The sequence below is a fragment of the Protomyctophum bolini genome (genome assembly GCF_963924005.1).
Source record: "Protomyctophum bolini genome assembly, chromosome: 7".
Classification (NCBI taxonomy): Eukaryota; Metazoa; Chordata; class Actinopteri; order Myctophiformes; family Myctophidae; genus Protomyctophum; species Protomyctophum bolini.
Window position 1 is genome coordinate 26,173,092 of NC_137868.1, and position 72,089 is coordinate 26,245,180.

A 72,089-nucleotide genomic window follows, 5' to 3' on the forward strand; every position below is an offset into this window, starting at 1 on the left:
GCCTGCCTGCCTTGTCTGTCTGTCTGTCTGTCTGCCTGCGAGTGCATCCACAACTGCTGCACATATTTAGTGAGCGCTGACGGATGTCCCATCCCTCCTTATCTGCACAGTAAACATCTCACCAACACAATGGAACTGTTCATCCTTCAGTAAACATGAGGACCCCAGCACACACAGCACAGTACACAACCAACGTTGTATGCCAAGCTTCAAAGACAGTCTGTCACTGTTTGAAAACGCATGACTATGAGGAAAAATTACCCTGTGACTTTAAGTACATATCTGCACAGGTGTGTGTGTGTGTGTGTGTGTGTGTGTGTGTGTGTGTGTGTGTGTGTGTGTGTGTGTGTGTGTGTGTGTGTGTGTGTGTGTGTGTGTGTGTGTGTGTGTGTGTGTGTGTGTGTGTATTGTGCCATTAATGTTTATACTCTTCTCTGTGAGTACAGGGATTTCTGATAGTTGCTCAATGAAGTCTCATGCAGTGTGAGGAGTGCTGTACCCTACGTATGTGTGTGGCGGTAAGAGGCAGAGGTAATAGCTTTGTGTTATGAGTGGGCTCCAGTCGATAAGTGATCTAGCCACTCTCCGACACAGAATGAGTTGAGGATTAGCCAATAGAGTTGAGATGCCTGAAACCAAACACAGCTTCACTCTCAGTAGCCCGCAAACAGAGCCTGTTCACACTGGCAGAGAAACCTCCACCCCTCCACTCAACACATTCCCGGTGAAGATAAGGGGACGGTAATAAGGGACAAGCAAACAAACAAACAAGGAGAGATGACACAGACATGGAGAGGCACTGGCAGAACGTTTAAGCCATTTAAACCTTGTCATGCGACAGTGTCGATAATAACTGATTGTGCTGTAGTACGATGAATACTCTGTGTGTTCACTAGGCCAGTCTCCACTCTACTCTCATGGGAGCATTATTGACTGACAGCTCTGACTAGCCGTCTACATCGCTGCTGATCCCTCGTAACACCCTGACTTACTGCGTGTGTGTGTGTGTGTGTGTGTGTGTGGGGGGGGGGGGGGATCCAGGTGAACGTGAGCATTGGGCACACATTTGGTAATTGCATGTTCATGTCAAATGTGCATGGGTGCGTGCGTGTGCCATGCATGTGTTTTCATTATGTATGTGTGTCTGCGCTCTTATAGTAATTATGCCATTACAGGTTTTGGCAGATGATGGCTATCATCTGTAGCTCGATCGCATGTATCGGTCTAGCTCTGTAGCATGGCCGTTTGTGAATGGATCCGGAGGCCGTTGTTCTGCTGTCACTCACTTGTCTCAGAGACCCAGGAGACACAGCGCTGACATTTAGCTCACTCTCCTCCTCCCCCTGCCCCTCCTCCCTCTCTCTCATTCTCCCTCTCCGCCATTCTATCAGTCTGGCATGATGTGTATTGGAGCTGCCTGGTGTGTCTGTGTATATGAGGAACAGAACGAGGGAGAGGAGCAGAGCTTGTGTTAATGAGCGGCCCTTTAATGTTATTTAGATAAGGTAGGTATGGCCAGAGTCCCTCATTACCCAGCATGCACTGCCTCCCGCACTGAATGGTAATTGGGGGGGTGGAGAGAGAGAGAGAGAGAGAGAGAGAGAGAGAGGGTGGGTGGGTGGGTGGATGGGGGGGGGGGGTTCAGAGGGGGAGCTGTGACAGAGGTGGGAATGATAGGAGGATAAACGGGGGATAATTGGGCAGATCGGGAACGAGGGGAACAATTGATCAGGATGATTTGTGTCTGCAGAGAGAGACAGGCTGAGGAGGGGAGGGTCAAAGGTCAAGATCCTACAGCCAGAGGAAATCGCATGTGCACGCACACACACACACACACACACACACACACACACACACACACACACACACACACACACACACACACACACACACACACACACACACACACACACACACACACACACACACACAGGGGAAGGTGTGTAAACTAAAAAACAAAGCAGATCAATGTTTATACTTTTTTATACTTTTTTTTCTCATTGCTCCTAATAGGATTTTTATTTTATTTTATTATTTTATCTTCTTTGCAGTGATTTACATTTTTAGACTGTTTAGGCTACCCAGTATGAATATAAGTCAATGTCAAACTGTTGTCTGACACAGCTATGCCCTGTCTGTCTGTCTGTCTGTCTGCCTGCTTTTATTGCCTTTCTCTGTGTTACTCCAGCATCACCTACTGGTTACACACATTCATAGCACAGTCCTCGCTAGTCGCTACATACAGGCTACACGGTTAAGACTTAAGAAGAGTCAATTATGGTGACAATGAGCAATATGCTATTTAAAAAAACAAATATAACAAATAGAAAAAGATTCCCCTAAAACAAAATTATATGTTATTGTATTCATTATCAATGGGGCTTTCAAAGAAAGAAATGTAGTAGAAGAGACTCTTCAACCAACCCATGAAGAATTTAGAACAGTGGGGTTATACTGACATCTAGTGGTACATCTGTGTATAACACCAAGATGAAGTTTTTTGTGATTTACAAGAATATAAGGCACTTTATTAGTAATTCTATTCAAGACAAACATTTCTATGATTTGAATGTATAATGTATGTATGTGATATTAAAGGTTTCCATTTGTGTAATCATAACTGCTATTGGGTAATCAATATAATCTAATACTTATCTTCACACCCGTGTGAAGTGAGGGGCTTTCTTTTATTTTTTAAAGAAAATGTAATTTTGAATAACACTGAGGAAGCATCAGAATGTTTTTATGTTTTTTTTAATCCCTATTCGGCTATAGGGCAGGCACATTTAAATTCCAGACAATGCTCTCTTTCCCCAATTCCTATACTCCATGTCCTTCCTACATTTTTACTTTTCTCTCAATCACTTTACACAATTTGGTGGATTTACAAGTGTTGCCTTTACTGGCCAGACCAATCAAACATGATAAACATACATGGAATCAGTTCATTGTAGGCTACCGGCGATGCCTGCTGTACTGAATTTCACCGCGCTAAATAGATTTGATTATTTTTCTAGTGAAAATGTCGGGACCCGGAGGGAAAAAACCCAATTGATCGATCGCATTAACAATACGTAGTCTTTCCCTATTGGACGCTACAGTGACTGACTGAGGGGGGGATGAGACCGTTCATTCAGGACGAAACCATTAATTCTGGATGCAATTCGTATCCTCAGATTAGTAGGGATCTAGCCCACGAGGATTATGTTTTGCCAAAGTAAATGTAAGATTATAGGTAGATCTGGCTAATTGAGTTTTGGATCCATCTAATCATCGTGGACGTGGTCATATTATGGTCAACAAACGCTGCATTCGCCGGAAAAAACAGCAAAAGCAATAACGATGCGAAGATGATTCGACGGTGCGATGGATGTCTATGAAGACACCAACACTGACACGCAGTCTATGAGGATGTTGTCGGATTTATCGTTATTTTAGGCATTTTAGTTGTATTATTGGGCCATGAATTCCTTAAAGCTTGTCCATCTATCGGCACTGAGTACCATCTGGTGGTGGGGGGTCGTGCCAAGCCCTACCGATGAGGGTGCTCTCCGGCACGGAGGCCACGGCGAACCTGGACACAAGGAACCGCATAAGGATTCATACAGCACATTCGCCTCCGAGTTCCTTGAATCTAGATATCTGTCAGATGATGGTAAGAATCGTATTCAATGAAGTGTCTAGTTGTAACAGTAGGCCTATATATGTGACGATTTGAGCGTTGTCAAGAAGTAGGCTATTCTCATTAAGATTTAATTTCAAGATGCAGTAGCCGATATGTTATTGCAAGATCTGTGCTGATGCTGAACTGCAGTATAAAATATACCGATCTATGTTGTATTTACTGATGTATTTGTTATATTCTGCACATTCATCATAACCAAAAACACCAACCCCAAGGTTTCAGCACCCAGGCCAGCTCCCTGCTAGCAGATGACGAATGACCTCCCCCACTTTTGTTTATCGGCTTTCGCTCATTCACACGCACGCGCACACGCGCGCGCGCACACACACACACACACACACACACACACACACACACACACACACACACACACACACTGTCTGAGCAAACTGTTGTTGATTGCCTCAATACATTCAAGTGTGTTTGTATGCAATCTACTAGACTCCCGTTTCTACCTTTTGCAGGCTATCCCTTCCCTACAGCCCCACCGGTGGATCCCTTTGCCAAGATCAAAGTCGTCGACTGTGGAGTAACTAAGGGCTGCATCAGGTTAGCAAAATATGCCCTCTGTCTCTCATTCTCTTATAACCTGCTCCCCTCTGCTTCCTAAGTAAGACAGGGCTCTTGTCCAGCTGGAGAGAGAGAGAGAGAGAGAGAGAGAGAGAGAGAGAGAGAGAGAGAGAGCGCTCCAGCAGAATACAGGCTCATTCGAGTATCTACTCTGGGCAGTTAAAGGCATCATGCTGTGGAATCCTATTCATTTAAATAAGCTTGGTAACAGGAAGAGTAGGAATCAAAACATTCTTGGTACTAGGGAAATGCGGGCACCAAAACAGAGTGGGCACCAGACCTCAAAAGAGTGGGCACAAGGAGAAATCTGGGCACCAAAATGGGTCTTTGCGTTCATATAACGCATTTTGCACCTGTCTGGCATGCGTATTGCTGGAATGCAACTACATTTATATGATTTCTTTCCCCCACCCAAAATATGTTTAGTCAAATTTTATATTAGTTTGAGGTTAAGTTTAGCAATAGTTCTGGGAGGTTAAGGTTAGGTTTAGGCGGTCTAGTGGAAGACTATAGGCACCTCTAGTGCCACTGCCCACTTTTCTCATCCAAAGTGCCAACTCTTAATTCCTGGTGCCCACTCTTCTCTAGTGCCCAGTCTTCCCCAAAAATGGTGCCCACACTTCCTGTTATATTGGTTTGACATTGCAGTTATAGGTGGTCAACCTTTGTGGGTATAATACGTTTTATAAGTGCTCATGTTGTGTATTATGTCCAGGTACGGGAAGCCAGGATGTGATGCTGAGTCATGTGACTACTTTCTGAGTTACCGTCGCATTGGGACAGATGTGGAGTACGAGCTGAGTGCAGACACAGATGGATGGGTGGCTGTAGGGTTCTCCTCTGACAAGAAGATGGTGAGCATCTATTCTACATCATGAGACTTACCACACAATTAAATCGTCATTGTTTATTTATCTTTGACAGCATACAAATGTTGCACACTTATCCACATGAACCCTAACATCCCTATTCTGGGAATGTGATAATTGGAACATTCATAGAAAACACATTGTAATCTTGTATAGATCTGCTTTTTCAACAAAGAGATTTGGTGTAGATGGGAAAAGGGAGGAGGAGGGTCCAAGTACAGAGTACAGACCCCTGGGGGACTCCGGGCAACCAAGTATAGGTTTAAGTGGTTAAAATATGTTTCTATATAGCATGTGAAAAAAGAAAGAGAGGTCGCACAGCTCATACTCACGATGCAACAAACCTTTATTAAACCAACGTTTCGGCACCGAAATACCTTCTTCAGGGATGATATATATTATAAATATATATATATATATATATATATATATAGCATAATTATATAGCATCTATATAGCATGTGCCTATTTTGTCATGGAAAACATTAATATAGTGAATACTATTAATTTATCAACACATTTGACATAATATATGTTGAAAATGATGACAGATATAAATGCTGTCCCAAATTATACATACTCAAATGTGTAAGATAACAAACAGCTTTCAAATACAAAACAAAATAAAGTAAAACTCGCATGGTATAAAGCCACTGAAGATAATGCTAACTTTCAGCAATATTGTGCTTTTCCTTCTTGATGGACTAAAGAGAACAAATATAAACTTGACCATCTCATTTGGTATTTTTGGATATAGCCTATTTATATATTACTTTACCTTCCATCTGAATGTTTTTAACCTTTTTTAATTCTTGTCAATTTGTATGCATTGTCTACTGTACTTTGCCAACAAAGTAATTCTGAATCGGATCCTGATGTCTTAAATGTGATGTATTTTTCTCATTAAAATATGTTTACATTTTTATTTTTTATCACGTGAATGTAATTCCACTCTCTTCCTCAGGGAGGTGATGATGTCATGGGCTGTGTACATGATGATAATGGCCGTGTGAGGATCCATCACTTCTACAATGTGGGCCAGTGGGCCAAAGAGATAAAGAGGAACCCAGCCCGGGACGAGGAGGGCGTTTTTGAGAATAACCGGGTGACCTGCCGCTTCAAACGACCATTATATGTCCCTAGAGAGGAGACACTTGTGGACTTGCACCTATCATGGTACTACCTGTTTGCCTGGGGACCTGCTATACAAGGTGTGTTTCCTCCACACAGCAAAATCTCCAGTAGAGAATTTAGCTTGGTGTAAAAATGGACCCAAAATGCTGTTCACTTTATATAAATGTACGCTATTTATTTTCATTTTTGCTCTCATCTTACAGTATGTCATCTTACCTTTGCCAACAGGTTCCATCACAAGGCATGACATTGACGCTCCCCCTGTCAGTGACCACATGATCAGTATTTATAAGTACGAGGACATCTTCATGCCCTCCACAGCCTACCAGACCTTCAACTCTCCATTCTGCCTGCTCCTCATTGTAGCGCTCACCTTCTACCTGCTGATGGGAACACCCTAACCCATCACAGGAGGATAAAGAGAAGAGAAAAAAGGAGAAGAGAAAAGATGAGAGGAGAGAAATCAGAGAGAAACCAGCAATAAGAGTATTTTCCATGTATAACTAATCACACAGCCTCCATCGAGTATACAATTTGCACAGGAGACTAGACGACATAAACAAAACAATAAATATATGGATTATATTAATATATAATATTTAATATATATATTAAAGATGGAGTGCCAATGTATTTTTCAAGTTTGTCATGTGTTTATGAGGTGACAGTACTTCATTAGACCCCTTGGTGTGGTTGTTATGTGCAATGATGTCTTCCATTTGAATTTAGGGTTTCTTCCTGGAGGCTGATGAAACCTTGACAGTCAAACGTGCCAATGAAAAAAACTGTGATATAGTGACATCAGAATTTCATCCCCTCCCCTAACCCCTCCCCCTTTATCATGCGACAACAGCTGTGGGTGTAGCTTCAGTTCAGGTGGATCACCACCCACCAGGCAAACCAGGCATACTTAATGGTCTGGTGGGCATGTCCACATAAAAAACATAATTTTAACAAATACTGTACACTTTTTCTTCCTCCTTATATTATATAATAATAATACCTGATGATCATGTTTTAGCCGGGTGGGAAAAAAGCATGGTACTCCATCTTTAAGGTTTGGTATAGATCTGCAGTGCATTCACATACACGGTACAATAAGATAGTGGCATTATGTTTTAGGTAAAGATTATTTACATTTACATGCTATACTCTGGAACCTGCGCGTGCACTACATGAGTCAATGATTAACTCATAAGAATCATCATGGGACAGAGCGGGAATTGACTAATAGATAACAAAGGACATTTCATCATCATGGCAACAGATAAGGGGAGTTAAGTAAAAGCTCTGTCCTGGCCTGGCAAACCATAAAGTATAGTCCAGAGGACATGCTCGAAAAGAGAAAGGTATTTACTGTAATAGAGTATTTAAGCCTTTAACACACCTTCACCTTTTCTGTATGTTTGACACCTATAGCATAGGGGATGTTAGTTAATTATAGTTTATCATTACTCTCTCTCTCTCTGTGTGTGTGTGTGTGTGTGTGTGTGCGTGCGCGCGCGCGTGCGTGCGTGCGTGCGTGCGTGTGTGTGTGTGTTTGTGTGTGTGTGTGTGTGTGTTTGAGATAGAGAGAGATGAGGGGGGAGAGAGAGCTAGAACAATAGCTGTGAAGTGTTTGGTGAGTCTTACTGAAGCAATAACACTCTGAACTCTCGGATTGTGTGGATGACATATTTCCATATTGATAAAGTTCTTCCCATGGGTTTAATGTTGTAGCCTATCAATTTAGTAGGCTAAGCATCCTTATTTAAAGTTTCTAAATGTACTATAGGCTACTGTTCCATATTGCAATGCTTCCCAATTAAAGAAGTGTTATACCATATGACTGTGTTTGTAATCAATACACATGTTATCAATACATTTTGTTTCCAGTAAACTGTGGCTTCAGCCACAGATGCTTAGGTAGTTACCAAATACAATTAGATGAAAACGGCCACAAGACAATGTGAATTATGAGCTTTATTAACTCAATTAATTACTACATTATGTAATATGTAGGCTAAGAGAGTAAAACGAATTAGACTACGTTACCCAGCCTTCCCCGCACCAGAACTACGTCATTTGTTTTGCTGTTTTGCTGCCTCGTGTGGTAGGAATTGGGAAAGGAGGAGGGCGGAACGACTCCGACTTGGATGAAGATGGCAGACGAGGAGGACTCGGGGCCAGAGACAGCACCTGTCTCCCCCCCGGAGAGCCCTCTAACTGCCCGGGCGCACTTCGTCTCCTTCTCCGAGAGCGTCCAACCGGCCGTAGACATGGTGAACCAACTATTCACCCAGCCGTCGTCCCTCAAATTCGACAAAAACATCAAGCAGGCCTTCTACAACACGGGGGCTATGATCTTCGTGGCTATCTGTTGCGGAGCCACAGTACTAGTTTACTTCATCCTGGAGGCCTTCCTCCGGCCGCTGCTCTGGGCGGTGTTGTGCGGTACTTTCCTCCATCCGTTCAAGTACTCCCTGGCCCGACTCGGTCGCTCGTGGCTCAGTGGCCTGCAGGACACCGGGACGCCGATCGTCGTGGGGACGCTGCTGATCCCCGTGTGGTGTGTGAACCATGTGATGGAGGCGTTGGGGAAGCTGGTGTTGGAGAGGCTCACGGTGTTGCTGGTGATCGGGGCGGGAGCCCCAATAATCTACTTTCTCTACCTGTTCTGGAGCGTCATTGGCATGCAGGTGGTCCTGGAGTACATCTGCATGGTCATCGGAACCGCCCTGGACTGCTTTCATTCCGTGTGGGTGAGTGGAAGGCAAGCACACACTGTCAATGTTCACAACTCTGAGTCTGGAGAGTTATGAACATTGAGTTCTCGGAATTACGGACATACACATACCCTACTTTTCCGTGTCAGCAGTATCAATCATTAACTGAGGGGACCCCCTGGGTGGGTGAGTGAAGTAGACCTAGTACACAAATCCTCATGTTCATGTAACTTTTTAGGATTGTGAAGTGTACATTTGGTTCCATTCTGTACACTCAGGGACCAGGTCAATTAAAGGTAGAGGGGTAAAATTAAAGCAAAATATATGACTAATTTTATAACATTGGAAAATTGGCTGCGGAGTCAAATATCAGAATGCATTATGTTTTGTCATGTGCCATGGGGAGTAGCTTACATGTGTTACATAATTACATGCCAATTCTACAGGACTGCAATGGAAATAATAACTTTATATCAATATCCTAGCTGATATTAGGTAGGCTACTATATGCAAATATGTTGTTGTGTATTGTATTTTAAATACATTAAGTCAGCCAGGGAACATTGTAATAAACATTGTTGTAACAACAAAGTTGTGTCACTCTGTGTCTGTACCCTGTCCTGGGGTCAGCCTACACATTGGGTTGAAATCATCAAGCAGTATTAAAACTCATAGTAGACTTCCAAATTTATTTAACATTGACTACCAATGTAACTCTTGAGAGTGCCCAAATATAAAAGTCCATTTTATAGACTAAAGTTAAATTAACATGCCGAATTCTGCTGTGCACAGTGTGCAGTGAGCCACATGTACAAACCCTGTGGAACAAGATATCTTTTGATTGATTTAGTTGACCTCATTTCAGATAGACTTGTGGTAAACGACACTTATCCTGTTACCTTTACCTCATCCATCAGTTGATCTTATTTCCAGCAATTTAGTTATCAATAGCATGTTATGCTGAAATGTACCAGGGTTCTCTTTGTGTCTGAGACACAGATATTAAATCTATCTACTGGTCTATCCACTGGCCACATAATCTCTATAAATAGCTTAGTTGAAGCATTATTATTATTATTATTACTAGAGCGCGCAAGTAATAATTTCGCTTGGTCTCTTCAAAGTGACAGCCAGTTTTTTTTCAACCATTTTTATGTGTATGCTAATCTGTGCCTGTTTTGCTGGGACCAGATACCACATTACGTCATCACTGAGAGCTAGTCATACATATACACACCATGTACTCTGGTCCCAGCTCTTAAGGTATCTGGTCCCAGCAAACCAGGCACAGATTTGCATACACATGAAAACGGTTGAAAAAACGGCTGTCACTTTTTGGAACCAAGTAACCACAGTATACTGCTAATCAAATTACAACTACATACTCTATATATAGTATAATGTATATGTATATGTATACGTATGTCTAGTCATTAGTCATTGCTGGGACGGTGCATACGCATCGGAAAGGCTGGGACGGTGCATAGGGCGCAAAGTAACCACAGTATACCGCTAATCAACTTACAAATGACATATACATAGAGGCAGAAACTGAGATTTGACAGTTTGCAGCGGTTTGTAGCGGTCGAAAGTACTTGTGCGCTCTGCTTGCGCACTAGTAGGCAATTTATGGCCTACTAGTGTGCAACAAGCAAGTATGCACTCGGCAGAGTGCAGTTCTAGTTATTATTATTTATGTTTCTTTCTTTCTTTTTTATTTTTTTGCAATATGTATTGCAATAATAGAATAGAACTTACGTAATTTCACCAGATACATTTACACTTCAATAGCTCTAAATTATTCCACTCTTGCAATAATTAGGGTGATTTTAGATGCAGAAATAAAGCAGTTGCTCTGGTTGACTCAACAACCAAGAACTGATTAAATCAGACCAGTTAGCAGAGTAAATTATGTTATCTACCACTATCATATGGTCTATGCTGTTTTTCTTCCACAGTAGTCATAACAAATGCCAACCTGGAGACACACTGGCTCAATAATTTGTCAGCCACATTGCATCCTTTGCATGTTACTATTGCACAACATGCATACACCGAGATGTTGTTGATGCTGAAATGATATATTGTGCAGCCCTAATGGAAAGTTCTTTGTGTGAAGCAGAGCCAGCTCATGGTGGTGAATTGATAGCTGACAGGGGCATCACATTACATGGCTTCCATACCAAATTGTTTCAATGAAGCTATTGTGCTTAATATGTGATAGACAGCGGGTACGCCGGGTAGTAAATATTCATTAGGCTTTGAATGATAGAGCGCTGAGCAGACGTTTTATCAGCCGCTCTAGCAATATCCTATCTCCCATTTTATCCATTTATCACTCTCATCTCCACCATGCTTCTTTCTCTTTCCCTCTCTCCAGGTGTGTACTGTGGTAATGGGCTACGTGTTGGCAGTAGCCTTTAAGTGGGGCCCCAGTACAGAGCGCTACCTGAGGGCCGTGTCGGTTCCTGTCTGGGGTATCTTGCTGTTCTTCCTGGGTGAGGAGGAGGACAAGAAGGAGACGAGGCTTAGGAAGCCTGTTGAGACAGGCTAGTAGGACAGAGTCAAGGAATTCATCTTTAATGCAGTTTTAACTTTGGGAGAGTCTTGACAAACTTGTCTCTGCAAGCTTACATTGTGAATGAAGCCAGCCAAATGTAATGCAAGTTGGAAAGTTATGGTATATCAAACCCCAAACAAACTATACTTATGATAAAGCACACTGTCCAAAGGACCAGAAGTCCACTGAGCTGGGTGCACGCATGCACACACACACACACACACACACACACACACACACACACACACACACACACACACACACACACACACACACACACACACACACACACACACACACACACACACACACACACACATTCTATTTCTGAATTCTAGCGCCAGATGAGCTGGTCAGTATTTTTAGGTGCATGTGATGCACTGAGTAGTGCCAACCTTTTAACCTTAAAGCCTGAAATGTGAAATGTGTTTGAGACCTCACTGGAATTTAGATGGGACTGGTTTGGCTCTGCTGTGTATGACAAATCACAGGAGAAGTAAAAACTGAGAAGAAAAAAATAAAAGGTGCTTGAACTGACACATGTACTCACTGTGTTTAGTGTCCCTCACTGGCTCGTGGAGAGTGCCGATATTTGTGGTTGTGGTCGCGCTCCTCATTGTGGGCTACCAAGAGAAACCGCCTGTTCCTGGGAAAGGTGAGATTGTGACACAGAGGCATACTTACAACACACGTGCTTCTGTGCACATGTGCATGCTGCTATATCCATATAGGCACATATGAACTCTATACTCTCCATCTGTACAGCAACATGAAGAGGAAGATCCCAAAATAATAAGGATCACTTTATTCATGACAGCTTGGGTTGGTCTGCCATTCAAGCCCCTATATATCTGAACTGGGTCCAGGAGGAAGACTTGTAGAATTATACATTGTTATTTGTTCAATGACAAATGGGCAATGACATGCCCAAAATAATGCTAGTTTGAAAGTGTTTAACGCAGTAGTACAAAAACGATGAAGGCCTACCCATGGTGATTCTACACACAGTCATACCGTGGTTCGTAACACCATCACCAACACGAACTGCCATTGATGCCTGGAGCTCTGTATATCCACTACTTTGTTTAATCCTTCCTCTCCTCACGCTCTTTCTCTCTAGGAGAGTTGTCAGGACAGGTATTGTCATTTGCTGCCAGCACCATCTACATGGCGATCTCCTGCAGCAAAATGCGCCTGAAATCAGAAGCCTCGCCTAAATGTGAGACGATACATTTACCCTCCTGTCTTAATTTTTTAGCAAACATTAGTAAAACTAGAACTGCATTCTGTCGAGTGCATACTTGCTTGTTGCACACTAGTAGGCCATGAATGGCCAACTAGTGCGCAAGTACTTTCGACCGCTATAAGCTGTCAAATCTCAGTATCTCTGTGAAGGAACGTTTGAAATTTATAATTATTAGGTGTAAAAAACATATTGTCATTACGTCACCATCGAAAACCAATTACACTCTGGCATTGGGTCCTTTAATCCACATATTTCTTATGTCATCATTGAGAGCTAGTTATACATATACTATGTATGTTTATGTAATTTGTAAGTTGATTAGCGGTATACTGTGGTTACTTTGCACCTACGCACCGTCCCAGCCAACCCGCCACTTTTGATGCGTATGCACCGTCCCAGCAAATTGTGCCTGATACGGCAGAGGTGCCAGATTACATGCATGTATACACAGGAGCATTACCTTTAATCCTCCCAACACTAAAACATATCGTCATTACGTCACCATCGAAAACCAATTACACTCTGGCATTGGGTCCTTTAATCCACATATTTCTTACGTCATCATTGAGAGCTAGTTATACATATACACACCATGTAATCTGGTCCCAGCAAATCAGGCACAATTTGCTGGGATGGTGCATACGCATCAAAAGTGGCGGGTTGGCTGGGACGGTGCATACGAGTCCCGGGCGAAACTATTACTTGCGCGCTCTGCTTGCGCAAGTAATAAATTACTGACATTCTTTCCAGGCAAAGAGCCTGTGGACACCGTGGGCCCTGGTTCGTTCCCCACCGCCCCAGGCTTCCGCAGGGGCTCCCGACCAACGCTGGGCGGCCTCTTCCAAAAGGAGAAGAGCCCTAGCAAGGCCAGTGACATCTATTTCGTCCTGCTGGTCTGGGCCATTGTACTAGTTCAGGTCTGGCTTAACCTGTGGATCCTACAGCTACTGCCTATCCCTGTGGCTGGTAACACACACACACACACACACACACACACACACACACACACACACACACAGCAAATATGTACTGTATGTCCACATAAACAGAAGTACAAGAACACATTGAAGGACATAAACACTGCCAGTGCAGTCATACAATAAGTAAACGTTCAGTTACAAACTGCCTAGATGCCAGAACAATGTTACATAATATAGTTAACATACTTGTCAGACACAGCAGACATCAATCATGGATAAGGGAAACCACGTGTCCTCCAATTTGTAGTACAAAAATCAGTACCTTTTTGAGACCCCGGCCATTTGAATGCCCCTCCTTGTACCCCACGCTGCCAAATATAAAAGTTTACATCTGTAGCCTAGCTGCGAGATGGTTGATCACACTAAAGAGTAATGTACGTAGCATTAATTGACTGTCTAATGTGTCTTAGTGTGGATGATAAAGAAGCTGGTGGTCCACTTTGGTCTGAAGAGCTTTGCTGAGCGGACACTTCACTCGTGGTGGGCTGGTCTGGAGGAGTTTGGACGTGAGCGACAGGAAGCGCTTATGCCCGGACCAATCAAAGGCCTTGCTCTGTTTATGCTCCGAATTGATACCAAGGTAACGCCTCTGGCTTCCTCTTCCTGGTTTGAAACTTCCTCATCAACACACATAATACACACTCTGTCTCCTCCATTGACACATACAGAACATGCATCATAAACAACGTCCTTCACTGTCCCTGATGACCGTCAAAGCCTGTCTGCTCTACAGCGAACACTGCCGGTGAGATCCCAGTTAGGGGTGTATCGAAGAGAGAATATATTACGCACTTAATTGCACATAAATCACACTGCATCACAGGTCATTTAGCTGAAGAAGTTCCTTATGGGTTAATACTTTAGAAGTTTAACCCATTAAAACCGAGAAAGCATCTGTGTCATTTTATAATTTTGCGTCGGCTATTCAAAAACAGCTTGTACATCGGCTATTTTTGAACATTTTTTGAAAGATCTTGAAAGTGTGAGAATTACTGATTTAGAGTCACCCTCCGGTCTTAATGGGTTAAATTATTTTGTATTTGTTGTCTTCTTGGTGTGACCTGCCCTAGTCACCTCTTCTGAACTGTTATCACAACACACAGTTATTACAACTGTATATCGGATCCATACTCCCATTCCCCATTCTAGAAACAGCCACTGCCCTTCCCACCTCCTCCTGATTCCCTTATTGCCTGCACTGTACCCAAGCATCGGCCATGTTCTTGTAGTTGCTCGGGTACATGTGGTGATTGTTGCACAGAATCTTTCCAATAACAATGCCCAATGTCTCTTTGTCTCCTTCCCCCAAGCTCTGGCATTGGCTTAACAAGCAGGTAATGATCTGGGGTGGAATGGGTTGCTGAGAGAGACCTACGTGTGAGTGAAAGAATAAGAAGAAAGCAACGCGTGCAGAAGTTAGAGCCAGACCGATATTGGTCTGGCCGATACAGTATATCGACCATTATTTGGCTTTTTAGATAACATCGGTATCGGCAATTATGCATCCGATGAGTCCTGATTTTTAACAACTTTCAACCTAGCATCCGTATTTTGGGCATAATAGGTGAAAATGTTCAAATGTTATTTTAAAGATATCTTTCAAAACATTGGTATTCGGTGGGCTAGGGCTCTCTGAAATCGGCATTGGACCAAGAAATCTGGCATCGGTCGGGCTCTAGTGGAAGTGCATAAGAGCGTGTATGAGAGAAAAAAATAGCTGTGTGTGTCTGTGTATGTGTACAGTAACTGGGAGCACTTTTAGTAACTTGGACTGATGCTCGTCCATCCACTGTCATCATCCATCCATCCTGACTCAGTGTTCATCTTTTAAACATCCAGTCTGTCTCTCTGCGTTAATCCCTTCACTGATTCCACTGCTGCCCTGCTTCCCTGCTTTCTGCTGCTCTTGATCTGAAGCTACGGCAGGGGGAGCTCATTGGCTCCTGAACCCCTTCCATATCTTCACTGCTGTGATCCTAATGGCGAGCTGGCTTTAGAGTGTGTTTGATTTGCATGTGGAGATGTGTATCTGGGGGTAATGGAGTGGGCAAGAGAGAAAGAGGGGGGGGGCGCTCAGTCAGTGTTTCCCCTGACTAACGGACTAACTCAGAGGTATTGATTGGAAGAGAAGAGTTTTGAGAGCACAGTTCAATCGATAATTGAATGGTTCAGCTTTGTCTGTTCTCTTGATATGTGCAAAGTAACTAAAAGCTCTCTTTCTGGCTACATAGCCTGATGAGGTTGATTTAGGCAGATGTACTGTACTGCTTTAGGCAGATGTACTGTACTGCAAGGGGAAACACTGTCTTGGTCTGATGCTAGAAGACTTCCTAGGATCTAAAGCATTGATGTGAGTGTTGAGACTGGTGATAATTAATCTAATGATCTATACTTATGACTGTGACCTTGTCAAAATCAACTCCTTTTGTTGGCAGGTAAGTATTATTATTCATGTCGTAGGTTCAAGAATCCCATTTGGAAGTGTTTTCAAAGATACTCGGCTAACACAGGCAGCTATAGAATATATTTTGGAGTTATGTAAATACTGCAGTAGGGGTGCAACAGTTAATCGAATGAATCAGTCTAGTTGATTTATAAAAATTATGTAACAGTATAAAATAGGGTTTAAGTGGTTAATAAGACGATTTAGTCAAAGTAAAAACATCAGTATAAAAAATGTGTTGATATACACTGTATACATTCTTTTAAATGATTATGCAAATGTATTACTACTTCAATTTATCAAAGTTAAATAATCACCAAAAAGACAATCTTAGTTGCAGCCCTACTCTGTATTAAATTAATGAGATAATCTTGTTTTTAGACGTTAAGTGTGTATACAGTAACTTTCTTACTGACTGTCATGTAAAATCAGCCTTGTGTAAAACCAATAGCATACAGACTTCTACCCAAGAAGTATCTACTAACAAGTAATTGACCTCATTAACTAATAACTGGATTTAACACACACACACACACACACACACACACACACACACACACACACACACTGTACAGTGTACATATAAACATACATACCGTACATAAACAGTTTAGACTAAGGGCATGTTCATACTGTCTACCTTAAAAAAATAAAAAAGGGAGAGAAGGCTTTCCATAACTATTAGAATTACCAAAAGGAGACCACATAGCACAAAATGCCTTTAAAAGGTGCTGATCAGTTGACTTTTTGAGAAATGCACATACTGTATGTATGATATGGGCTGATTTTTAATCAGGTGGCCAACCACGACAAAGTGTTGTCTTGAGACTGCTGGCTCAACCCTCTGCAACAAGTCTTCACATTCAGACACATGGTTGTGATATGTATGCCCGTACTGCCGTCAGCTGTGGTACCGCCACCACCCTCCTCTGCTTGAACTAAAAGCCAAAACTAGTACCCATGAATGCAGAGCCGCTAGTCCAAGCTGATGGCTTCTAAATTATGTGAGCTATGTTATGGGAACAAAATGTCCCCACCCTTCCTTTTTTATTTTAATCAATTTTCAGCTAAAGGTGGCAGTGTGTTTTTTTTTTCATAACAGTGTGAACACACCCTAATCAGTGAATATGTTAAGAGTCAGCTGCTGGCTTGCAGGCTTGTGGCATTGAGAAACCTGTACTGTGTAATCGCAGCATGTTGCGGTGGGACAAATTGGCACACCTGAGTGTGGAAAGGTGACAGGCAAGGGGACATAACTGCTATAACACTATTCTGTGTGTGTGTGTGTGTGTGTGTGTGTGTGTGTGTGTGTGTGTGTGTGTGTGTGTGTGTGTGTGTGTGTGTGTGTGTGACTATTATGGCTTTCGGTCCATTGAATAGTCTACTTTTATTGTCCTCAACGTGGCAGTTGTAGGCTGCAGTTTAGATCCAAAATGGAGACGGCCCCCTCAGAATGGAAGGATATAGGTTTCTCCATGACTGCGTCCAGCCAATGTATACCCAAACCTATTTTGAATGATGCTGACTTTCTGTGTCTTCCATTTTCCTTTTCTCCACCTCTCTTTCTCCCTATCTTTGTTTTCTCTGTCTGTCTGAACAGATGATTGTGTGGTTGGAGCGATCCCTGGACAAACTCATCAGCATCTTCATCATCTTCCTCCTGGTCACAGGGACACTGCTCATGGCTCTGCTGCTCACTGCTATGGTGAAGATTGTCCCTTTAAAGTTGCCATATTTAATGTCTCTGACACACTGTGGTTCAGCACTAACTTCCTCTGTCCAACAGAGTGACTTTAGGTCACTGTCTTTGACTCCCAGGTTCACCATGAAAGTAACTTTAGGTATCTGTCTTTGACTCCCAGGTTCACCATGAAAGTAACTTTAGGTCTCTGTCTTTGACTCCCAGGTTCACCATGAAAGTAACTTTAGGTCACTGTCTTTGACTCCCAGGTTCACCATGAAAGTAACTTTAGGTCTCTGTCTTTGACTCCCAGGTTCACCATGAAAGTAACTTTAGGTCACTGTCTTTGACTCCCAGGTTCACCATGAAAGTAACTTTAGGTCTCTCTCTTTGACTCCCAGGTTCACCATGAAAGTAACTTTAGGTCTCTGTCTTTGACTCCCAGGTTCACCATGAAAGTAACTTTAGGTCACTGTCTTTGACTCCCAGGTTCACCATGAAAGTAACTTTAGGTCTCTGTCTTTGACTCCCAGGTTCACCATGAAAGTAACTTTAGGTCACTGTCTTTGACTCCCAGGTTCACCATGAAAGTAACTTTAGGTCTCTGTCTTTGACTCCCAGGTTCACCATGAAAGTAACTTTAGGTCTCTGTCTTTGACTCCCAGGTTCACCATGAAAGTAACTTTAGGTCTCTGTCTTTGACTCCCAGGTTCACCATGAAAGTAACTTTAGGTCACTGTCTTTGACTCCCAGGTTCACCATGAAAGTAACTTTAGGTCACTGTCTTTGACTCCCAGGTTCACCATGAAAGTAACTTTAGGTCTCTGTCTTTGACTCCCAGGTTCACCATGAAAGCGTTCATATGATCGAAGTCACCAGTAACCTCATCAATGAGACCGTGTCCAACCATCCTGAGTGGGCCAAGTATGACACTCTGACTGGAAGATACGTTTTCAGAGATCACACAGCATGATTTCTTAATCGTTGGCTCGGACTAGTTTGGAATTGCAAATCGATCTCATCCAAGTTTATTTTTACCCATCCACCCCATATCTCCCCCCCCATGTCTGCTCCTCGCTCCAGTTGGCTCCCAGAGGCACGTGTGGTCCAGAAGGCTTTGAACTCGGCTGCTACTAACGTCTATCAACATGGCAGAGAATGGATAACGTTCAAGGTGAGTGCTGAGCATCGCGCCTACTCTGATAATTGTCTCTTGTCTCTCTGTCATGGAACGTTGGGAGTTAATCGATCTTAATGGATTGGATATATTCATTCTATTTCTTTGTGCGTGCAGTTACATAAGATGCTAGGAGACAAGGCGAACCACACTGCAGTTATCGAGAAGCAGGTTCTCGATCTTTGGGACAGATTGTACCATTCCTGGTTTGTCAAGGTAACATACTGTAAGGGGCTTCCCTTCACCTAAGGGACTGGGTTGCAAATTAGTCCCTGCTAAAATAAAATAAAAACCCCCAAAACATCATCACTCATAATTATGCATAATCTCTCTGTGTGATGTGCATATTACAGAATGTGACTAATTCTGGGCGCCACCGAGGTCAGAAGTTGTCACTCAACAGACAGAACAGCTGGCTTGGTGACATCCTGGACTGGCAGGACATCGCCTCCTTTGCGCAGGAAAACATTGAGACCCTGCTTTCTGTAAGTGACTGTGTGTTTAAAAACATGTACCGTTTGATGCATGCTGCTGGGTTTTTTGTGTATGCCATCTGTGCGTTCTTTTGCTTAATAGATCCTGGAGTCTCTGTGGGTATTAATGAGTCGGAACGTTGGCCTGCTCATCACTACGACGACCACGCTTCTTACCATCCTGTTCCACAGCGGCACAGCCCTGCTCAACTTTGTCCTGAGTGTGGTAAAGAACATCCTCATAACATTATAGTGGTTGTTTCATTGAGGACATGATGTGTTTAAACTTAAAGGACTTTAAGTATCACATTTTGGTTCCTTCAATGTCATCTCCAAAACATGGTAGATAAGAAAACACAGAAACGATACATTATTTGAATGCCTAAGTAGACATATACTGACATAATTATGCTGTCAGACCAGGTAACGTTATGTGGCTATCATACATGGTTTGTATGTTTTTATGACACCAAGTTTTAATGGTGATGGATCACGTGGCGACACCAAACATGAAACGACTCCATCAGCGTCCTTTAAACACTTGAACCCGGGTGTCCCTATTTTTGGCATGGCATTATAGGCAAAAAGATAACTACAATATTATTATAATTTTTTGTCATTAAGAGTGACATTGGTGTGGGCTAGACAGAGAGTATCAGCGTTGATCCCAGATGTCTGTCCAGCTGTCTTTGACACTGAAGACAGAACTGTTACAAAGCAGCCTCTTGATCAACAGATTGGCCATCTGAATGCATAAAAGAGGACAAATGTTAATGTGGAATCATGTGCCAAACCTGCTCTGGATTGAATGTACAATGCATGGATACAAGTGATACATCTTTGATGGGTATAACAATTGTATTGGCTTACTTACAGTTACAGTGGAGTTTATGTTTGACATATATGCATGTATGTATGTATGTACTTTATGCATGTATGTATTTAGGTTATCTTCCTGACCACATTGTTCTATCTGCTGAGCTCCAGCGGGGACTACTACAAACCTGTCAACTGGGTGATAAGCCTGACACCCCTGTCTCAGCCTGGACCCTCCTCCACTATCATAGGCATGTCTGTAGAGGAGGCCATCCGGTATGCGCACACACACACACACACACACACACACACACACACACACACACACACACACACACACAAAATGTTGTACATTAAAGTCCCTAAAGATATAAGTTTTAGATTGTAATTTTTGATATTTTGTGTTTGTGTTGTATCTCAAGAGGGGTGTTTGACGCCTCTCTGAAAATGGCTTGCTTTTATGGACTCTACACGTGGCTGACACACACCATCTTTGGCATCAACATTGTCTTCATCCCATCTGGTGAGTGTGTAATGCTTAATTGAACTACGTCGTATGACGTAGTTCAAGTATACATCAGGCTTCGCTTAGATGATGCCGTTTTTGGCGAGATCCAGCAGCGACATTTCTAACAGTCTCGTTGTGTCTCTGTAGCGTTGGCTGCCATCCTGGGTGCCGTCCCGTTCCTAGGGACGTACTGGGCAGCGGTGCCTGCCATGTGTGATCTGTGGTTGGCTCAGGGACAGGGGGTCAAGGCTCTGCTGCTGCTTGTCTGCCATCTTCTGCCAACCTATTTTGTAGACACAGCCATCTACTCGGACATCTCCGGGTATGTGTGGGTGTGCGTGCACAACAATGACATGTCAGAGGTGTGTGGTATCCACCATGGGTGGGTATTGGGAAATAAATCGGTGCTGCAGCCTTGTGCAGAAGCAGTTTAACAATTTATTCATTTGAATGTTTGTAACCGTAATTGTTTATAGACAGTTCAAATGACCTGTGCGCAAACCCTTATAACCCTTCAGTGGCTGCTTATAAACTATGAATATGTTAAACATGGACAGCTGTAGACCTTACAACGGTCTACAGTAAGCTTACTGTAGACCTTACAACGGTCTACAGCAGGCATGCTGTAGATCTACTAACTGTTCTACTGTGTAAGCAGAGTCCCCAGGACTCTATAGTAGCCCCCCCTCCTTCTGTACACTAAATGTTTGGCGAAAATAGCAGATTTACAAGCTCACGTGTTGTGTTACAACATATTGTGAGTTCTTTATCTGCCATGTGGTTAATTTACACTCACTGAAAATAGCAGATCTACAAGCTCACAATGCATCACAATTTGTTGTGAACTTGGAGCTCGGATGCTATATTCATTGCGAACGAAGTGAGCACTAACTATAGAAGATGGCCAAAACGGTCTGTGTGTGTGTGTAACACCTCCCGCCAGCCACCAGAGGGCAAAAGATTGGGAGCAAACTAATACTGAAATTGGAACATGTGTCAGACTACCACAAAAGTGAACATGTATATTTTGTGCCTGCTTTTAAGTTTTATAAGTTTAAGTTTGTTTCCCTCACTCAGGGGTGGCCACCCCTACCTGACAGGCCTGGCAGTGGCAGGTGGAGCCTACTATCTGGGTCTGGAGGGAGCCATCATAGGCCCCATCCTCCTCTGCATCCTGGTGGTAGCGGCCAACATCTACAGCGCCATGCTGATGAGCCCCAACTCTGCCGTGGCCACTCCTGTACAGACCTCCTGGCCTCACCACCCCGTCAGGTAAATACTAAATTGCATGTATGCTCAACACATTAGCCAGATCCCAATGATTTTATGCCTCCTCGCCTCCCTCCGCCCTATGTCTTCCAGCGTGGCTGTGTTAAGGTGAAATTGGTGACCTGCTTTGGACTAAACAAACATCAGTGATTTATGTTCAAACATTGACGTTATGTGAAGTCCACAAAATGGTCGCATATTTCGGCAGGTCACCAATCCCACCGTAACACTGTCATGCTAGAGGACAAAGGAGTAGTAGTAGTTGAAGTATACAGTAAATAAATATGGCTTCACATATTAAGGAAATATTGAAATAATCATCTCACCCTGACCTTAATGTTATCTTGTTTGTCACTTTCAGGTCCTTTGTAGACACTCCTACTACGTTAAAGCACGATAGAGAATGAGAGGGTGTGCATCTCATCTCTATGGAACATCCCCAAGCTTTCTATTGGCTGATTACACTGACCTTCCCCATGCCGCCCCGCTCTACAGGGTTGGCACAGTGTAATGTATGCTAACTGCATCATTTCTCAGTCTCAGCATCTCTGTTGGTGTTCTAAATCAACACAACTAAATTAAAAATGACAACATTTTATCATCGCCCATCATACGGTGGTATGTGGTAACCCAAATGATTTTATTAAAATCTCTAAAATCCCTATTATTTCAGAAGTGCACTGCATGGCTATGCACTGTCTGTACGCCCTACCTCCCTCCTGTTGGAGGCTCTAGTTGACATTGTAGTGCAGGTTGCCATGTAGAAAGATGAAAAGAATGTTTTTGTGTGCGAGTACGTTTTATGAAGCGTGTTTTGAACATAATGCTTGATTTCTCATGAATCTTAAAGGTGATATTTAGTGATTTTTGTTAAGTGTTCAATAGCTCTATATTCCCAGGTGAATCGCAGCCATAGAGTATTTTGTTCAGTAACAGCCGTCTCCAACTCTTTACTAAACAGAAAATACGTTTTCTGATTGGAATACCAATTTAATCTGAGAGAGAGAAAAAAAATGAAATTAGAAGTGAAAATAATTGAACAATATAATATTGAAGACCCCTGTTACGGAACTAACACTATAGATTAGAATGATTACAGGATCAGATTATAGAGCTTTTTTATATAGGGATGTTTTAACCCATTAAGACCTGAGGGCGATTCTACAAATGCCTTCTAAATCAGTAGCTCTCACACTTTAAAGATTTTTGAAAAATGTTCAAAAATAGCAGATGTACAAGCTCTATTTTGGAATAGCCAACGCAAAAATCTAAAATGACACATACTTTTGCGGTTTTAATGGGTTAACAGAATACTTTTTGTTTTAAACAAAAGATATCACATTTTAATGTGTTGATGTCTTTGAACTTGCTGTGTAAGTTCATGGCTCGTACAGCATGTACTGTAACACTCAGCCTCCCAGTCCTCACTACTGTTGTTTCTCTTTTCATATCGGTACTGTTAAATTATGACTATTGTTTAGTTTCACTAATGAGTACATGATTTTTTTACTTAATAGCACAGTCATTGTTTAGGTGCTGTGAGTACTTTGTCAAAAGACCTACTCAAAACACGTGTGTGGTTAGAGAGGCCAACCTGCTTCCATTTCACTTCTGTTACCCAGTGTTCTGTAGGTATGTTGAGAAATTAATTTAAGTATCTATTTATTTGTTTCCAACGTGCTGCCTGCACACATTTCTTAATTACATGAGTAAAACAGATACACACTTTACTTGGTTTAAAAATAGGAAAAAAAAGAAGGGCTGCAGGGATCAGTCAGTGGCTCTTATAGATGGGTGCTCTTCGGTGATACAGGTGAGATTATGCACAATTTTTTTTTTTTTTTTTTTTTTTTTTTTAACTTGGTGTCATAAAATAAACTACAATTTGTGTTTTCTACTCACCTGAGACAAACAGAGCCCACTAAAGTACAGTAGAAGCACTTTTTCCACAAGGAGAGAATATAAAGTAGCTTACATAATTCAAAGCTTTAATAGTCAACCCTTACAGATGAGTCATCTGTGTAATGCACATCATTTATATCATACATGGCTACTGCGTTAGCCGCCTGAAGGTGGGAGGACCGTAATATGTTCTGGGTTGAATTGGACTAAACCTGTGGTTTAGCAACTGTTACCAGTAATGTAATCTTTGTGACGTACCATTGCTGTTTGTTTTTTACTGAAAGTGCACTAATGAATAAGCATCATTTGAATTACAGTTGAGTTGTAAGGTGTCTTCATTGCTGTGTACTTAATTGTCTCCACCAGGCTGAAGGATGTAGCCAGAGACTATTGTTACCTTAAATTTAGTTATCTTAAACTAAATCTCTGCAGATTTATCAACCATTCTAACATCCAAAACGGTTCTTACCCAGGTGTTCTGATTCAGCACACTTATATGGTGTTCCAAGTGTGATTTATCATTCAGCACTGCTGAATGATACAATCACACTTGGAACACATAAGGGCAGTTTTTGAAGATCTGGATCTTTGGATCCAGTTCTGCCGAAGTTTAAATCAGGCTTAAGTGAATTGAACATGGTAATACTATCGACATACGTTATTTGAGACTTTTGGGTCCTAATGTATAATATACAGTAATGATTTTAATGAACATAATTCAGATTGCTGACATTTTATGTGATTCTTCTTAAAGCAAATTATATTTGTGATGTAAATAATGCTAATAATGGAACATTTCTGGTATTTATGACTGCTAAAACTCACTGTAACCAGGTTCACGGCAGAATGCTACATCTTGGAATGAATGGAAGTTTTTCGCAAGTTTTTCGCAAGTTTTTCGCAAGTTATTCGCAAGTTTTTCTTGCAAGTTTTTCTTGCAAGTTTTTCTTGCAAGTTTTTCGCAAGTTTTTCGCAAGTTTTTCTTGCAAGTTTTTCTTGCAAGTTTTTCTTGCAAGTTTTTCTTGCAAGTTTTTCTTGTGCAAGTTTTTCTTGCAAGTTTTTCTTGCGCAAGTACGGCATACTATAGCACGCCGTTTTTCATCATTTTTGAGGATTTGAAAAAAATGACGAAATGACAAAAACGATGGGTTATAGCCCATGTTTTTTGAAATTTTGAAAAAAAAAGTTAGCCTCGTTTCTCATCATTTTGGACCATGGGCTATAGCCCATATCGTACGGCATACTATAGCGCGCCATTTTTCATCATTTTTGAGGATTTGAAAAAAATGACGAAATGACAAAAACGATGGGTTATAGCCCATGTTTTTTGAAATTTTGGAAAAAAAAAGTTAGCCTCGTTTCTCATCATTTTGGACCATGGGCTATAGCCCATATCGTACGGCATACTATAGCGCGCCGTTTTTCATCATTTTTGAGGATTTAAAAAAAATGACGAAATGACAAAAACGATGGGTTATAGCCCATGTTTTTTGAAATTTTGAAAAAAAAAGTTAGCCTCATTTCTCATCATTTTGGACCATGGGCTATAGCCCATCTCGTACGGCATACTATAGCGCGCCGTTTTTCATCATTTTTGAGGATTTGAAAAAAATGACAAAATGACAAAAACGATGGGTTATAGCCCATGTTTTTGAAATTTTGAAAAAAAAAGTTAGCTTCGTTTCTCATCATTTTGGACCATGGGCTATAGCCCATATCGTACGGCATACTATAGCGCGCCATTTTTCATCATTTTTGAGGATTTGAAAAAAATGACAAAATGACAAAAACGATGGGTTATAGCCCATGTTTTTTGAAATTTTGAAAAAAAAAAGTTAGCCTCGTTTCTCATCATTTTGGACCGTGGGCTATAGCCCATATCGTACGGCATACTATAGCGCGCCGTTTTTCATCATTTTTGAGGATTTAAAAAAAATGACGAAATGACAAAAACGATGGGTTATAGCCCATGTTTTTTGAAATTTTGAAAAAAAAAGTTAGCCTCATTTCTCATCATTTTGGACCATGGGCTATAGCCCATCTCGTACGGCATACTATAGCGCGCCGTTTTTCATCATTTTTGAGGATTTGAAAAAAATGACGAAATGAAAAAAACGATGGGTTATAGCCCATGTTTTTGAAATTTTGAAAAAAAAAGTTAGCCTCGTTTCTCATCATTTTGGACCATGGGCTATAGCCCATATCGTACGGCATACTATAGCGCGCCGTTTTTCATCATTTTTGAGGATTTGAAAAAAATGACGAAATGACAAAAACGATGGGTTATAGCCCATGTTTTTTGAAATTTTGAAAAAAAAAGTTAGCCTCGTTTCTCATCATTTTGGACCATGGGCTATAGCCCATATCGTACGGCATACTATAGCGCGCCGTTTTTCAACATTTTTGAGGATTTTAAAAAAATGACAAAATGACAAAAACGATGGGTTATAGCCCATGTTTTTTGAAATGTTGAAAAAAAAAGTTAGCCTCGTTTCTCATCATTTTGGACCATGGGCTATAGCCCATATCGTACGGCATACTATAGCGCGCCGTTTTAGATCATTTTTGAGGATTTGAAAAAAATGACGAAATGACAAAAACGATGGGTTATAGCCCATGTTTTTTGAAATTTTGGAAAAAAAAGTTAGCCTCGTTTCTCATCATTTTGGACCATGGGCTATAGCCCATATCGTACGGCATACTATAGCGCGCCGTTTTTCATCATTTTTGAGGATTTAAAAAAAATGAGAAAATGACAAAAACGATGGGTTATAGCCCATGTTTTTTGAAATGTTGAAAAAAAAAGTTAGCCTCGTTTCTCATCATTTTGGACCATGGGCTATAGCCCATATCGTACGGCATACTATAGCGCGCCGTTTTAGATCATTTTTGAGGATTTGAAAAAAATGACGAAATGACAAAAACGATGGGTTATAGCCCATGTTTTTTGAAATTTTGAAAAAAAAAGTTAGCCTCGTTTCTCATCATTTTGGACCATGGGCTATAGCCCATATCGTACGGCATACTATAGCGCGCCATTTTTCATCATTTTTGAGGATTTGAAAAAAATTACGAAATGACAAAAACGATGGGTTATAGCCCATGTTTTTTGAAATTTTGGAAAAAAAAGTTAGCCTCGTTTCTCATCATTTTGGACCATGGGCTATAGCCCATATCGTACGGCATACTATAGCGCGCCGTTTTAGATCATTTTTGAGGATTTGAAAAAAATGACGAAATGACAAAAACGATGGGTTATAGCCCATGTTTTTTGAAATTTTGGAAAAAAAAGTTAGCCTCGTTTCTCATCATTTTGGACCATGGGCTATAGCCCATATCGTACGGCATACTATAGCGCGCCGTTTTTCATCATTTTTGAGGATTTAAAAAAATGACAAAATGACAAAAACGATGGGTTATAGCCCATGTTTTTTTAAATGTTGAAAAAAAAAGTTAGCCTCGTTTCTCATCATTTTGGACCATGGGCTATAGCCCATATCGTACGGCATACTATAGCGCGCCGTTTTTCATCATTTTTGAGGATTTAAAAAAAATGAGAAAATGACAAAAACAAAATGACAAAAACAATAGCCCATGTTTTTGAAATTTTGAAAAAAAAAGTTAGCTTCGTTTCTCATCATTTTGGACCATGGGCTATAGCCCATATCGTACGGCATACTATAGCGCGCCGTTTTAGATCATTTTTGAGGATTTGAAAAAAATGACGAAATGACAAAAACGATGGGTTATAGCCCATGTTTTTTGAAATTTTGAAAAAAAAAGTTAGCCTCGTTTCTCATCATTTTGGACCATGGGCTATAGCCCATATCGTACGGCATACTATAGCGCGCCATTTTTCATCATTTTTGAGGATTTGAAAAAAATGACGAAATGACAAAAACGATGGGTTATAGCCCATGTTTTTTGAAATTTTGGAAAAAAAAGTTAGCCTCGTTTCTCATCATTTTGGACCATGGGCTATAGCCCATATCGTACGGCATACTATAGCGCGCCGTTTTTCATCATTTTTGAGGATTTGAAAAAAATGACAAAATGACAAAAACGATGGGTTATAGCCCATGTTTTTGAAATTTTGAAAAAAAAAGTTAGCTTCGTTTCTCATCATTTTGGACCATGGGCTATAGCTCATATCGTACGGCATACTATAGCGCGCCGTTTTTCATCATTTTTGAGGATTTGAAAAAAATGACGAAATGACAAAAACGATGGGTTATAGCCCATGTTTTTGAAATTTTGAAAAAAAAAGTTAGCCTCGTTTCTCATCATTTTGGACCATGGGCTATAGCCCATATCGTACGGCATACTATAGCGCGCCGTTTTTCATCATTTTTGAGGATTTGAAAAAAATGACGAAATGACAAAAACGATGGGTTATAGCCCATGTTTTTGAAATTTTGAAAAAAAAAAGTTAGCCTCGTTTCTCATCATTTTGGACCATGGGCTATAGCCCATATCGTACGGCATAATATAGCGCGCCGTTTTTCATCATTTTTGAGGATTTGAAAAAAATGACGAAATGACAAAAATGATGGGTTATAGCCCATGTTTTTTGAAATTTTGAAAAAAAAAGTTAGCCTCGTTTCTCATCATTTTGGACCATGGGCTATAGCCCATATCGTACGGCATACTATAGCGCGCCGTTTTTCATCATTTTTGAGGATTTGAAAAAAATGACGAAATGACAAAAACGATGGGTTATAGCCCATGTTTTTTGAAATTTTGGAAAAAAAAGTTAGCCTCGTTTCTCATCATTTTGGACCATGGGCTATAGCCCATATCGTACGGCATACTATAGCGCGCCGTTTTTCATCATTTTTGAGGCTTTGAAAAAAATGACAAAATGACAAAAACAATAGCCCATGTTTTTGAAATTTTGAAAAAAAAAGTTAGCTTCGTTTCTCATCATTTTGGACCATGGGCTATAGCCCATATCGTACGGCATACTATAGCGCGCCGTTTTTCATCATTTTTGAGGATTTGAAAAAAATGACAAAATGACAAAAACGATGGGTTATAGCCCATGTTTTTTGAAATTTTGAAAAAAAAAGTTAGCCTCGTTTCTCATCATTTTGGACCATGGGCTATAGCCCATATCGTACGGCATACTATAGCGCGCCGTTTTTCATCATTTTTGAGGATTTAAAAAAAATGACGAAATGACAAAAACGATGGGTTATAGCCCATGTTTTTTGAAATTTTGAAAAAGAAAGTTAGCCTCATTTCTCATCATTTTGGACCATGGGCTATAGCCCATCTCGTACGGCATACTATAGCGCGCCGTTTTTCTACATTTTTGAGGATTTGAAAAAAATGACGAAATGACAAAAACGATGGGTTATAGCCCATGTTTTTTGAAATTTTGAAAAAAAAAGTTAGCCTCGTTTCTCATCATTTTGGACCATGGGCTATAGCCCATATGGTACGGCATACTATAGCGCGCCATTTTACATCATTTTTGAGGATTTGAAAAAAATGACGAAATGACAAAAACGATGGGTTATAGCCCATGTTTTTTGAAATTTTGAAAAAAAAAGTTAGCCTCATTTCTCATCATTTTGGACCATGGGCTATAGCCCATCTCGTACGGCATACTATAGCGCGCCGTTTTTCATCATTTTTGAGGATTTGAAAAAAATGACGAAATGAAAAAAACGATGGGTTATAGCCCATGTTTTTGAAATTTTGAAAAAAAAAGTTAGCCTCGTTTCTCATCATTTTGGACCATGGGCTATAGCCCATATCGTACGGCATACTATAGCGCGCCGTTTTTCATCATTTTTGAGGATTTGAAAAAAATGACGAAATGACAAAAACGATGGGTTATAGCCCATGTTTTTTGAAATTTTGAAAAAAAAAGTTAGCCTCGTTTCTCATCATTTTGGACCATGGGCTATAGCCCATATCGTACGGCATACTATAGCGCGCCGTTTTTCATCATTTTTGAGGATTTTAAAAAAATGACAAAATGACAAAAACGATGGGTTATAGCCCATGTTTTTTGAAATGTTGAAAAAAAAAGTTAGCCTCGTTTCTCATCATTTTGGACCATGGGCTATAGCCCATATCGTACGGCATACTATAGCGCGCCGTTTTAGATCATTTTTGAGGATTTGAAAAAAATGACGAAATGACAAAAACGATGGGTTATAGCCCATGTTTTTTGAAATTTTGAAAAAAAAAGTTAGCCTCGTTTCTCATCATTTTGGACCATGGGCTATAGCCCATATCGTACGGCATACTATAGCGCGCCATTTTTCATCATTTTTGAGGATTTGAAAAAAATTACGAAATGACAAAAACGATGGGTTATAGCCCATGTTTTTTGAAATTTTGGAAAAAAAAGTTAGCCTCGTTTCTCATCATTTTGGACCATGGGCTATAGCCCATATCGTACGGCATACTATAGCGCGCCGTTTTTCATCATTTTTGAGGATTTTAAAAAAATGACAAAATGACAAAAACGATGGGTTATAGCCCATGTTTTTTGAAATGTTGAAAAAAAAAGTTAGCTTCGTTTCTCATCATTTTGGACCATGGGCTATAGCCCATATCGTACGGCATACTATAGCGCGCCGTTTTTCATCATTTTTGAGGATTTGAAAAAAATGACAAAATGACAAAAACGATGGGTTATAGCCCATGTTTTTTGAAATTTTGAAAAAAAAAGTTAGCCTCGTTTCTCATCATTTTGGACCATGGGCTATAGCCCATATCGTACGGCATACTATAGCGCGCCGTTTTTCATCATTTTTGAGGATTTAAAAAAAATGACGAAATGACAAAAACGATGGGTTATAGCCCATGTTTTTTGAAATTTTGAAAAAGAAAGTTAGCCTCATTTCTCATCATTTTGGACCATGGGCTATAGCCCATCTCGTACGGCATACTATAGCGCGCCGTTTTTCTACATTTTTGAGGATTTGAAAAAAATGACGAAATGACAAAAACGATGGGTTATAGCCCATGTTTTTTGAAATTTTGAAAAAAAAAGTTAGCCTCGTTTCTCATCATTTTGGACCATGGGCTATAGCCCATATCGTACGGCATACTATAGCGCGCCATTTTACATCATTTTTGAGGATTTGAAAAAAATGACGAAATGACAAAAACGATGGGTTATAGCCCATGTTTTTTGAAATTTTGAAAAAAAAAGTTAGCCTCATTTCTCATCATTTTGGACCATGGGCTATAGCCCATCTCGTACGGCATACTATAGCGCGCCGTTTTTCATCATTTTTGAGGATTTGAAAAAAATGACGAAATGAAAAAAACGATGGGTTATAGCCCATGTTTTTGAAATTTTGAAAAAAAAAGTTAGCCTCGTTTCTCATCATTTTGGACCATGGGCTATAGCCCATATCGTACGGCATACTATAGCGCGCCGTTTTAGATCATTTTTGAGGATTTGAAAAAAATGACGAAATGACAAAAACGATGGGTTATAGCCCATGTTTTTTGAAATTTTGAAAAAAAAAGTTAGCCTCGTTTCTCATCATTTTGGACCATGGGCTATAGCCCATATCGTACGGCATACTATAGCGCGCCATTTTTCATCATTTTTGAGGATTTGAAAAAAATTACAAAATGACAAAAACGATGGGTTATAGCCCATGTTTTTTGAAATTTTGGAAAAAAAAGTTAGCCTCGTTTCTCATCATTTTGGACCATGGGCTATAGCCCATATCGTACGGCATACTATAGCGCGCCGTTTTTCATCATTTTTGAGGATTTAAAAAAAATGACGAAATGACAAAAACGATGGGTTATAGCCCATGTTTTTTGAAATTTTGAAAAAAAAAGTTAGCCTCGTTTCTCATCATTTTGGACCATGGGCTATAGCCCATATCGTACGGCATACTATAGCGCACCGTTTTTCATCATTTTTGAGGTTTTGAAAAAAATGACGAAATGACAAAAACGATGGGTTATAGCCCATGTTTTTGAAATTTTGAAAAAAAAAAGTTAGCCTCGTTTCTCATCATTTTGGACCATGGGCTATAGCCCATATCGTACGGCATACTATAGCGCGCCGTTTTTCATCATTTTTGAGGATTTGAAAAAAATGACGAAATGACAAAAACGATGGGTTATAGCCTATGTTTTTTGAAATTTTGAAAAAAAAAGTTAGCCTCGTTTCTCATCATTTTGGACCATGGGCTATAGCCCATATCGTACGGCATACTATAGCGCGCCATTTTTCATCATTTTTGAGGATTTGAAAAAAATGACGAAATGACAAAAACGATGGGTTATAGCCCATGTTTTTTGAAAATTTGGAAAAAAAAGTTAGCCTCGTTTCTCATCATTTTGGACCATGGGCTATAGCCCATATCGTAAGGCATACTATAGCGCGCCGTTTTTCATCATTTTTGAGGATTTGAAAAAAATGACAAAATGACAAAAACGATGGGTTATAGCCCATGTTTTTGAAATTTTGAAAAAAAAAGTTAGCTTCGTTTCTCATCATTTTGGACCATGGGCTATAGCCCATATCGTACGGCATACTATAGCGCGCCGTTTTTCATCATTTTTGAGGATTTGAAAAAAATGACAAAATGACAAAAACGATGGGTTATAGAGCGCCGCAGTCCCCGCCCCCTTTCAGAAAAGCGAGTGGCCCAGGAAGTGAAAGCCCCATGCATTCTGCCATCGGCACTTTTAATATAATTTATTTAAAGACGGTTACGCCGTGGACAAAGCCAATTCGGATCGTGACGAATCATGACAATGAACACAATATTTTGGGACGATCAAATCATTAGAAAGAAGAAAAGAAAGTCAGGAGACAACACTATTTGTTTTATTTTTCGTCTTATAAATTATTTGATCGGCCCAAAATATTGTGTTCATTGTCATGATTCGTCACGATCCGAATTGGCTTTGTCCGCGGCGTAACCGTCTTTAAATAAATTATATTAAAAGTGCCGATGGCAGAATGCATGGGGCTTTCACTTCCTGGGCCACTCGCTTTTCTGAAAGGGGGCGGGACTGCGGCGCTCTATAGCCCATGTTTTAAAAAAAGTTAGCCTCGTTTCTCATCATTTTGGACCATGGGCTATAGCCCATATCGTACGGCATACTATAGCGCGCCATTTTACATCATTTTTGAGGATTTGAAAAAAATGACGAAATGACAAAAACGATGGGTTATAGCCCATGTTTTTTGAAATTTTGAAAAAAAAGGTTAGCCTCGTTTCTCATCATTTTGGACCATGGGCTATAGCCCATATCGTACGGCATACTATAGCGCGCCGTTTTTCATCATTTTTGAGGATTTAAAAAAAATGACGAAATGACAAAAACGATGGGTTATAGCCCATGTTTTTTGAAATTTTGAAAAAAAAAGTTAGCCTCGTTTCTCATCATTTTGGACCATGGGCTATAGCCCATATCGTACGGCATACTATAGCGCACCGTTTTTCATCATTTTTGAGTTTTTGAAAAAAATGACGAAATGACAAAAACGATGGGTTATAGCCCATGTTTTTGAAATTTTGAAAAAAAAAAGTTAGCCTCGTTTCTCATCATTTTGGACCATGGGCTATAGCCCATATCGTACGGCATACTATAGCGCGCCGTTTTTCATCATTTTTGAGGATTTGAAAAAAATGACGAAATGTCAAAAACGATGGGTTATAGCCTATGTTTTTTGAAATTTTGAAAAAAAAAGTTAGCCCCGTTTCTCATCATTTTGGACCATGGGCTATAGCCCATATCGTACGGCATACTATATCGCGCCATTTTTCATCATTTTTGAGGATTTGAAAAAAATGACGAAATGACAAAAACGACGGATGTTTTTTGAAATTTTGAAAAAAAAGGTTAGCCTCGTTTCTCATGATTTTGGACCATGGGCTATAGCCCATATCGTACGGCATACTATAGCGCGCCGTTTTTCATCATTTTTGAGGATTTAAAAAAAATGACGAAATGACAAAAATGATGGGTTATAGCCCATGTTTTTTGAAATTTTGAAAAAAAAAGTTAGCCTCGTTTCTCATCATTTTGGACCATGGGCTATAGCCCATATCGTACGGCATACTATAGCGCGCCGTTTTTCATCATTTTTGAGGTTTTGAAAAAAATGACGAAATGACAAAAACGATGGGTTATAGCCCATGTTTTTGAAATTTTGAAAAAAAAAAGTTAGCCTCGTTTCTCATCATTTTGGACCATGGGCTATAGCCCATATCGTACGGCATACTATAGCGCGCCGTTTTTCATCATTTTTGAGGATTTGAAAAAAATGACGAAATGACAAAAACGATGGGTTATAGCCCATGTTTTTTGAAATTTTGGAAAAAAAAGTTAGCCTCGTTTCTCATCATTTTGGACCATGGGCTATAGCCCATATCGTACGGCATACTATAGCGCGCCGTTTTTCATCATTTTTGAGGCTTTGAAAAAAATGACAAAATGACAAAAACAATAGCCCATGTTTTTGAAATTTTGAAAAAAGAAGTTAGCCTCGTTTCTCATCATTTTGGACCATGGGCTATAGCCCATATCGTACGGCATACTATAGCGCGCCGTTTTTCATCATTTTTGAGGATTTGAAAAAAATGACGAAATGACAAAAACGATGGGTTATAGCCCATGTTTTTTGAAATTTTGAAAAAAAAAGTTAGCCTCGTTTCTCATCATTTTGGACCATGGGCTATAGCCCATATCGTACGGCATACTATAGCGCGCCATTTTACATCATTTTTGAGGATTTGAAAAAAATGACGAAATGACAAAAACGATGGGTTATAGCCCATGTTTTTTGAAATTTTGAAAAAAAAAGTTAGCCTCATTTCTCATCATTTTGGACCATGGGCTATAGCCCATCTCGTACGGCATACTATAGCGCGCCGTTTTTCATCATTTTTGAGGATTTGAAAAAAATGACGAAATGAAAAAAACGATGGGTTATAGCCCATGTTTTTGAAATTTTGAAAAAAAAAGTTAGCCTCGTTTCTCATCATTTTGGACCATGGGCTATAGCCCATATCGTACGGCATACTATAGCGCGCCGTTTTTCATCATTTTTGAGGATTTGAAAAAAATGACGAAATGACAAAAACGATGGGTTATAGCCCATGTTTTTTTAAATTTTGAAAAAAAAAGTTAGCCTCGTTTCTCATCATTTTGGACCATGGGCTATAGCCCATATCGTACGGCATACTATAGCGCGCCGTTTTTCATCATTTTTGAGGATTTTAAAAAAATGACAAAATGACAAAAACGATGGGTTATAGCCCATGTTTTTTGAAATGTTGAAAAAAAAAGTTAGCCTCGTTTCTCATCATTTTGGACCATGGGCTATAGCCCATATCGTACGGCATACTATAGCGCGCCGTTTTAGATCATTTTTGAGGATTTGAAAAAAATGACGAAATGACAAAAACGATGGGTTATAGCCCATGTTTTTTGAAATTTTGAAAAAAAAAGTTAGCCTCGTTTCTCATCATTTTGGACCATGGGCTATAGCCCATATCGTACGGCATACTATAGCGCGCCATTTTTCATCATTTTTGAGGATTTGAAAAAAATTACGAAATGACAAAAACGATGGGTTATAGCCCATGTTTTTTGAAATTTTGGAAAAAAACGTTAGCCTCGTTTCTCATCATTTTGGACCATGGGCTATAGCCCATATCGTACGGCATACTATAGCGCGCCGTTTTTCATCATTTTTGAGGATTTAAAAAAAATGACGAAATGACAAAAACGATGGGTTATAGCCCATGTTTTTTGAAATTTTGAAAAAAAAGTTAGCCTCGTTTCTCATCATTTTGGACCATGGGCTATAGCCCATATCGTACGGCATACTATAGCGCGCCGTTTTTCATCATTTTTGAGGCTTTGAAAAAAATGACAAAATGACAAAAACAATAGCCCATGTTTTTGAAATTTTGAAAAAAAAAGTTAGCTTCGTTTCTCATCATTTTGGACCATGGGCTATAGCCCATATCGTACGGCATACTATAGCGCGCCGTTTTTCATCATTTTTGAGGATTTGAAAAAAATGACAAAATGACAAAAACGATGGGTTATAGCCCATGTTTTTTGAAATTTTGAAAAAAAAAGTTAGCCTCGTTTCTCATCATTTTGGACCATGGGCTATAGCCCATATCGTACGGCATACTATAGCGCGCCGTTTTTCATCATTTTTGAGGATTTAAAAAAAAAGACGAAATGACAAAAACGATGGGTTATAGCCCATGTTTTTTGAAATTTTGAAAAAGAAAGTTAGCCTCATTTCTCATCATTTTGGACCATGGGCTATAGCCCATCTCGTACGGCATACTATAGCGCGCCGTTTTTCATCATTTTTGAGGATTTGAAAAAAATGACGAAATGACAAAAACGATGGGTTATAGCCCATGTTTTTTGAAATTTTGAAAAAAAAAGTTAGCCTCGTTTCTCATCATTTTGGACCATGGGCTATAGCCCATCTCGTACGGCATACTATAGCGCGCCGTTTTTCATCATTTTTGAGGATTTGAAAAAAATGACGAAATGAAAAAAACGATGGGTTATAGCCCATGTTTTTGAAATTTTGAAAAAAAAAGTTAGCCTCGTTTCTCATCATTTTGGACCATGGGCTATAGCCCATATCGTACGGCATACTATAGCGCGCCGTTTTTCATCATTTTTAATGATTTGAAAAAAATGACGAAATGACAAAAACGATGGGTTATAGCCCATGTTTTTTGAAATTTTGGAAAAAAAAGTTAGCCTCGTTTCTCATCATTTTGGACCATGGGCTATAGCCCATATCGTACGGCATACTATAGCGCGCCGTTTTTCATCATTTTTGAGGCTTTGAAAAAAATGACAAAATGACAAAAACAATAGCCCATGTTTTTGAAATTTTGAAAAAAGAAGTTAGCCTCGTTTCTCATCATTTTGGACCATGGGCTATAGCCCATATCGTACGGCATACTATAGCGCGCCGTTTTTCATCATTTTTGAGGATTTGAAAAAAATGACGAAATGACAAAAACGATGGGTTATAGCCCATGTTTTTTGAAATTTTGAAAAAAAAAGTTAGCCTCGTTTCTCATCATTTTGGACCATGGGCTATAGCCCATATCGTACGGCATACTATAGCGCGCCATTTTACATCATTTTTGAGGATTTGAAAAAAATGACGAAATGACAAAAACGATGGGTTATAGCCCATGTTTTTTGAAATTTTGAAAAAAAAAGTTAGCCTCATTTCTCATCATTTTGGACCATGGGCTATAGCCCATCTCGTACGGCATACTATAGCGCGCCGTTTTTCATCATTTTTGAGGATTTGAAAAAAATGACGAAATGAAAAAAACGATGGGTTATAGCCCATGTTTTTGAAATTTTGAAAAAAAAAGTTAGCCTCGTTTCTCATCATTTTGGACCATGGGCTATAGCCCATATCGTACGGCATACTATAGCGCGCCGTTTTTCATCATTTTTGAGGATTTGAAAAAAATGACGAAATGACAAAAACGATGGGTTATAGCCCATGTTTTTTTAAATTTTGAAAAAAAAAGTTAGCCTCGTTTCTCATCATTTTGGACCATGGGCTATAGCCCATATCGTACGGCATACTATAGCGCGCCGTTTTTCATCATTTTTGAGGATTTTAAAAAAATGACAAAATGACAAAAACGATGGGTTATAGCCCATGTTTTTTGAAATGTTGAAAAAAAAAGTTAGCCTCGTTTCTCATCATTTTGGACCATGGGCTATAGCCCATATCGTACGGCATACTATAGCGCGCCGTTTTAGATCATTTTTGAGGATTTGAAAAAAATGACGAAATGACAAAAACGATGGGTTATAGCCCATGTTTTTTGAAATTTTGAAAAAAAAAGTTAGCCTCGTTTCTCATCATTTTGGACCATGGGCTATAGCCCATATCGTACGGCATACTATAGCGCGCCATTTTTCATCATTTTTGAGGATTTGAAAAAAATTACGAAATGACAAAAACGATGGGTTATAGCCCATGTTTTTTGAAATTTTGGAAAAAAACGTTAGCCTCGTTTCTCATCATTTTGGACCATGGGCTATAGCCCATATCGTACGGCATACTATAGCGCGCCCTTTTTCATCATTTTTGAGGATTTAAAAAAAATGACGAAATGACAAAAACGATGGGTTATAGCCCATGTTTTTTGAAATTTTGAAAAAAAAGTTAGCCTCGTTTCTCATCATTTTGGACCATGGGCTATAGCCCATATCGTACGGCATACTATAGCGCGCCGTTTTTCATCATTTTTGAGGCTTTGAAAAAAATGACAAAATGACAAAAACAATAGCCCATGTTTTTGAAATTTTGAAAAAAAAAGTTAGCTTCGTTTCTCATCATTTTGGACCATGGGCTATAGCCCATATCGTACGGCATACTATAGCGCGCCGTTTTTCATCATTTTTGAGGATTTGAAAAAAATGACAAAATGACAAAAACGATGGGTTATAGCCCATGTTTTTTGAAATTTTGAAAAAAAAAGTTAGCCTCGTTTCTCATCATTTTGGACCATGGGCTATAGCCCATATCGTACGGCATACTATAGCGCGCCGTTTTTCATCATTTTTGAGGATTTAAAAAAAATGACGAAATGACAAAAACGATGGGTTATAGCCCATGTTTTTTGAAATTTTGAAAAAGAAAGTTAGCCTCATTTCTCATCATTTTGGACCATGGGCTATAGCCCATCTCGTACGGCATACTATAGCGCGCCGTTTTTCATCATTTTTGAGGATTTGAAAAAAATGACGAAATGACAAAAACGATGGGTTATAGCCCATGTTTTTTGAAATTTTGAAAAAAAAAGTTAGCCTCGTTTCTCATCATTTTGGACCATGGGCTATAGCCCATCTCGTACGGCATACTATAGCGCGCCGTTTTTCATCATTTTTGAGGATTTGAAAAAAATGACGAAATGAAAAAAACGATGGGTTATAGCCCATGTTTTTGAAATTTTGAAAAAAAAAGTTAGCCTCGTTTCTCATCATTTTGGACCATGGGCTATAGCCCATATCGTACGGCATACTATAGCGCGCCGTTTTTCATCATTTTTAATGATTTGAAAAAAATGACGAAATGACAAAAACGATGGGTTATAGCCCATGTTTTTTTAAATTTTGAAAAAAAAAGTTAGCCTCGTTTCTCATCATTTTGGACCATGGGCTATAGCCCATATCGTACGGCATACTATAGCGCGCCGTTTTTCATCATTTTTGAGGATTTTAAAAAAATGACAAAATGACAAAAACGATGGGTTATAGCCCATGTTTTTTGAAATGTTGAAAAAAAAAGTTAGCCTCGTTTCTCATCATTTTGGACCATGGGCTATAGCCCATATCGTACGGCATACTATAGCGCGCCGTTTTAGATCATTTTTGAGGATTTGAAAAAAATGACGAAATGACAAAAACGATGGGTTATAGCCCATTTTTTTGAAATTTTGAAAAAAAAAGTTAGCCTCGTTTCTCATCATTTTGGACCATGGGCTATAGCCCATATCGTACGGCATACTATAGCGCGCCATTTTTCATCATTTTTGAGGATTTGAAAAAAATTACGAAATGACAAAAACGATGGGTTATAGCCCATGTTTTTTGAAATTTTGGAAAAAAAAGTTAGCCTCGTTTCTCATCATTTTGGACCATGGGCTATAGCCCATATCGTACGGCATACTATAGCGCGCCGTTTTTCATCATTTTTGAGGATTTAAAAAAAATGACGAAATGACAAAAACGATGGGTTATAGCCCATGTTTTTTGAAATTTTGGAAAAAAAAGTTAGCCTCGTTTCTCATCATTTTGGACCATGGGCTATAGCCCATATCGTACGGCATACTATAGCGCACCGTTTTTCATCATTTTTGAGGTTTTGAAAAAAATGACGAAATGACAAAAACGATGGGTTATAGCCCATGTTTTTGAAATTTTGAAAAAAAAAAGTTAGCCTCGTTTCTCATCATTTTGGACCATGGGCTATAGCCCATATCGTACGGCATACTATAGCGCGCCGTTTTTCATCATTTTTGAGGATTTGAAAAAAATGACGAAATGACAAAAACGATGGGTTATAGCCTATGTTTTTTGAAATTTTGAAAAAAAAAGTTAGCCTCGTTTCTCATCATTTTGGACCATGGGCTATAGCCCATATCGTACGGCATACTATAGCGCGCCATTTTTCATCATTTTTGAGGATTTGAAAAAAATGACGAAATGACAAAAACGATGGGTTATAGCCCATGTTTTTTGAAAATTTGGAAAAAAAAGTTAGCCTCGTTTCTCATCATTTTGGACCATGGGCTATAGCCCATATCGTAAGGCATACTATAGCGCGCCATTTTTCATCATTTTTGAGGATTTGAAAAAAATGACAAAATGACAAAAACGATGGGTTATAGCCCATGTTTTTGAAATTTTGAAAAGAAAAGTTAGCTTCGTTTCTCATCATTTTGGACCATGGGCTATAGCCCATATCGTACGGCATACTATAGCGCGCCGTTTTTCATCATTTTTGAGGATTTGAAAAAAATGACAAAATGACAAAAACGATGGGTTATAGAGCGCCGCAGTCCCCGCCCCCTTTCAGAAAAGCGAGTGGCCCAGGAAGTAAAAGCCCCATGCATTCTGCCATCGGCACTTTTAATATAATTTATTTAAAGACGGTTACGCCGTGGACAAAGCCAATTCGGATCGTGACGAATCATGACAATGAACACAATATTTTGGGACGATCAAATCATTAGAAAGAAGAAAAGAAAGTCAGGAGACAACACTATTTGTTTTATTTTTCGTCTTATAAATTATTTGATCGGCCCAAAATATTGTGTTCATTGTCATGATTCGTCACGATCCGAATTGGCGTAACCGTCTTTAAATAAATTATATTAAAAGTGCCGATGGCAGAATGCATGGGGCTTTCACTTCCTGGGCCACTCGCTTTTCTGAAAGGGGGCGGGACTGCGGCGCTCTATAGCCCATGTTTTAAAAAAAGTTAGCCTCGTTTCTCATCATTTTGGACCATGGGCTATAGCCCATATCGTACGGCATACTATAGCGCGCCGTTTTTCATCATTTTTGAGGATTTAAAAAAATGACGAAATGACAAAAACGATGGGTTATAGCCCATGTTTTTTGAAATTTTGAAAAAAAAAGTTAGCCTTGTTTCTCATCATTTTGGACCATGGGCTATAGCCCATCTCGTACGGCATACTATAGCGCGCCGTTTTTCATCATTTTTGAGGATTTGAAAAAAATGACGAAATGACAAAAACGATGGGTTAGCCCATGTTTTTGAAATTTTGAAAAAAAAAGTTAGCCTCGTATCTCATCATTTTGGACCATGGGCTATAGCCCATATCGTACGGCATACTATAGCGCGCCGTTTTTCATCATTTTTGAGGATTTGAAAAAAATGACGAAATGACAAAAACGATGGGTTATAGCCCATGTTTTTTGAAATTTTGGAAAAGAAAGTTAGCCTCGTTTCTCATCATTTTGGACCATGGGCTATAGCCCATATCGTAGGCATACTATAGCGCGCCGTTTTTCATCATTTTTGAGGATTTGAAAAAAATGACAAAATGACAAAAACGATGGGTTATAGCCCATGTTTTTGAAATTTTGAAAAAAAAAGTTAGCTTCGTTTCTCATCATTTTGGACCATGGGCTATAGCCCATATCGTACGGCATACTATAGCGCGCCGTTTTTCATCATTTTTGAGGATTTGAAAAAAATGACAAAATGACAAAAACGATGGGTTATAGAGCGCCGCAGTCCCCGCCCCCTTTCAGAAAAGCGAGTGGCCCAGGAAGTGAAAGCCCCATGCATTCTGCCATCGGCACTTTTAATATAATTTATTTAAAGACGGTTACGCCGTGGACAAAGCCAATTCGGATCGTGACGAATCATGACAATGAACACAATATTTTGGGACGATCAAATCATTAGAAAGAAGAAAAGAAAGTCAGGAGACAACACTATTTGTTTTATTTTTCGTCTTATAAATTATTTGATCGGCCCAAAATATTGTGTTCATTGTCATGATTCGTCACGATCCGAATTGGCTTTGTCCGCGGCGTAACCGTCTTTAAATAAATTATATTAAAAGTGCCGATGGCAGAATGCATGGGGCTTTCACTTCCTGGGCCACTCGCTTTTCTGAAAGGGGGCGGGACTGCGGCGCTCTATAGCCCATATCGTACGGCATACTATAGCGCGCCGTTTTTCATCATTTTTGAGGATTTAAAAAAAATGACGAAATGACAAAAACGATGGGTTATAGCCCATGTTTTTTGAAATTTTGAAAAAAAAAGTTAGCCTCGTTTCTCATCATTTTGGACCATGGGCTATAGCCCATCTCGTACGGCATACTATAGCGCGCCGTTTTTCATCATTTTTGAGGATTTGAAAAAAATGACGAAATGACAAAAACGATGGGTTATAGGCCATGTTTTTGAAATTTTGAAAAAAAAAAAGTTAGCCTCGTTTCTCATCATTTTGGACCATGGGCTATAGCCCATATCGTACGGCATACTATAGCGCGCCGTTTTTCATCATTTTTGAGGATTTGAAAAAAATGACGAAATGACAAAAACGATGGGTTATAGCCCATGTTTTTTGAAATTTTGGAAAAAAAAGTTAGCCTCGTTTCTCATCATTTTGGACCATGGGCTATAGCCCATATCGTACGGCATACTATAGCGCGCCGTTTTTCATCATTTTTGAGGATTTGAAAAAAATGACAAAAACGATGGGTTATAGCCTATGTTTTTTGAAATTTTGAAAAAAAAAGTTAGCCTCGTTTCTCATCATTTTGGACCATGGGCTATAGCCCATATCGTACGGCATACTATAGCGCGCCATTTTTCATCATTTTTGAGGATTTGAAAAAAATGACGAAATGACAAAAACGATGGGTTATAGCCCATGTTTTTTGAAAATTTGGAAAAAAAAGTTAGCCTCGTTTCTCATCATTTTGGACCATGGGCTATAGCCCATATCGTAAGGCATACTATAGCGCGCCATTTTTCATCATTTTTGAGGATTTGAAAAAAATGACAAAATGACAAAAACGATGGGTTATAGCCCATGTTTTTGAAATTTTGAAAAAAAAAGTTAGCTTCGTTTCTCATCATTTTGGACCATGGGCTATAGCCCATATCGTACGGCATACTATAGCGCGCCGTTTTTCATCATTTTTGAGGATTTGAAAAAAATGACAAAATGACAAAAACGATGGGTTATAGAGCGCCGCAGTCCCCGCCCCCTTTCAGAAAAGCGAGTGGCCCAGGAAGTAAAAGCCCCATGCATTCTGCCATCGGCACTTTTAATATAATTTATTTAAAGACGGTTACGCCGTGGACAAAGCCAATTCGGATCGTGACGAATCATGACAATGAACACAATATTTTGGGACGATCAAATCATTAGAAAGAAGAAAAGAAAGTCAGGAGACAACACTATTTGTTTTATTTTTCGTCTTATAAATTATTTGATCGGCCCAAAATATTGTGTTCATTGTCATGATTCGTCACGATCCGAATTGGCTTTGTCCGCGGCGTAACCGTCTTTAAATAAATTATATTAAAAGTGCCGATGGCAGAATGCATGGGGCTTTCACTTCCTGGGCCACTCGCTTTTCTGAAAGGGGGCGGGACTGCGGCGCTCTATAGCCCATGTTTTAAAAAAAGTTAGCCTCGTTTCTCATCATTTTGGACCATGGGCTATAGCCCATATCGTACGGCATACTATAGCGCGCCGTTTTTCATCATTTTTGAGGATTTAAAAAAATGACGAAATGACAAAAACGATGGGTTATAGCCCATGTTTTTTGAAATTTTGAAAAAAAAAGTTAGCCTTGTTTCTCATCATTTTGGACCATGGGCTATAGCCCATCTCGTACGGCATACTATAGCGCGCCGTTTTTCATCATTTTTGAGGATTTGAAAAAAATGACGAAATGACAAAAACGATGGGTTAGCCCATGTTTTTGAAATTTTGAAAAAAAAAGTTAGCCTCGTATCTCATCATTTTGGACCATGGGCTATAGCCCATATCGTACGGCATACTATAGCGCGCCGTTTTTCATCATTTTTGAGGATTTGAAAAAAATGACGAAATGACAAAAACGATGGGTTATAGCCCATGTTTTTTGAAATTTTGGAAAAGAAAGTTAGCCTCGTTTCTCATCATTTTGGACCATGGGCTATAGCCCATATCGTAGGCATACTATAGCGCGCCGTTTTTCATCATTTTTGAGGATTTGAAAAAAATGACAAAATGACAAAAACGATGGGTTATAGCCCATGTTTTTGAAATTTTGAAAAAAAAAGTTAGCTTCGTTTCTCATCATTTTGGACCATGGGCTATAGCCCATATCGTACGGCATACTATAGCGCGCCGTTTTTCATCATTTTTGAGGATTTGAAAAAAATGACAAAATGACAAAAACGATGGGTTATAGAGCGCCGCAGTCCCCGCCCCCTTTCAGAAAAGCGAGTGGCCCAGGAAGTGAAAGCCCCATGCATTCTGCCATCGGCACTTTTAATATAATTTATTTAAAGACGGTTACGCCGTGGACAAAGCCAATTCGGATCGTGACGAATCATGACAATGAACACAATATTTTGGGACGATCAAATCATTAGAAAGAAGAAAAGAAAGTCAGGAGACAACACTATTTGTTTTATTTTTCGTCTTATAAATTATTTGATCGGCCCAAAATATTGTGTTCATTGTCATGATTCGTCACGATCCGAATTGGCTTTGTCCGCGGCGTAACCGTCTTTAAATAAATTATATTAAAAGTGCCGATGGCAGAATGCATGGGGCTTTCACTTCCTGGGCCACTCGCTTTTCTGAAAGGGGGCGGGACTGCGGCGCTCTATAGCCCATATCGTACGGCATACTATAGCGCGCCGTTTTTCATCATTTTTGAGGATTTAAAAAAAATGACGAAATGACAAAAACGATGGGTTATAGCCCATGTTTTTTGAAATTTTGAAAAAAAAAGTTAGCCTCGTTTCTCATCATTTTGGACCATGGGCTATAGCCCATCTCGTACGGCATACTATAGCGCGCCGTTTTTCATCATTTTTGAGGATTTGAAAAAAATGACGAAATGACAAAAACGATGGGTTATAGGCCATGTTTTTGAAATTTTGAAAAAAAAAAAGTTAGCCTCGTTTCTCATCATTTTGGACCATGGGCTATAGCCCATATCGTACGGCATACTATAGCGCGCCGTTTTTCATCATTTTTGAGGATTTGAAAAAAATGACGAAATGACAAAAACGATGGGTTATAGCCCATGTTTTTTGAAATTTTGGAAAAAAAAGTTAGCCTCGTTTCTCATCATTTTGGACCATGGGCTATAGCCCATATCCAGTGTTGGGGAGTATTAAGCTACATGTAGCTGAGCTACGTAGCTTAGCTACATTTTGCTGTAGCTTGTGGTAGCTTAGCTACATTCATATTGGTGTACCTCGTCAAGTAGCTCAGCTACTTTTTGGGTCATTTTTGGTAGCTTAGCTACTCAAGTTACAAGCTACAATTTTGGGCAATAACATGAAATAAATATATTCATTTTGACCATTGGTTGCTGTGTTAATTCTTGTACTAGAACCCCCTTTGAAAAATCAAGGACTGTTCCTTTTTCTGATTGCTTTGAGGGCATGTCAGCTCCTGACAAGCCAACAGCTGCCTCTAATTGTTTTATCCTTTCTTTAATGGGGGAAAATCTGTCTAGAACAGGGGTCTTCAAATGTTGACGATCAAATGTCATCATGTAACAGTTGTTTAGTTATAATGTAGGTGTAGTTATCTCATTATACAAGGGTCTCTTTTTTTTACAGTTAAGATGTGTTAACATTGACGATCAAATGCCATGTATAACACACAGTATCCTCAACAGATCCTCTTTTATTTGTGTAAGTCTCTAAGTCTTTTTTATTATTTTTTATTTTTTTAAACAAAACCGTTGAGAGGCATATTTCAGCTGGCATCGTGGCATGTGACTTTTTTGTAGGTTATTATATTTTGTTTCATATGCACCGCATGTACATTCTCAATTTAACACTGAAAAATAAAAAGTAGCTGAGCTACTTTTTCCATGTAGCTGTAGCTTTACAAGCTACATTTCTCCAGGGGTAGCTATGTAGCTTGATCAAGCTACTGCCATGGTGAGCTACTTGTAGCTTTACAAGCTACGCTTTCAAAGTAACTTCCCCAACACTGCCCATATCGTACGGCATACTATAGCGCGCCGTTTTTCATCATTTTTGAGGATTTGAAAAAAATGACAAAAACGATGGGTTATAGCCCATGTTTTTTGAAATTTTGAAAAAAAAAGTTAGCCTCGTTTCTCATCATTTTGGACCATGGGCTATAGCCCATATCGTACGGCATACTATAGCGCGCCGTTTTTCATCATTTTTGAGGATTTAAAAAAAATGGCGAAATGACAAAAACGATGGGTTATAGCCCATGTTTTTTGAAATTTTGAAAAAAAAAGTTAGCCTCATTTCTCATCATTTTGGACCATGGGCTATAGCCCATCTCGTACGGCATACTATAGCGCGCCGTTTTTCATCAGTTTTGAGGATTTGAAAAAAATGACGAAATGACAAAAACGATGGGTTATAGCCCATGTTTTTTGAAATTTGAAAAAAAAAGTTAGCCTCGTTTCTCATCATTTTGGACCATGGGCTATAGCCCATATCGTACGGCATACTATAGTGCGCCGTTTTTCATCATTTTTGAGGATTTAAAAAAAATGACGAAATGACAAAAACGATGGGTTATAGCCCATGTTTTTTGAAATTTTGAAAAAAAAAGTTAGCCTCGTTTCTCATCATTTTGGACTATGGGCTATAGCCCATATCGTACGGCATACTATAGCGCGCCATTTTTCATCATTTTTGAGGATTTGAAAAAAATGACGAAATGACAAAAACGATGGGTTATAGCCCATGTTTTTTTAAATTTTGAAAAAAAAGGTTAGCCTCGTTTCTCATCATTTTGGACCATGGGCTATAGCCCATATCGTACGGCATACTATAGCGCGCCGTTTTTCATCATTTTTGAGGATTAAAAAAAAATGACGAAATGACAAAAACGATGGGTTATAGCCCATGTTTTTTGAAATTTTGAAAAAAAAGGTTAGCCTCGTTTCTCATCATTTTGGACTATGGGCTATAGCCCATATCGTACGGCATACTATAGCGCGCCGTTTTTCATCATTTTTGAGGTTTTGAAAAAAATTACGAAATGACAAAAACGATGGGTTATAGCCCATGTTTTTGAAATTTTGAAAAAAAAAAGTTAGCCTCGTTTCTCATCATTTTGGACCATGGGCTATAACCCATATCGTACGGCATACTATAGCGCGCCGTTTTTCATCATTTTTGAGGATTTGAAAAAAATGACGAAATGACAAAAACGATGGGTTATAGCCCATGTTTTTTGAAATTTTGGAAAAAAAAGTTAGCCTCGTTTCTCATCATTTTGGACCATGGGCTATAGCCCATATCGTACGGCATACTATAGTGCGCCGTTTTTCATCATTTTTGAGGATTTTAAAAAAATGACGAAATGACAAAAACGATGGGTTATAGCCCATGTTTTTTGAAATTTTGAAAAAAAAAGTTAGCCTCGTTTCTCATCATTTTGGACTATGGGCTATAGCCCATATCGTACGGCATACTATAGCGCGCCATTTTTCATCATTTTTGAGGATTTGAAAAAAATGACGAAATGACAAAAACGATGGGTTATAGCCCATGTTTTTTTAAATTTTGAAAAAAAAGGTTAGCCTCGTTTCTCATCATTTTGGACCATGGGCTATAGCCCATATCGTACGGCATACTATAGCGCGCCGTTTTTCATCATTTTTGAGGATTAAAAAAAAATGACGAAATGACAAAAACGATGGGTTATAGCCCATGTTTTTTGAAATTTTGAAAAAAAAGGTTAGCCTCGTTTCTCATCATTTTGGACTATGGGCTATAGCCCATATCGTACGGCATACTATAGCGCGCCGTTTTTCATCATTTTTGAGGTTTTGAAAAAAATGACGAAATGACAAAAACGATGGGTTATAGCCCATGTTTTTGAAATTTTGAAAAAAAAAAGTTAGCCTCGTTTCTCATCATTTTGGACCATGGGCTATAACCCATATCGTACGGCATACTATAGCGCGCCGTTTTTCATCATTTTTGAGGATTTGAAAAAAATGACGAAATGACAAAAACGATGGGTTATAGCCCATGTTTTTTGAAATTTTGGAAAAAAAAGTTAGCCTCGTTTCTCATCATTTTGGACCATGGGCTATAGCCCATATCGTACGGCATACTATAGCGCGCCATTTTTCATCATTTTTGAGGATTTGAAAAAAATGACGAAATGACAAAAACGATGGGTTATAGCCCATGTTTTTTGAAAATTTGGAAAAAAAAGTTAGCCTCGTTTCTCATCATTTTGGACCATGGGCTATAGCCCATATCGTACGGCATACTATAGCGCGCCGTTTTTCATCATTTTTGAGGATTTTTTTAAAAATGACGAAATGACAAAAACGATGGGTTATAGCCCATGTTTTTTGAAATTTTGAAAAAAAAAGTTAGCCTCGTTTCTCATCATTTTGGACCATGGGCTATAGCCCATATCGTACGGCATACTATAGCGCGCCGTTTTTCATCATTTTTGAGGATTTTAAAAAAATGACGAAATGACAAAAACGATGGGTTATAGCCCATGTTTTTTGAAATTTTGGAAAAAAAAGTTAGCCTCGTTTCTCATCATTTTGGACTATGGGCTATAGCCCATATCGTACGGCATACTATAGCGCGCCATTTTTCATCATTTTTGAGGATTTGAAAAAAATGACGAAATGACAAAAACGATGGGTTATAGCCCATGTTTTTTTAAATTTTGAAAAAAAAGGTTAGCCTCGTTTCTCATCATTTTGGACCATGGGCTATAGCCCATATCGTACGGCATACTATAGCGCGCCGTTTTTCATCATTTTTGAGGATTAAAAAAAAATGACGAAATGACAAAAACGATGGGTTATAGCCCATGTTTTTTGAAATTTTGAAAAAAAAGGTTAGCCTCGTTTCTCATCATTTTGGACTATGGGCTATAGCCCATATCGTACGGCATACTATAGCGCGCCGTTTTTCATCATTTTTGAGGTTTTGAAAAAAATGACGAAATGACAAAAACGATGGGTTATAGCCCATGTTTTTGAAATTTTGAAAAAAAAAAGTTAGCCTCGTTTCTCATCATTTTGGACCATGGGCTATAACCCATATCGTACGGCATACTATAGCGCGCCGTTTTTCATCATTTTTGAGGATTTGAAAAAAATGACGAAATGACAAAAACGATGGGTTATAGCCCATGTTTTTTGAAATTTTGGAAAAAAAAGTTAGCCTCGTTTCTCATCATTTTGGACCATGGGCTATAGCCCATATCGTACGGCATACTATAGCGCGCCATTTTTCATCATTTTTGAGGATTTGAAAAAAATGACGAAATGACAAAAACGATGGGTTATAGCCCATGTTTTTTGAAAATTTGGAAAAAAAAGTTAGCCTCGTTTCTCATCATTTTGGACCATGGGCTATAGCCCATATCGTACGGCATACTATAGCGCGCCGTTTTTCATCATTTTTGAGGATTTTTTAAAAAATGACGAAATGACAAAAACGATGGGTTATAGCCCATGTTTTTTGAAATTTTGAAAAAAAAAGTTAGCCTCGTTTCTCATCATTTTGGACCATGGGCTATAGCCCATATCGTACGGCATACTATAGCGCGCCATTTTTCATCATTTTTGAGGATTTGAAAAAAATGACGAAATGACAAAAACGATGGGTTATAGCCCATGTTTTTTAAAATTTTGAAAAAAAAGGTTAGCCTCGTTTCTCATCATTTTGGACCATGGGCTATAGCCCATATCGTACGGCATACTATAGCGCGCCGTTTTTCATCATTTTTGAGGATTAAAAAAAAATGACGAAATGACAAAAACGATGGGTTATAGCCCATGTTTTTTGAAATTTTGAAAAAAAAAGTTAGCCTCGTTTCTCATCATTTTGGACTATGGGCTATAGCCCATATCGTACGGCATACTATAGCGCGCCGTTTTTCATCATTTTTGAGGTTTTGAAAAAAATGACGAAATGACAAAAACGATGGGTTATAGCCCATGTTTTTTGAAATTTTGAAAAAAAAGAGTTATCCTCGTTTCATCATTTTGGACCATGGGCTATAGCCCATATGGTACGGCATACTATAGCACGCCGTTTTTCATCATTTTTGACGATTTGAAAAAATGAAAAAAACTATGGGTTATAGCCCATGTTTTTTTTTTTTTTGAAACAAGTGTCAAATAATGGTTAGAAGCTGTTTTTCAACAACCAAAAGTGTCAAATAATGGTTAGAGAAAGTTTAAAAAATCAAAGCAAATACAGGTAATTCGAAAATGTTATTTTTGTACTTTTGTGTTTCTCTTCTTTATATATTACTTTACTGTTGAAATGTAAAATTTACATTTTAACCAAAGGACCTGTAAATGACAACACAAAAACTAAGGCACTGGTGTCGTACTTCTGGTTTACCGGAACGGGGTGCAACTCCCTGCAGTGCCCTGCTCAATTTGTTGTATTTACATGGTTCATTGGTCCATGGTCTCAGAGGTCATCGTTATAGTCTTCATCATTTTTGAGGATTTAAAAAAGGTGAAAATCGAGGAAAATTGCGTAGTTTTGCGGAGGAATTGCGGAGTGTTGCGGAAAATTGCGGAAAAAACGATGGGGTATTGCCCATGTTTTTAAATTTTTGCTGAAATTGGAAATTGCGGAAATTGCGGAAATTGGAAATTGCGGAAATTGGAAATTGCAGAAATTGAAAATTGCGGAAATTGGAAATTGCGGAAATTGGAAATTGCAGAAATTGAAAATTGCGGAAATTGCGGAAATTGGAAATTGCGGAAATTGCGGAAGTTTTGGACCATGGGCTATAGCCCATATGGTACGGCATACTATAGCATGCCGTTTTTCATCATTTTTGACGATTTGACAAAAATGATAAAATGAAAAAAACGATGGGTTATAGCCCATGTTTTTTGAAATTTTGAAAAAAAAAGTTATCCTCGTTTCTCATCATTTTGGACCATGGGCTATAGCCCATATGGTACGGCATACTATAGCACGCCGTTTTTCATCATTTTTGACGATTTGACAAAAATGACAAAATGAAAAAAACGATGGGTTATAGCCCATGTTTTTTGAAATTTTGAAAAAAAAAGTTATCCTCGTTTCTCATCATTTTGGACCATGGGCTATAGCCCATATGGTACGGCATACTATAGCACGCCGTTTTTCATCATTTTTGACGATTTGACAAAAATGACAAAATGAAAAAAACGATGGGTTATAGCCCATGTTTTTTGAAATTTTGAAAAAAAAAGTTATCCTCGTTTCTCATCATTTTGGACCATGGGCTATAGCCCATATGGTACGGCATACTATAGCATGCCGTTTTTCATCATTTTTGACGATTTGACAAAAATGATAAAATGAAAAAAACGATGGGTTATAGCCCATGTTTTTTGAAATTTTGAAAAAAAAAGTTATCCTCGTTTCTCATCATTTTGGACCATGGGCTATAGCCCATATGGTACGGCATACTATAGCACGCCGTTTTTCATCATTTTTGACGATTTGACAAAAATGACAAAATAAAAAAAACGATGGGTTATAGCCCATGTTTTTTGAAATTTTGAAAAAAAAGGTTATCCTCGTTTCTCATCATTTTGGACCATGGGCTATAGCCCATATGGTACGGCATACTATAGCACGCCGTTTTTCATCATTTGATTTGACAAAAATGACAAAATGAAAAAAACGATGGGTTATAGCCCATGTTTTTTGAAATTTTGAAAAAAAAGAGTTATCCTCGTTTCTCATCATTTTGGACCATGGGCTATAGCCCATATTGTACGGCATACTATAGCACGCCGTTTTTCATCATTTTTGAGGATTTGAAAAAATGAAAAAAACTATGGGTTATAGCCCATGTTTTTTTTAAATTTGAAACAAGTGTCAAATAATGGTTAGAAGCTATTTTTCAACAGCCAAAAGTGTCAAAGAATGGTTAGAAGCTGTTTTTCAACATTTTTGAGGATTTAAAAAAAATGACGAAATGACAAAAACGATGGGTTATAGCCCATGTTTTTTGAAATTTTGAAAAAAAAAGTTAGCCTCGTTTCTCATCATTTTGGACCATGGGCTATAGCCCATATCGTACGGCATACTATAGCGCGCCGTTTTTCATCCTTTTTGAGGTTTTAAAAAAAATGACGAAATGACAAAAACGATGGGTTATAGCCCATGTTTTTGAAATTTTGAAAAAAAAAAGTTAGCCTCGTTTCTCATCATTTTGGACCATGGGCTATAGCCCATATCGTACGGCATACTATAGCGCGCCGTTTTTCATCATTTTTGAGGATTTGAAAAAAATGACGAAATGACAAAAACGATGGGTTATAGCCCATGTTTTTTGAAATTTTGAAAAAAAAAGTTAGCCTCGTTTCTCATCATTTTGGACCATGGGCTATAGCCCATATCGTACGGCATACTATAGCGCGCCATTTTTCATCATTTTTGAGGATTTGAAAAAAATGACGAAATGACAAAAACGATGGGTTATAGCCCATGTTTTTTGAAAATTTGGGAAAAAAAGTTAGCCTCGTTTCTCATCATTTTGGACCATGGGCTATAGCCCATATCGTACGGCATACTATAGCGCGCCGTTTTTCATCATTTTTGAGGATTTGAAAAAAATGACAAAATGACAAAAACGATGGGTTATAGCCCATGTTTTTGAAATTTTGAAAAAAAAAGTTAGCTTCGTTTCTCATCATTTTGGACCATGGGCTATAGCCCATATCGTACGGCATACTATAGCGCGCCGTTTTTCATCATTTTTGAGGATTTGAAAAAAATGACAAAATGACAAAAACGATGGGTTATAGCCCATGTTTTTTGAAATTTTGAAAAAAAAAGTTAGCCTCGTTTCTCATCATTTTGGACCATGGGCTATAGCCCATATCGTACGGCATACTATAGCGCGCCGTTTTTCCATCATTTTTGAGGATTTAAAAAAAATGACGAAATGACAAAAACGATGGGTTATAGCCCATGTTTTTTGAAATTTTGAAAAAAAAAAGTTAGCCTCATTTCTCCTCATTTTGGACCATGGGCTATAGCCCATCTCGTACGGCATACTATAGCGCGCCGTTTTTCATCATTTTTGAGGATTTGAAAAAAATGACGAAATGACAAAAACGATGGGTTATAGCCCATGTTTTTTGAAATTTTGAAAAAAAAAGTTAGCCTCGTTTCTCATCATTTTGGACCATGGGCTATAGCCCATATCGTACGGCATACTATAGCGCGCCGTTTTTCTACATTTTTGAGGATTTAAAAAAAATGACGAAATGACAAAAACGATGGGTTATAGCCCATGTTTTTTGAAATTTTGAAAAAAAAAGTTAGCCTCGTTTCTCATCATTTTGGACCATGGGCTATAGCCCATATCGTACGGCATACTATAGCGCGCCGTTTTTCATCATTTTTGAGGATTTGAAAAAAATGACGAAATGACAAAAACGATGGGTTATAGCCCATGTTTTTTGAAATTTTGAAAAAAAAAGTTAGCCTCGTTTCTCATCATTTTGGACCATGGGCTATAGCCCATATCGTACGGCATACTATAGCGCGCCGTTTTTCATCATTTTTGAGGATTTGAAAAAAATGACGAAATGACAAAAACGATGGGTTATAGCCCATGTTTTTTGAAATTTTGAAAAAAAAAGTTAGCCTCGTTTCTCATCATTTTGGACCATGGGCTATAGCCCATATCGTACGGCATACTATAGCGCGCCATTTTTCATCATTTTTGAGGATTTGAAAAAAATGACGAAATGACAAAAACGATGGGTTATAGCCCATGTTTTTTGAAAATTTGGGAAAAAAAGTTAGCCTCGTTTCTCATCATTTTGGACCATGGGCTATAGCCCATATCGTACGGCATACTATAGCGCGCCGTTTTTCATCATTTTTGAGGATTTGAAAAAAATGACAAAATGACAAAAACGATGGGTTATAGCCCATGTTTTTGAAATTTTGAAAAAAAAAGTTAGCTTCGTTTCTCATCATTTTGGACCATGGGCTATAGCCCATATCGTACGGCATACTATAGCGCGCCGTTTTTCATCATTTTTGAGGATTTGAAAAAAATGACAAAATGACAAAAACGATGGGTTATAGCCCATGTTTTTTGAAATTTTGAAAAAAAAAGTTAGCCTCGTTTCTCATCATTTTGGACCATGGGCTATAGCCCATATCGTACGGCATACTATAGCGCGCCGTTTTTCCATCATTTTTGAGGATTTAAAAAAAATGACGAAATGACAAAAACGATGGGTTATAGCCCATGTTTTTTGAAATTTTGAAAAAAAAAAGTTAGCCTCATTTCTCCTCATTTTGGACCATGGGCTATAGCCCATCTCGTACGGCATACTATAGCGCGCCGTTTTTCATCATTTTTGAGGATTTGAAAAAAATGACGAAATGACAAAAACGATGGGTTATAGCCCATGTTTTTTGAAATTTTGAAAAAAAAAGTTAGCCTCGTTTCTCATCATTTTGGACCATGGGCTATAGCCCATATCGTACGGCATACTATAGCGCGCCGTTTTTCTACATTTTTGAGGATTTAAAAAAAATGACGAAATGACAAAAACGATGGGTTATAGCCCATGTTTTTTGAAATTTTGAAAAAAAAAGTTAGCCTCGTTTCTCATCATTTTGGACCATGGGCTATAGCCCATATCGTACGGCATACTATAGCGCGCCGTTTTTCATCATTTTTGAGGATTTGAAAAAAATGACGAAATGACAAAAACGATGGGTTATAGCCCATGTTTTTTGAAATTTTGAAAAAAAAAGTTAGCCTCGTTTCTCATCATTTTGGACCATGGGCTATAGCCCATATCGTACGGCATACTATAGCGCGCCGTTTTTCATCATTTTTGAGGATTTTAAAAAAATGACGAAATGACAAAAACGATGGGTTATAGCCCATGTTTTTTAAAATTCTGAAAAAAAAAGTTAGCTTCGTTTCTCATCATTTTGGACCATGGGCTATAGCCCATATCGTACGGCATACTATAGCGCGCCGTTTTTCATCATTTTTGAGGATTTGAAAAAAATGACAAAATGACAAAAACGATGGGTTATAGCCCATGTTTTTTGAAATTTTGAAAAAAAAAGTTAGCCTCGTTTCTCATCATTTTGGACCATGGGCTATAGCCCATATCGTACGGCATACTATAGCGCGCCGTTTTTCCATCATTTTTGAGGATTTAAAAAAAATGACGAAATGACAAAAACGATGGGTTATAGCCCATGTTTTTTGAAATTTTGAAAAAAAAAAGTTAGCCTCATTTCTCATCATTTTGGACCATGGGCTATAGCCCATCTCGTACGGCATACTATAGCGCGCCGTTTTTCATCATTTTTGAGGATTTGAAAAAAATGACGAAATGACAAAAACGATGGGTTATAGCCCATGTTTTTTGAAATTTTGAAAAAAAAAGTTAGCCTCGTTTCTCATCATTTTGGACCATGGGCTATAGCCCATATCGTACGGCATACTATAGCGCGCCGTTTTTCTACATTTTTGAGGATTTAAAAAAAATGACGAAATGACAAAAACGATGGGTTATAGCCCATGTTTTTTGAAATTTTGAAAAAAAAAGTTAGCCTCGTTTCTCATCATTTTGGACCATGGGCTATAGCCCATATCGTACGGCATACTATAGCGCGCCGTTTTTCATCATTTTTGAGGATTTGAAAAAAATGACGAAATGACAAAAACGATGGGTTATAGCCCATGTTTTTTGAAATTTTGAAAAAAAAAGTTAGCCTCGTTTCTCATCATTTTGGACCATGGGCTATAGCCCATATCGTACGGCATACTATAGCGCGCCGTTTTTCATCATTTTTGAGGATTTTAAAAAAATGACGAAATGACAAAAACGATGGGTTATAGCCCATGTTTTTTAAAATTCTGAAAAAAAAGGTTAGCCTTGTTTCTCATCATTTTGGACCATGGGCTATAGCCCATATCGTACGGCATACTATAGCGCGCCGTTTTTCATCATTTTTGAGGATTTAAAAAAAATGACGAAATGACAAAAATGATGGGTTATAGCCCATGTTTTTTGAAATTTTGAAAAAAAAAGTTAGCCTCGTTTCTCATCATTTTGGACTATGGGCTATAGCCCATATCGTACGGCATACTATAGCGCGCCGTTTTTCATCATTTTTGAGGTTTTGAAAAAAATGACGAAATGACAAAAACGATGGGTTATAGCCCATGTTTTTGAAATTTTGAAAAAAAAAAGTTAGCCTCGTTTCTCATCATTTTGGACCATGGGCTATAGCCCATATCGTACGGCATACTATAGCGCGCCGTTTTTCATCATTTTTGAGGATTTGAAAAAAATGACGAAATGACAAAAACGATGGGTTATAGCCCATGTTTTTTGAAATTTTGAAAAAAAAAGTTAGCCTCGTTTCTCATCATTTTGGACCATGGGCTATAGCCCATATCGTACGGCATACTATAGCGCGCCGTTTTTCTACATTTTTGAGGATTTAAAAAAAATGACAAAATGACAAAAACGATGGGTTATAGCCCATGTTTTCTGAAATTTTGAAAAAGAAAGTTAGCCTCGTTTCTCATCATTTTGGACCATGGGCTATAGCCCATATCGTACGGCATACTATAGCGCGCCGTTTTTCATCATTTTTGAGGTTTTGAAAAAAATGACGAAATGACAAAAACGATGGGTTATAGCCCATGTTTTTGAAATTTTGAAAAAAAAAAGTTAGCCTCGTTTCTCATCATTTTGGACCATGGGCTATAGCCCATATCGTACGGCATACTATAGCGCGCCGTTTTTCATAATTTTTGAGGATTTGAAAAAAATGACGAAATGACAAAAACGATGGGTTATAGCCCATGTTTTTTGAAATTTTGAAAAAAAAAGTTAGCCTCGTTTCTCATCATTTTGGACCATGGGCTATAGCCCATATCGTACGGCATACTATAGCGCGCCGTTTTTCATCATTTTTGAGGTTTTGAAAAAAATGACGAAATGACAAAAACGATGGGTTATAGCCCATGTTTTTGAAATTTTGAAAAAAAAAAGTTAGCCTCGTTTCTCATCATTTTGGACCATGGGCTATAGCCCATATCGTACGGCATACTATAGCGCGCAGTTTTTCATAATTTTTGAGGATTTGAAAAAAATGACGAAATGACAAAAACGATGGGTTATAGCCCATGTTTTTTGAAATTTTGAAAAAAAAAGTTAGCCTCGTTTCTCATCATTTTGGACCATGGGCTATAGCCCATATCGTACGGCATACTATAGCGCGCCGTTTTTCATCATTTTTGAGGTTTTGAAAAAAATGACGAAATGACAAAAACGATGGGTTATAGCCCATGTTTTTGAAATTTTGAAAAAAAAAAGTTAGCCTCGTTTCTCATCATTTTGGACCATGGGCTATAGCCCATATCGTACGGCATACTATAGCGCGCCGTTTTTCATCATTTTTGAGGATTTGAAAAAAATGACGAAATGACAAAAACGATGGGTTATAGCCCATGTTTTTTGAAATTTTGAAAAAAAAAGTTAGCCTCGTTTCTCATCATTTTGGACCATGGGCTATAGCCCATATCGTACGGCATACTATAGCGCGCCATTTTTCATAATTTTTGAGGATTTGAAAAAATGACGAAATGACAAAAACGATGGGTTATAGCCCATGTTTTTTGAAATTTTGGAAAAAAAAGTTAGCCTCGTTTCTCATCATTTTGGACCATGGGCTATAGCCCATATCGTACGGCATACTATAGCGCGCCGTTTTTCATCATTTTTGAGGCTTTGAAAAAAATGACAAAATGACAAAAACGATGGGTTATAGCCCATGTTTTTGAAATTTTGAAAAAAAAAGTTAGCTTCGTTTCTCATAATTTTGGACCATGGGCTATAGCCCATATCGTACGGCATACTATAGTGCGCCGTTTTTCATCATTTTTGAGGATTTGAAAAAAATGACAAAATGACAAAAACGATGGATAATAGCCCATGTTTTTTGAAATTTTGAAAAAAAAAGTTAGCCTCGTTTCTCATCATTTTGGACCATGGGCTATAGCCCATATCGTACGGCATACTATAGCGCGCCGTTTTTCCATCATTTTTGAGGATTTAAAAAAAATGACGAAATGACAAAAACGATGGGTTATAGCCCATGTTTTTTGAAATTTTGAAAAAAAAAGTTAGCCTCGTTTCTCATCATTTTGGACCATGGGCTATAGCCCATATCGTACGGCATACTATAGCGCGCCGTTTTTCATCATTTTTGAGGATTTGAAAAAAATGACGAAATGACAAAAACGATGGGTTATAGCCCATGTTTTTTGAAATTTTGAAAAAAAAAAGTTACCCTCGTTTCTCATCATTTTGGACCATGGGCTATAGCCCATATCGTACGGCATACTATAGCGCGCCATTTTTCATAATTTTTGAGGATTTAAAAAAATGACGAAATGACAAAAACGATGGGTTATAGCCCATGTTTTTTGAAATTTTGGAAAAAAAAGTTAGCCTCGTTTCTCATCATTTTGGACCATGGGCTATAGCCCATATCGTATGGCATACTATAGCGCGCCGTTTTTCATCATTTTTGAGGCTTTGAAAAAAATGACAAAATGACAAAAACGATGGGTTATAGCCCATGTTTTTGAAATTTTGAAAAAAAAAGTTAGCTTCGTTTCTCATAATTTTGGACCATGGGCTATAGCCCATATCGTACGGCATACTATAGTGCGCCGTTTTTCATCATTTTTGAGGATTTGAAAAAAATGACAAAATGACAAAAACGATGGGTTATAGCCCATGTTTTTTTTAATTTTGAAAAAAAAAGTTAGCCTCGTTTCTCATCATTTTGGACCATGGGCTATAGCCCATATCGTACGGCATACTATAGCGCGCCGTTTTTCATCATTTTTGAGGATTTAAAAAAAATGACAAAATGACAAAAACGATGGGTTATAGCCCATGTTTTCTGAAATTTTGAAAAAGAAAGTTAGCCTCGTTTCTCATCATTTTGGACCATGGGCTATAGCCCATATCGTACGGCATACTATAGCGCGCCGTTTTTCATCATTTTTGAGGATTTGAAAAAAATGACGAAATGACAAAAACGATGGGTTATAGCCCATGCTTTTTGAAATTTTGAAAAAAAAAGTTAGCCTCGTTTCTCATCATTTTGGACTATGGGCTATAGCCCATATCGTACGGCATACTATAGCGCGCCGTTTTTCATCATTTTTGAGGTTTTGAAAAAAATGACGAAATGACAAAAACGATGGGTTATAGCCCATGTTTTTGAAATTTTGAAAAAAAAAAGTTAGCCTCGTTTCTCATCATTTTGGACCATGGGCTATAGCCCATATCGTACGGCATACTATAGCGCGCCGTTTTTCATAATTTTTGAGGATTTGAAAAAAATGACGAAATGACAAAAACGATGGGTTATAGCCCATGTTTTTTGAAATTTTGAAAAAAAAAGTTAGCCTCGTTTCTCATCATTTTGGACCATGGGCTATAGCCCATATCGTACGGCATACTATAGCGCGCCGTTTTTCATCATTTTTGAGGATTTGAAAAAAATGACGAAATGACAAAAACGATGGGTTATAGCCCATGTTTTTTGAAATTTTGAAAAAAAAAGTTAGCCTCGTTTCTCATCATTTTGGACCATGGGCTATAGCCCATATCGTACGGCATACTATAGCGCGCCATTTTTCATAATTTTTGAGGATTTGAAAAAATGACGAAATGACAAAAACGATGGGTTATAGCCCATGTTTTTTGAAATTTTGGAAAAAAAAGTTAGCCTCGTTTCTCATCATTTTGGACCATGGGCTATAGCCCATATCGTACGGCATACTATAGCGCGCCGTTTTTCATCATTTTTGAGGCTTTGAAAAAAATGACAAAATGACAAAAACGATGGGTTATAGCCCATGTTTTTGAAATTTTGAAAAAAAAAGTTAGCTTCGTTTCTCATAATTTTGGACCATGGGCTATAGCCCATATCGTACGGCATACTATAGTGCGCCGTTTTTCATCATTTTTGAGGATTTGAAAAAAATGACAAAATGACAAAAACGATGGATAATAGCCCATGTTTTTTGAAATTTTGAAAAAAAAAGTTAGCCTCGTTTCTCATCATTTTGGACCATGGGCTATAGCCCATATCGTACGGCATACTATAGCGCGCCGTTTTTCCATCATTTTTGAGGATTTAAAAAAAATGACGAAATGACAAAAACGATGGGTTATAGCCCATGTTTTTTGAAATTTTGAAAAAAAAAGTTAGCCTCATTTCTCATCATTTTGGACCATGGGCTATAGCCCATCTCGTACGGCATACTATAGCGCGCCGTTTTTCATCATTTTTGAGGATTTGAAAAAAATGACGAAATGACAAAAACGATGGGTTATAGCCCATGTTTTTTTAAATTTTGAAAAAAAAAGTTAGCCTCGTTTCTCATCATTTTGGACCATGGGCTATAGCCCATATCGTACGGCATACTATAGCGCGCCGTTTTTCCATCATTTTTGAGGATTTAAAAAAAATGACGAAATGACAAAAACGATGGGTTATAGCCCATGTTTTTTGAAATTTTGAAAAAAAAAGTTAGCCTCATTTCTCATCATTTTGGACCATGGGCTATAGCCCATCTCGTACGGCATACTATAGCGCGCCGTTTTTCATCATTTTTGAGGATTTGAAAAAAATGACGAAATGACAAAAACGATGGGTTATAGCCCATGTTTTTTTTAATTTTGAAAAAAAAAGTTAGCCTCGTTTCTCATCATTTTGGACCATGGGCTATAGCCCATATCGTACGGCATACTATAGCGCGCCGTTTTTCATCATTTTTGAGGATTTAAAAAAAATGACAAAATGACAAAAACGATGGGTTATAGCCCATGTTTTCTGAAATTTTGAAAAAGAAAGTTAGCCTCGTTTCTCATCATTTTGGACCATGGGCTATAGCCCATATCGTACGGCATACTATAGCGCGCCGTTTTTCATCATTTTTGAGGATTTGAAAAAAATGACGAAATGACAAAAACGATGGGTTATAGCCCATGCTTTTTGAAATTTTGAAAAAAAAAGTTAGCCTCGTTTCTCATCATTTTGGACTATGGGCTATAGCCCATATCGTACGGCATACTATAGCGCGCCGTTTTTCATCATTTTTGAGGTTTTGAAAAAAATGACGAAATGACAAAAACGATGGGTTATAGCCCATGTTTTTGAAATTTTGAAAAAAAAAAGTTAGCCTCGTTTCTCATCATTTTGGACCATGGGCTATAGCCCATATCGTACGGCATACTATAGCGCGCCGTTTTTCATAATTTTTGAGGATTTGAAAAAAATGACGAAATGACAAAAACGATGGGTTATAGCCCATGTTTTTTGAAATTTTGAAAAAAAAAGTTAGCCTCGTTTCTCATCATTTTGGACCATGGGCTATAGCCCATATCGTACGGCATACTATAGCGCGCCGTTTTTCATCATTTTTGAGGATTTGAAAAAAATGACGAAATGACAAAAACGATGGGTTATAGCCCATGTTTTTTGAAATTTTGAAAAAAAAAGTTAGCCTCGTTTCTCATCATTTTGGACCATGGGCTATAGCCCATATCGTACGGCATACTATAGCGCGCCATTTTTCATAATTTTTGAGGATTTGAAAAAATGACGAAATGACAAAAACGATGGGTTATAGCCCATGTTTTTTGAAATTTTGGAAAAAAAAGTTAGCCTCGTTTCTCATCATTTTGGACCATGGGCTATAGCCCATATCGTACGGCATACTATAGCGCGCCGTTTTTCATCATTTTTGAGGCTTTGAAAAAAATGACAAAATGACAAAAACGATGGGTTATAGCCCATGTTTTTGAAATTTTGAAAAAAAAAGTTAGCTTCGTTTCTCATAATTTTGGACCATGGGCTATAGCCCATATCGTACGGCATACTATAGTGCGCCGTTTTTCATCATTTTTGAGGATTTGAAAAAAATGACAAAATGACAAAAACGATGGATAATAGCCCATGTTTTTTGAAATTTTGAAAAAAAAAGTTAGCCTCGTTTCTCATCATTTTGGACCATGGGCTATAGCCCATATCGTACGGCATACTATAGCGCGCCGTTTTTCCATCATTTTTGAGGATTTAAAAAAAATGACGAAATGACAAAAACGATGGGTTATAGCCCATGTTTTTTGAAATTTTGAAAAAAAAAGTTAGCCTCATTTCTCATCATTTTGGACCATGGGCTATAGCCCATCTCGTACGGCATACTATAGCGCGCCGTTTTTCATCATTTTTGAGGATTTGAAAAAAATGACGAAATGACAAAAACGATGGGTTATAGCCCATGTTTTTTTAAATTTTGAAAAAAAAAGTTAGCCTCGTTTCTCATCATTTTGGACCATGGGCTATAGCCCATATCGTACGGCATACTATAGCGCGCCGTTTTTCATCATTTTTGAGGATTTAAAAAAAATTACGAAATGACAAAAACGATGGGTTATAGCCCATGTTTTTTGAAATTTTGAAAAAAAAAGTTAGCCTCGTTTCTCATCATTTTGGACCATGGGCTATAGCCCATATCGTACGGCATACTATAGCGCGCCGTTTTTCATCATTTTTGAGGATTTGAAAAAAATGACGAAATGACAAAAACGATGGGTTATAGCCCATGTTTTTTGAAATTTTGAAAAAAAAAAGTTACCCTCGTTTCTCATCATTTTGGACCATGGGCTATAGCCCATATCGTACGGCATACTATAGCGCGCCATTTTTCATAATTTTTGAGGATTTGAAAAAATGACGAAATGACAAAAACGATGGGTTATAGCCCATGTTTTTTGAAATTTTGGAAAAAAAAGTTAGCCTCGTTTCTCATCATTTTGGACCATGGGCTATAGCCCATATCGTACGGCATACTATAGCGCGCCGTTTTTCATCATTTTTGAGGCTTTGAAAAAAATGACAAAATGACAAAAACGATGGGTTATAGCCCATGTTTTTGAAATTTTGAAAAAAAAAGTTAGCTTCGTTTCTCATAATTTTGGACCATGGGCTATAGCCCATATCGTACGGCATACTATAGTGCGCCGTTTTTCATCATTTTTGAGGATTTGAAAAAAATGACAAAATGACAAAAACGATGGATAATAGCCCATGTTTTTTGAAAATTTGAAAAAAAAAGTTAGCCTCGTTTCTCATCATTTTGGACCATGGGCTATAGCCCATATCGTACGGCATACTATAGCGCGCCGTTTTTCCATCATTTTTGAGGATTTAAAAAAAATGACGAAATGACAAAAACGATGGGTTATAGCCCATGTTTTTTGAAATTTTGAAAAAAAAAGTTAGCCTCATTTCTCATCATTTTGGACCATGGGCTATAGCCCATCTCGTACGGCATACTATAGCGCGCCGTTTTTCATCATTTTTGAGGATTTGAAAAAAATGACGAAATGACAAAAACGATGGGTTATAGCCCATGTTTTTTTTAATTTTGAAAAAAAAAGTTAGCCTCGTTTCTCATCATTTTGGACCATGGGCTATAGCCCATATCGTACGGCATACTATAGCGCGCCGTTTTTCATCATTTTTGAGGATTTAAAAAAAATGACAAAATGACAAAAACGATGGGTTATAGCCGGTTATAGCCCATGTTTTCTGAAATTTTGAAAAAGAAAGTTAGCCTCGTTTCTCATCATTTTGGACCATGGGCTATAGCCCATATCGTACGGCATACTATAGCGCGCCGTTTTTCATCATTTTTGAGGATTTGAAAAAAATGACGAAATGACAAAAACGATGGGTTATAGCCCATGCTTTTTGAAATTTTGAAAAAAAAAGTTAGCCTCGTTTCTCATCATTTTGGACTATGGGCTATAGCCCATATCGTACGGCATACTATAGCGCGCCGTTTTTCATCATTTTTGAGGTTTTGAAAAAAATGACGAAATGACAAAAACGATGGGTTATAGCCCATGTTTTTGAAATTTTGAAAAAAAAAAGTTAGCCTCGTTTCTCATCATTTTGGACCATGGGCTATAGCCCATATCGTACGGCATACTATAGCGCGCCGTTTTTCATAATTTTTGAGGATTTGAAAAAAATGACGAAATGACAAAAACGATGGGTTATAGCCCATGTTTTTTGAAATTTTGAAAAAAAAAGTTAGCCTCGTTTCTCATCATTTTGGACCATGGGCTATAGCCCATATCGTACGGCATACTATAGCGCGCCGTTTTTCATCATTTTTGAGGATTTGAAAAAAATGACGAAATGACAAAAACGATGGGTTATAGCCCATGTTTTTTGAAATTTTGAAAAAAAAAGTTAGCCTCGTTTCTCATCATTTTGGACCATGGGCTATAGCCCATATCGTACGGCATACTATAGCGCGCCATTTTTCATAATTTTTGAGGATTTGAAAAAATGACGAAATGACAAAAACGATGGGTTATAGCCCATGTTTTTTGAAATTTTGGAAAAAAAAGTTAGCCTCGTTTCTCATCATTTTGGACCATGGGCTATAGCCCATATCGTACGGCATACTATAGCGCGCCGTTTTTCATCATTTTTGAGGCTTTGAAAAAAATGACAAAATGACAAAAACGATGGGTTATAGCCCATGTTTTTGAAATTTTGAAAAAAAAAGTTAGCTTCGTTTCTCATAATTTTGGACCATGGGCTATAGCCCATATCGTACGGCATACTATAGTGCGCCGTTTTTCATCATTTTTGAGGATTTGAAAAAAATGACAAAATGACAAAAACGATGGATAATAGCCCATGTTTTTTGAAATTTTGAAAAAAAAAGTTAGCCTCGTTTCTCATCATTTTGGACCATGGGCTATAGCCCATATCGTACGGCATACTATAGCGCGCCGTTTTTCCATCATTTTTGAGGATTTAAAAAAAATGACGAAATGACAAAAACGATGGGTTATAGCCCATGTTTTTTGAAATTTTGAAAAAAAAAGTTAGCCTCATTTCTCATCATTTTGGACCATGGGCTATAGCCCATCTCGTACGGCATACTATAGCGCGCCGTTTTTCATCATTTTTGAGGATTTGAAAAAAATGACGAAATGACAAAAACGATGGGTTATAGCCCATGTTTTTTTAAATTTTGAAAAAAAAAGTTAGCCTCGTTTCTCATCATTTTGGACCATGGGCTATAGCCCATATCGTACGGCATACTATAGCGCGCCGTTTTTCATCATTTTTGAGGATTTAAAAAAAATTACGAAATGACAAAAACGATGGGTTATAGCCCATGTTTTTTGAAATTTTGAAAAAAAAAGTTAGCCTCGTTTCTCATCATTTTGGACCATGGGCTATAGCCCATATCGTACGGCATACTATAGCGCGCCGTTTTTCATCATTTTTGAGGATTTGAAAAAAATGACGAAATGACAAAAACGATGGGTTATAGCCCATGTTTTTTGAAATTTTGAAAAAAAAAAGTTACCCTCGTTTCTCATCATTTTGGACCATGGGCTATAGCCCATATCGTACGGCATACTATAGCGCGCCATTTTTCATAATTTTTGAGGATTTGAAAAAATGACGAAATGACAAAAACGATGGGTTATAGCCCATGTTTTTTGAAATTTTGGAAAAAAAAGTTAGCCTCGTTTCTCATCATTTTGGACCATGGGCTATAGCCCATATCGTACGGCATACTATAGCGCGCCGTTTTTCATCATTTTTGAGGCTTTGAAAAAAATGACAAAATGACAAAAACGATGGGTTATAGCCCATGTTTTTGAAATTTTGAAAAAAAAAGTTAGCTTCGTTTCTCATAATTTTGGACCATGGGCTATAGCCCATATCGTACGGCATACTATAGTGCGCCGTTTTTCATCATTTTTGAGGATTTGAAAAAAATGACAAAATGACAAAAACGATGGATAATAGCCCATGTTTTTTGAAAATTTGAAAAAAAAGGTTAGCCTCGTTTCTCATCATTTTGGACCATGGGCTATAGCCCATATCGTACGGCATACTATAGCGCGCCGTTTTTCCATCATTTTTGAGGATTTAAAAAAAATGACGAAATGACAAAAACGATGGGTTATAGCCCATGTTTTTTGAAATTTTGAAAAAAAAAGTTAGCCTCATTTCTCATCATTTTGGACCATGGGCTATAGCCCATCTCGTACGGCATACTATAGCGCGCCGTTTTTCATCATTTTTGAGGATTTGAAAAAAATGACGAAATGACAAAAACGATGGGTTATAGCCCATGTTTTTTTAAATTTTGAAAAAAAAAGTTAGCCTCGTTTCTCATCATTTTGGACCATGGGCTATAGCCCATATCGTACGGCATACTATAGCGCGCCGTTTTTCATCATTTTTGAGGATTTAAAAAAAATGACGAAATGACAAAAACGATGGGTTATAGCCCATGTTTTTTGAAATTTTGAAAAAAAAAGTTAGCCTCGTTTCTCATCATTTTGGACCATGGGCTATAGCCCATATCGTACGGCATACTATAGCGCGCCGTTTTTCATCATTTTTGAGGATTTGAAAAAAATGACGAAATGACAAAAACGATGGGTTATAGCCCATGTTTTTTGAAATTTTGAAAAAAAAAGTTACCCTCTTTTCTCATCATTTTGGACCATGGGCTATAGCCCATATCGTACGGCATACTATAGCGCGCCGTTTTTCATCATTTTTGAGGATTTGAAAAAAATGACAAAATGACAAAAACGATGGGTTATAGCCCATGTTTTTGAAATTTTGAAAAAAAAAGTTAGCTTCGTTTCTCATAATTTTGGACCATGGGCTATAGCCCATATCGTACGGCATACTATAGTGCGCCGTTTTTCATCATTTTTGAGGATTTGAAAAAAATGACAAAATGACAAAAACGATGGATAATAGCCCATGTTTTTTGAAATTTTGAAAAAAAAAGTTAGCCTCGTTTCTCATCATTTTGGACCATGGGCTATAGCCCATATCGTACGGCATACTATAGCGCGCCGTTTTTCCATCATTTTTGAGGATTTAAAAAAAATGACGAAATGACAAAAACGATGGGTTATAGCCCATGTTTTTTGAAATTTTGAAAAAAAAAGTTAGCCTCATTTCTCATCATTTTGGACCATGGGCTATAGCCCATCTCGTACGGCATACTATAGCGCGCCGTTTTTCATCATTTTTGAGGATTTGAAAAAAATGACGAAATGACAAAAACGATGGGTTATACCCCATGTTTTTTTAAATTTTGAAAAAAAAAGTTAGCCTCGTTTCTCATCATTTTGGACCATGGGCTATAGCCCATATCGTACGGCATACTATAGCGCGCCGTTTTTCATCATTTTTGAGGATTTTAAAAAAATGACGAAATGACAAAAACGATGGGTTATAGCCCATGTTTTTTGAAATTTTGAAAAAAAAAGTTAGCCTCGTTTCTCATCATTTTGGACCATGGGCTATAGCCCATATCGTACGGCATACTATAGCGCGCCGTTTTTCATCATTTTTGAGGATTTGAAAAAAATGACGAAATGACAAAAACGATGGGTTATAGCCCATGTTTTTTGAAATTTTGAAAAAAAAAGTTACCCTCTTTTCTCATCATTTTGGACCATGGGCTATAGCCCATATCGTACGGCATACTATAGCGCGCCGTTTTTCATCATTTTTGAGGATTTAAAAAAAATGACGAAATGACAAAAACGATGGGTTATAGCCCATGTTTTTTTAAATTTTGAAAAAAAAAGTTAGCCTCGTTTCTCATCATTTTGGACCATGGGCTATAGCCCATATCGTACGGCATACTATAGCGCGCCATTTTTCATCATTTTTGAGGATTTGAAAAAAATGACGAAATGACAAAAACGATGGGTTATAGCCCATGTTTTTTTAAATTTTGAAAAAAAAGGTTAGCCTCGTTTCTCATCATTTTGGACCATGGGCTATAGCCCATATCGTACGGCATACTATAGCGCGCCGTTTTTCATCATTTTTGAGGATTAAAAAAAAATGACGAAATGACAAAAACGATGGCTTATAGCCCATGTTTTTTGAAATTTTGAAAAAAAAAGTTAGCCTCGTTTCTCATCATTTTGGACTATGGGCTATAGCCCATATCGTACGGCATACTATAGCGCGCCGTTTTTCATCATTTTTGAGGATTTGAAAAAAATGACAAAATGACAAAAACGATGGGTTATAGCCCATGTTTTTGAAATTTTGAAAAAAAAAGTTAGCTTCGTTTCTCATCATTTTGGACCATGGGCTATAGCCCATATCGTACGGCATACTATAGCGCGCCGTTTTTCATCATTTTTGAGGATTTGAAAAAAATGACAAAATGACAAAAACGATGGGTTATAGCCCATGTTTTTTGAAATTTTGAAAAAAAAAGTTAGCCTCGTTTCTCATCATTTTGGACCATGGGCTATAGCCCATATCGTACGGCATACTATAGCGCGCCGTTTTTCCATCATTTTTGAGGATTTTTAAAAAATGACGAAATGACAAAAACGATGGGTTATAGCCCATGTTTTTTGAAATTTTGAAAAAAAAAGTTAGCCTCATTTCTCATCATTTTGGACCATGGGCTATAGCCCATCTCGTACGGCATACTATAGCGCGCCGTTTTTCATCATTTTTGAGGATTTGAAAAAAATGACGAAATGACAAAAACGATGGGTTATAGCCCATGTTTTTTGAAATTTTGAAAAAAAAAGTTAGCCTCGTTTCTCATCATTTTGGACCATGGGCTATAGCCCATATCGTACGGCATACTATAGCGCGCCGTTTTTCTACATTTTTGAGGATTTAAAAAAAATGACGAAATGCCAAAAACGATGGGTTATAGCCCATGTTTTTTGAAATTTTGAAAAAAAAAGTTAGCCTCGTTTCTCATCATTTTGGACCATGGGCCCATATCGTACGGCATACTATAGCGCGCCGTTTTTCATCATTTTTGAGGATTTGAAAAAAATGACGAAATGACAAAAACGATGGGTTATAGCCCATGTTTTTTGAAATTTTGAAAAAAAAAGTTAGCCTCGTTTCTCATCATTTTGGACTATGGGCTATAGCCCATATCGTACGGCATACTATAGCGCGCCGTTTTTCAACATTTTTGAGGTTTTGAAAAAAATGACGAAATGACAAAAACGATGGGTTATAGCCCATGTTTTTGAAATTTTGAAAAAAAAAAAAGTTAGCCTCGTTTCTCATCATTTTGGACCATGGGCTATAGCCCATATCGTACGGCATACTATAGCGCGCCGTTTTTCATAATTTTTGAGGATTTAAAAAAAATGACGAAATGACAAAAACGATGGGTTATAGCCCATGTTTTTTGAAATTTTGAAAAAAAAAGTTAGCCTCGTTTCTCATCATTTTGGACCATGGGCTATAGCCCATATCGTACGGCATACTATAGCGCGCCGTTTTTCATCATTTTTGAGGTTTTGAAAAAAATGACAAAAACGATGGGTTATAGCCCATGTTTTTTGAAATTTTGAAAAAAAAAGTTAGCCTCGTTTCTCATCATTTTGGACCATGGGCCCATATCGTACGGCATACTATAGCGCGCCGTTTTTCATCATTTTTGAGGATTTGAAAAAAATGACGAAATGACAAAAACGATGGGTTATAGCCCATGTTTTTTGAAATTTTGAAAAAAAAAGTTAGCCTCGTTTCTCATCATTTTGGACTATGGGCTATAGCCCATATCGTACGGCATACTATAGCGCGCCGTTTTTCAACATTTTTGAGGTTTTGAAAAAAATGACGAAATGACAAAAACGATGGGTTATAGCCCATGTTTTTGAAATTTTGAAAAAAAAAAGTTAGCCTCGTTTCTCATCATTTTGGACCATGGGCTATAGCCCATATCGTACGGCATACTATAGCGCGCCGTTTTTCCATCATTTTTGAGGATTTAAAAAAAATGACGAAATGACAAAAACGATGGGTTATAGCCCATGTTTTTTTAAATTTTGAAAAAAAAAGTTAGCCTCGTTTCTCATCATTTTGGACCATGGGCTATAGCCCATATCGTACGGCATACTATAGCGCGCCGTTTTTCATCATTTTTGAGGATTTGAAAAAAATGACGAAATGACAAAAACGATGGGTTATAGCCCATGTTTTTTGAAATTTTGAAAAAAAAAGTTAGCCTCGTTTCTCATCATTTTGGACTATGGGCTATAGCCCATATCGTACGGCATACTATAGCGCGCCGTTTTTCATCATTTTTGAGGTTTTGAAAAAAATGACGAAATGACAAAAACGATGGGTTATATATAGCCCATGTTTTTGAAATTTTGAAAAAAAAAAGTTAGCCTCGTTTCTCATCATTTTGGACCATGGGCTATAGCCCATATCGTACGGCATACTATAGCGCGCCGTTTTTCCATCATTTTTGAGGATTTAAAAAAAATGACGAAATGACAAAAACGATGGGTTATAGCCCATGTTTTTTTAAATTTTGAAAAAAAAGTTAGCCTCGTTTCTCATCATTTTGGACCATGGGCTATAGCCCATATCGTACGGCATACTATAGCGCGCCGTTTTTCATCATTTTTGAGGATTTGAAAAAAATGACGAAATGACAAAAACGATGGGTTATAGCCCATGTTTTTTGAAATTTTGAAAAAAAAAGTTAGCCTCGTTTCTCATCATTTTGGACTATGGGCTATAGCCCATATCGTACGGCATACTATAGCGCGCCGTTTTTCATCATTTTTGAGGTTTTGAAAAAAATGACGAAATGACAAAAACGATGGGTTATATATAGCCCATGTTTTTGAAATTTTGAAAAAAAAAAGTTAGCCTCGTTTCTCATCATTTTGGACCATGGGCTATAGCCCATATCGTACGGCATACTATAGCGCGCCGTTTTTCATCATTTTTGAGGTTTTGAAAAAAATGACGAAATGACAAAAACGATGGGTTATAGCCCATGTTTTTGAAATTTTGAAAAAAAAAAGTTAGCCTCGTTTCTCATCATTTTGGACCATGGGCTATAGCCCATATCGTACGGCATACTATAGCGCGCCGTTTTTCATCATTTTTGAGGATTTGAAAAAAATGACGAAATGACAAAAACGATGGGTTATAGCCCATGTTTTTTGAAATTTTGAAAAAAAAAGTTAGCCTCGTTTCTCATCATTTTGGACCATGGGCTATAGCCCATATCGTACGGCATACTATAGCGCGCCATTTTTCATCATTTTTGAGGATTTGAAAAAATGACGAAATGACAAAAACGATGGGTTATAGCCCATGTTTTTTGAAATTTTGAAAAAAAAAGTTAGCCTCATTTCTCATCATTTTGGACCATGGGCTATAGCCCATCTCGTATGGCATACTATAGCGCGCCGTTTTTCATCATTTTTGAGGATTTGAAAAAAATGACGAAATGACAAAAACGATGGGTTATAGCCCATGTTTTTTTAAATTTTGAAAAAAAAAGTTAGCCTCGTTTCTCATCATTTTGGACCATGGGCTATAGCCCATATCGTACGGCATACTATAGCGCGCCGTTTTTCATCATTTTTGAGGATTTAAAAAAAATGACGAAATGACAAAAACGATGGGTTATAGCCCATGTTTTTTGAAATTTTGAAAAAAAAAGTTTGCCTCGTTTCTCATCATTTTGGACCATGGGCTATAGCCCATATCGTACGGCATACTATAGCGCGCCGTTTTTCATCATTTTTGAGGATTTGAAAAAAATGACAAAATGACAAAAACGATGGGTTATAGCCCATGTTTTTTTAAATTTTGAAAAAAAAAGTTAGCCTCGTTTCTCATCATTTTGGACC

At 38.3% G+C, this 72,089-nt stretch overlaps 2 protein-coding genes across 2 annotated transcripts; both read left to right on the plus strand.

Annotated features, from left to right (window-relative positions):
* Positions 1–3,462: 3,462 nt before the first annotated feature.
* Positions 3,463–6,659, plus strand: frrs1l (ferric-chelate reductase 1-like; the record flags this gene model as incomplete). Its single annotated transcript, XM_080768267.1, has 5 exons — positions 3,463–3,655; positions 4,150–4,234; positions 4,971–5,109; positions 6,089–6,335; positions 6,487–6,659. 5 exons carry the CDS (start codon positions 3,463–3,465, stop codon positions 6,657–6,659), a joined length of 837 nt encoding a protein of 278 aa, XP_080624393.1.
* A 1,719-nt stretch (positions 6,660–8,378) lies between these two features.
* Positions 8,379–24,334, plus strand: tmem245 (transmembrane protein 245). The gene is made up of 17 exons (XM_080768801.1): positions 8,379–8,999; positions 11,344–11,461; positions 12,083–12,178; positions 12,644–12,742; positions 13,520–13,735; positions 14,160–14,329; positions 17,793–17,897; positions 18,715–18,797; positions 18,957–19,047; positions 19,168–19,266; positions 19,404–19,535; positions 19,627–19,749; positions 20,470–20,615; positions 20,762–20,862; positions 20,995–21,169; positions 21,925–22,119; positions 22,478–24,334. The coding sequence occupies exons 1-17, from the start codon at positions 8,394–8,396 to the stop codon at positions 22,521–22,523; spliced, it is 2,601 nt and encodes an 866-aa protein (XP_080624927.1). The 5' UTR covers positions 8,379–8,393; the 3' UTR covers positions 22,524–24,334.
* The last annotated feature ends 47,755 nt before the right edge of the window (positions 24,335–72,089 follow it).

Bases quoted from the DNA above. Each gene is read 5' to 3' on its own strand.
- tmem245 (XM_080768801.1), top strand. From the start codon at position 8,394: ATGAAGATGGCAGACGAGGAGGACTCGGGGCCAGAGACAGCACCTGTC. The intron at 17,898-18,714 runs GTGAAGATTGTC...TTTGACTCCCAG, and splicing joins CTCTGCTGCTCACTGCTATG to GTTCACCATGAAAGCGTTCA. The intron at 21,170-21,924 runs GTATGTGTGGGT...TCCCTCACTCAG, and splicing joins ATCTACTCGGACATCTCCGG to GGGTGGCCACCCCTACCTGA.